At 45.5% G+C, this 71,879-nt stretch overlaps 3 long non-coding RNA genes across 3 annotated transcripts; 1 reads left to right on the top strand and 2 right to left on the bottom strand.

Annotated features, from left to right (window-relative positions):
* Positions 1-26,121: 26,121 nt before the first annotated feature.
* Positions 26,122-38,020, bottom strand: LOC116600167. The gene is made up of 3 exons (XR_004289529.1): positions 37,952-38,020; positions 28,993-29,107; positions 26,122-26,409 (listed from the first exon to the last, which is right to left on the bottom strand). It is a non-coding gene; the product is annotated as an uncharacterized LOC116600167 (long non-coding RNA).
* Positions 35,433-43,050, top strand: LOC116600169. The gene is made up of 3 exons (XR_004289531.1): positions 35,433-35,663; positions 41,843-41,935; positions 42,768-43,050. It is a non-coding gene; the product is annotated as an uncharacterized LOC116600169 (long non-coding RNA).
* Positions 43,051-45,042: 1,992 nt separating this feature from the next.
* LOC116600168 lies at positions 45,043-48,306 on the bottom strand. The gene is made up of 3 exons (XR_004289530.1): positions 47,876-48,306; positions 47,332-47,431; positions 45,043-45,576 (listed from the first exon to the last, which is right to left on the bottom strand). It is a non-coding gene; the product is annotated as an uncharacterized LOC116600168 (long non-coding RNA).
* Positions 48,307-71,879: the final 23,573 nt, after the last annotated feature.

Genomic DNA, 71,879 nt, shown 5'->3' with positions numbered 1-71,879 from the left:
GGGAGCTGGCCTTTGTGATAGCAGACGTTTATTCTTTTCCTAGCACATCATTCTGCCTTCCTTACAGAGTGTCTCAGAAAACAATGCTACTGCAGGCCCTGGGGCTGAAAAGCAGCCCAGAATGGTTTTGCTCTGCCCAGCATATGACTGTTTGAAGGACTGCTTCAGGTTGCTAGATACAGAGGCGCAGACGAGAGGAATCAGTACGCACTCCGCAGGCTGTATGGGAGTCTAGCCGTGATAATCACATGGATACCCAGGCACACGCACGCACGCCACCATGACCAGCACCACATGGGTGCCATTCCCACCTGGGCCAGCTTGAGAAGCCAGTGCGGGCCTGGGCAGCCACTTACAAATCGGCAAGGCCAAGGCAGCAAGCTACATGCAGGTAATCGAGAGGCGATTGTGCAAGGATCATCGCCCCCATTTAGGTGTCAATTGTGTCATTTCCAGCTGTTCCTCAGCTCAACAGCTGGAGTTCAGTATGCTCAGGGCTTATCTGGAGGCCCCCAGCAGGGGAACTTGGTATTAAGCTGGCTTCCAGGATCCAGGAAAAACAGCTACTCTTGCAGCAAACCACAGAGGAAAGGCCCCTTTTATTCCATCCATTTAAGCAAAAGCGGCTCTTTGGGAAGAAGATCAGTGCTGCCTATAAGCGACTGGCCCAAAGCAAACTGAAGCCCGAGAGGGGATGATATCTTCATACAGAAGTACAAAATGGGCTCATCCCTTTACAGGCGTTATTCCATTTCCTCCAGTCCTGTGATGTGGTAGCATCATTAATATTTCTGTTTGACACAGAGATGAACAGTTTGCCCTACATTAAACAAAGCACAGTTTGCAAAACTGATTGCTGAAAACTGATCTCTCTGACCTGAGTATCTCCTACTAAAAGAACCAGTCTCCAGGCTGGGCTCTCTTGCAGTTTGGAAATAGGCTCCCAGGTTGATCCGATTGTACCTCTTAGGAAGTGAGTCTAGGATGGACCTGCACCAGGAGAGGAGGGAGGAGCCTCCCGAAGCAGAGATCATCGGGGAATGAGAGGAGGCCTTAGCTAGGCCTCAGGTGGGAGCCAGGCCTGGATAGGAGGGAAACACTAGTTCGGACAGCAAGAACGCATCTTCTTTTATGGTGTCAGCAACATCAGAGTAATTTGGAATGGAAATAGTGGCTTTATCTTTTTTTATCCCACCTTTGGTTCTGCGTTGCCACCATGTCCCCTTCCACAAAACCAGAATGTACCCTTTCCTTCCTCTCTCTTTCCCCCACCACCTAATTACCTTGTCAGGCCATAGCCAGCACCTGGGCCACACTATACTCCTGAGCCCATGCCAAGCCTCGCTCATGAATTGTAACATTCTCTTCCAAAAAACCCAGGGATTGCCTTCACTTTCTCCTTAAAGCAGAACTTGAGGGATTCACTTGTAATGGTTGTTAGCTCATACGCTGAAACCTCATTGTCTACCTGGTTACTCATCCATTCCCTTGTTCATCCATTAAAGATTTGTGAAGGACCTATGTATCTTCTAGTGATGGACCAATCACCTCAAGTTAAAGATGGTGAAGAAGGCACCCAGAGAGCAAAGGGACTTGACCTTTGATTGCTGATGGGGCAAATGTTGCAGGGCAACATTTTTATGAGTAAGTGGGCAACGTTTTATGAGTGACAGAAGTAATAGGTTTGGCCCTCCAGCATCTCATTCCTGACCAGGAGACTGCCTGGGTTCATGGCTCTGGAAAGGTGACTCTGGAGACCAGAACCAGAGGTGAGGACAGCTGAGCTGGGGAGCATGGGTTCCATGAAGGGCTCTGCCACCATTATGGTGCACCCCAGAAGCTCTCCAGGTCTCACTTCATGTGAGTTCATTGAATGGCCACTGTATTGCCAGCATGGGCTAAGTGCCAGGTAGGGCATTTGGGACACAAAGACAAAAGGACACACACAGCAAAAAAAGTCCAAAACACACGCTTGTCAGTCTCATGTTTCTCTTCTGTAAAAGACCATTTGACCAGCTGGTTCCTAAGGTCACATTCCTCTGATATTTTATAGCACTTGGGGCAGCAAGCTCCTCACTCTGGCCGAGGAAGTCGGGTCATTCTGTATTGTGGCCTCTCATTGATGCTGCTGAGAGAAGGCCTGGGGGGTCAGGGACTGTTCACCTAAGGGTGAGTCCCATCCCCATGTCCCCGTGTTCCATTACAACATGGCTTGGTGTTATAAGCACTGTAACCTGTGCTCAATTTTGGCTCAGGTCTTGAATCACCCAGAAGTCCACGCCTTGCAACTTATTATTAGATGAGAAAAGGCAGAGGCACTCTACCCTCCCTGTCCTTCCCCTGGCTGCTGGTCATCTCTAGGTTAGCTGCAGAGTATACTGTTCTTTCCAAAGTCATTCCAGAAAGAGTGACTTGGGAAGTAGTTTTCGGTGGTGGGCTAGGGTGACAAATATGTATATATAGCCGACTTGATGCAGTCCTTCAATGAAATAGTGAAAAAGCCACTGGCCATACCCATGATCAAGTTAGAAGAGCTCCATGCTCAGGTGAAGAGTCTGCTTGAGATCCTCTCTCTGCCTTTCCCTCTGCCCCTCCCCCTGCTCGCACTTGTGCTCTCTCTCTCTAAAATAAATATATAAATCTTAATAAGGAAAGAGAAAGTGCATTTAAAGTACACTGCCGGAGATAGGTATCATAAATGCATGAGAATATAAATAAGGAGTTTGGAACAGAATAGAGAAGAAGTAAGAACAGAGAATGGAGAGCCTCTATACTGAACTATCCTTAGCTGGTGAAAAAAGAGACGTTGAAGGTCTTCTACTGACCAAATTCAGTAAGCTGGATTTGCAACGTTCTCTTGGAACTAGGTGATACCTCCCAAACAGTATGCCTGCAGCTTGGTGAGCAGGAGATCCCGAAATAAGAAATGCTCTGTCTAGACCCATGGCCTAGTCCATTATTTTGTGTTAAAACATACCTCTATGTTAAAATGATAACTGCCTAAAAATATTTGTGGATGCCGATGTATGTATATGCGTATGTGCGTATAGAGTAAGTCACGTTAACACAGAAGTGTGTCTTTGTCAGTCCTCTCCCACGTCATAGCCCAGCATGGTTTATGGCACTTAGTTGGGGCCACCCCCTCACTAAAAGTTTCTTGTGTAAATGGATCTGAAAGCAATTAAGTTCTCTTTCTCTCGGGCAGTGACTTCTCCTGTCCTCAGGGTACAGCCTACCTGACGGTTGTACACGTGATGCATTTATAACTTTCTGTTCCGGCTCCAAATGTTTTTATTTCATCTCTGATTCCCTCAACCTCTAATGCACACAGAATTCCAGGGTCTGCTGCAGTTTTTGTGTGACCTAATAAAAACAATAGTTGGCCATTGCAAAAATCAGAAATCATTTCCACCTGTGGCTTCAGGGGTACCAAAATTGTTTTCTTTGTTAACAGGATTTATTGCGCAACAATAACAGTGATGTTATTAGTAATAATAGCAGCATCTGCTATATCCTTAGAGGCTACTGTGAGGAGGTAGGAACCACGCGAGGCATTTTTCATATATGGAAAATAGTCCTCTTATTGTTAAAAGTATCGTTCATATTATTGCACAAAGCACAGTGTCCCGTATGTTACGCATATCACCCCATCTAATCTTCGCATCTCTATGAAATAACCGTCATTATTTACCTCATGCAGGTGGTGGGATCGCGGCTCCATGTGGGCCGAGTAGCTCCCCCAGAGTCTCCCCGACAGTGAGCAGCAGAGCCAGAAGGCACACCCAGGAGAAGCGTTCTCCGAGGTCCAAGCACTTTCTGGTGTGGGACATGCAGTCGGGGAAGTGGTAGAAAACATGGAGGGACACCAGTCATAGACTCTGGTGGCGCCAGCGCCAGAGTGGTCACCGCCCAGGGTGGCGACATGGAGAGGAGGAGGTCCGCTGAGCAGGGGTCCAGACCTGTGCAGGCAGACGGTACACACCCGAGCAAGAAGGGCCTCCCTCCCTCTCCTGCGAAGCAGCATCTGTGACTAATGTTAGTGCGAAATGTCTCGATTTTCTTTCTTTTTGAGGGACATGCAGATATTTCTAACCCAGTTTTGATGGGGATTCATTTCTAGTGGCTATAGAATACTCATAGAAACACTCCCATTAGACTTATGCCTCTGTTAATCTCACAAGTTGATCCTCACGGCAGAGGTTACTATGATAGACCCCCGAATAATAAAGCTGATAATAGTCAAGTGGCAAAACCCCCAAACTTTTTAATACTGTAAGCTTTCTGTCTGAAAGATGTCATTTCTTTCAACGGCTTCAAGTTTCTTCAAGGCAGAAAACCATTGAAGCTGCATCGTAGCTGAACATCTGTCTTATCATGTGGGCAGATATTGGGATTAAATTAACTAGAAATGAATAGAATGATGTATGACAGGGTGCAGATGTCCCAGGCACAGTGTGATAATTTCATTGCAAAACTATGTAATGAATTCCATACATTATGGAAGTACAAATGTACCACTTTAGGTAATTGTGATGAAAAGGTATAATGTGCAGTGCATAAACAGAGTGTGAGCCCAGGGGCATTTCTCCTCTGCTATTTCTCTTTAGTCATTTCAGAATGACTTTATTTGGTTTCATACAAGCCTATTATTATTATTAGAGCCTTATTTTTTTGGTCGGCCCTTCAGCATTTCTTGCCCGGTTCGTACAAGAAATTTTGGGAGGAGAAGAATAGAATTTCGGTGGATCATGGCTTTGGCCACCTGGAGAGTGATGGCTGGAGACAGCATGTACAAAAATATTTTCTTATCAGAATTTCAGAGCAGAAGCTAATTCTCATCTCTCTTCTCTGTCTCTGTCTCTCTCTCTTTTCCCCTCTCCCCTTCTTTCTGATGGGTTGGGGAGATGGTTTCAAAATCCCCTGCTCTTCTGCACATGGGGATTCAGAGGGGCATAATGGAAAGAAGTGTAGTTTTAAAGCCAGAAGAGTGAATTTGCACTTCTAACTCTGCTCTTGACTGCTGTGTGACTTCAGGCAAGTCACTCTGCCTCTCTGAGCTACTATCACCTTAGTTGTAAAATGCAGCTAGTAATACTATATCCTCACATTGCAAGGTACAAATGAGGGAAATAGAACATGAGCTCTGAGGAGACAGAGACTGTCTATCTTGCTTATTGCTTCATCCCCAGTGCTTAACAAAGTGATCACACAGTACAGATAACTGATAATATTTTTAAATAAATGTGTCAGTGATTTATGTGAAAGTGCCTAGTACAATGCTTGGCATGTAAAAAGACACTGAATTAATATTTCTTGAATCTCTGCTAGTTTGAAGAAGCTTCTCTGCAGAAACCCTCATGTTGGGTTTTGATAACCCATTCACTGAAGAGCGCATGGTACAACCAAAGTCTCTGGCCAGGCACCTGTTACAGCTGAGGCTCAGAGAAAGGCACCTGTTACAGCTGAGGCTCAGAGAAAGGTTGAGGATTTCCCTTGGCACACAGGGCAATAGAGGCAGGGCCAGAACCCCCTTCCGGACCAGCGGCCTCATGTTTGCAGACGATGCCATGCTCGCTGCCTCCCGGCTGGGACAGTGGGAGCCAGGGTCAGGGTGGCCATGAAGCAGATGTCCCTGTGCTCCTGAGGAGCAGCGGACCTTAGCTAGCAAGATTTTGATCAAGAAACGAGGAAGGTTTCATTCTGCAGCAAATGCCTGGCCATCCCCCTTGGTCACAGCTGGGGCCAGTGCATGCCCTGCTTCTCTCTTCAGCCCATGGCTCTGTTCACACAGCCTCCCCCAGCCCCACCTCCACTGCCCTGCTTCCACTTGAAGTCTCCTCTTTACCAATTATTTGCCTGGGGTGACATCAGTGGAAAGTGTGAGGAGATGGGAGCAGAGCCGAAACCCTAGCCTTCCCTGGGAGGCCAGAAAAGCCTGTTTTTAATGCTTCTTTGGTCCCCAATTTCCCCAGCTTGTTTGTGCCATGTAATGCCTCTGGCACATTAAGGCAGGGTGCCTGGGGTGAATCGAGGCCACCAGGTCTGGGTCTCCTTTCTTTCCTTGCAAAGAGATACTTAGCTGTCTGGCCTATTTACTTAGCTGGGACACCCCAAAACTAGCCCCAAGGAGGGTTCCTCCGGCAGACAATTCACATGATAGGGCTTCCTTCTCCCCTGGAGTGCATGTTGCAGCCTTAAAAACTATGGATTTGGGGCTTGTCACCGCGCCTCTGCCTTCCCCTGCTCCGATCTTCCCACCCCTCTCCTCTCCCCAAGAGCTTCAAGCCTGTCTGCAGGCTCTGGATTTTCTGCCAAATTTGGATGCCTTGAAAGGAACATTGTTCGAAATGGAGACTTGAGGAAGGTGCTAATCTTCCGCTGCTTATCAAATTTGAGCAAAAAATGTCGACATCCCACTTTTCCAAGTGCTAGCTCAGCTCTTCTGTGTTCAACTGCGAGAGAGACCAGCTGTGTGTCTAGCTGGGGATAAAGACCCTCCTGGACTCCCCAGCCCTTCTCGGCGGCCCCGCAGGACCCCCGCAGCAGGGGCCAGGGGTGGGTCGGAGGTCTGTCTGTCCCCCATTGCGCAGCCCTGCTTGACTCCAGGAGAGGCATCCCTTTTTGTCGCTTCTGTCGCTGCTACTGCTGAAACTCTCAAGGGGGAAAAAAAAATTGCCACTGAGAAGTTACTGCTGTAAATGTGGAGAGAGCTCTTCATTTTCTCACGATGAAAGACATATTTGGGATCATCTGGTTTTCCAAGCAGATGCCCAGTTTATCTCACTTTAAATCAACTCTTTCTGACTGGACCCTTTCCTGGATGAATTAATTGAGCGTGGCTAAAACCAAAATGCTCTCGCGATTAAGGAGCTAGGCATAGGGGCGCTGTGTCAAGGATGTCAGCTTGCGAGGACGGTGTCGAGTTGTTTACTTCTATTCTCATAACAGAAGGAACAGGCAGGCTCAGCCCACTGGAAATAATTTTGAATAATCTCACTCTATTACTCGAAGCGAAATTGAGTCTGCTCAAGCTACCCTAGTGATCCGACATTTCAGTGAAACGGGGAAACTCATATCCAATTCATGTGGCATCAAATAAGGGACATAAGGAAAAGCAGGATGAAATCTGGAAGTTTTTAGTTTTCTATTTGTACGGCTTGTCTTCTATTAGTGGATCAGCTCACTAATGCGGCTCACACAGGGGAGGGGGCTTCGTGAAGCGGCTGGTCATTAGTTGTGGTGGGCGTGTGTGCGTGTGTGTGTCTGTGTGTGTGTGTATGTGTGCGTGTGGCCACTGTGGATGCCTGGTGCTGATATCTGCTAGGCATTGCCCTACATAAATCAAATCTAAACAGAGAATTTGTCTAGGAAATGGAAGTGGAGCCCTGACATAACCAACTGGAGCTCTTCTGGCAGTGGGGGCAGATGGCCTGGAATTTAGATTTGACCCTTTAGAAAATGCTCCCAGTGTGAGGGGATCGGCTCATTAGCTAGCTTCACTCACCCACCAGCCCTGACACGGTCTGCACTCCCTCGGGCATACTCTCTGCTGAGGGAACTGTCATCCTCTGAGCCCAGAGGAAAGCCTTAACATCTCTCTTAACTCTCTGCCTCTGGGCCCTCACACCTTCCCAGTAGCTAAGTAATTGGTTCTGGCTTCAGATTATCTATTGCTTCCCCTCTCCCCTCTCCATACCTAGATAAGACTCTGATCCCATTTCTCTAGTCATCCTAATTGCTCTTTACCCTGCCAGTAGCCCCATGCTTTACAACATCCCCCTCCTGGGTTGTGAAGTCATCCTGGGCAGTGTCCTAATATGTCACTCCCTGCTCAAAAGCATTCCATGGCTCCCTATTGTCTAGTAACTCAATCTAAGCCTCTAGGCCTAGCCTTCAGAATTCAGTTTGGATCCAAGCTTCCTTTCTAACTCAATCTCGGGCACTCCTGGTCGCTCATCCTAGCTGAAGCCAAGTGAAAGTCATCCCCATTCTCTTGCACATGCCCAGTTCTCTGCTTTTATTTTTGCTCACAGCTTCTCTGCATGGAATGTCCTGCCCTGCCTGTCTTTCTCTGTGTGTTCAGATCCCACTCATCCCTGAAGATCTAGCTGAGGTGCTGCCTCTTCTAGGAAGACTTCCTAGAAGCTCTAGTTCTAGTTCTAGAAGTTGGAAATCGTACTACCCCCTCCTTACATCACTCAGTTGTCTTTTTTTCTTCCATCATGGCCCAGTCTAGCCCAGATGTACTATATCTGGTCATAATGAAGTGCTAGGGCAATCGAGTCAAACGTCTAAATGAGAATCCTAATTGTGGGACCTTGTGCATGCCTCTTACATTCCCTGTGCCTCAGTTTCTCTTCTGTGAAACCACCCTAATGATAACGTTTACCTCTCAGAGAATTCTAGGGAATGAAGTGGGGGCATAAATGCAACGTGCTTAGCGTGGTGCTGCTTCCATGGCAAAGTTCAAGAATTTTTTTTAGGCACTTTCTCCACTGCAGTAGTTCAAGCTTTATAAGAATTGTTTAGACCCATCATTTAACTCATTTAACTCAGCATTTACTGAACGCCTACTAGAGTCATATTTTGTTGTTAGGATTTGAGAATAGGAAGAGAATACTTAGATATATTATCCGTCCTCAAGGCGCTCATGGTCAAGGGCAGAGGTGAAGAACCTGTAACCAGAGCTTGGCGGCACATTTGGTTAAGGGCTCTGATAGAAGTGGGCATAGGGAAGACAGTAGGGTGAGGAGACTTAGCTCTCAGTACTGGAGCCAGACTTCCTGGTCTCAAATCCCAGCTTGGTCACTTCCCAGCTGGTTGACCTTGGGCTGCATGATCTGGGTCAGGTGTTCTGTGCTTTGGTTTCCTTGCCTGAAAAACAGGGAGAGTAAATGATATCTTCCTCAGAGGGTGTTGTAAGGATTCCATGGCTTGAGAACCAAATCACACCTAGAACAGGGCCTAGCATGTTTTAAGAGCTCTGTAATGGCTAGTTATTATCTTGGAGCTCTTTGTGACCTAACTGATGCTACTATGGCTTTGGGCGATTTCCTTCTGTGCCAGAGTGGTGAGCTTTTATGAGGATAGAGATATCACTGTTTGTAGAAGGCACCATCAGAGGGGGCTGAAGACTTTAGTCTTATACTTTGAAGCAGGTTTGGCATCTCCCTCCCCCTCCCCAAAGATTCCCTCTGTTTTGGAACACACACTGCAGCCAGTGTCTTGGACAGAGACCCCCTTCCCTTTTGCTGGGTGTAGTTAGCACTTGTCTTTGGCCAGAGTCTTTTGCTTAATCTCTTAACGTTTCTGAGTACCAAGGAGTCTGCTTCTGCCCTCCCCGGCTTGTGTCCAGAAAGTTTCCATCCAAGGGACCCTGCCCCCACCCTTCATTATGCATGGACATAGAGATCTTATAAATGGGGAAAGGGGTGGAGCTTTCTCAGGAGGCTTTAACTGGCCTCAGCTCTGGTACCCACTTTTGTGGCTTTGACCGTCAGACCTTGTGAAAAATAGCAAGTCCTCTGGAGCCCACAACTTCATCTGTGAGCCCAAATCCTCATCTCTTCAAGCCTGAGGGACAGTTGTGCTTCGTTAAGGAGGGCTGGGTTCAAGCCCTCGGAGCCCATAATCTGGGGTTGCTTTGGGTCCTTCCTGGTCTGAGATGACAGCTGAGGACTTTCCCAGGTGCCACAGTCCTCAGAGACCTACCATTTGACCAAAGCAGGGCACCTTTGCCTCTGACATGATTCTGTATTCTGCTAGTCACTGAGAGAAGCATCAGAAACAGCAGGAAACCATAAAGGCCAGGAGAGAAGGTACGGTAAGTGTTGGGGGTAAAGTGTAGAACCCAGATGATAAAATGGAGGATTATACAAATAACTCTTTTAAATAGCCACTTCAACAAGTGGAAGGAAGTGAAAGGCTGTTTTTTATTCCTCAAAAGGCAGCCTTTGTAAGAACAAGACTGGGTCCGGGGCCTTGTGACCTGTGGGAGGAGAGAGCAAGGTAACCCTGCAGTCAGTGCATAATTGCACATCCCTCATTCCTCTCGCTCATCTGCACTCAGTAAGGAAGAGCCAAGGACTCACGGGTGTGAGCACAGAAACAACCCTGACTCCCCCACGGGTCCCTTGACAGCTCTGAGCAAAGACCCACAGGACTTGCTGGCTCTCCTTGGTGGGCACTTGGGTTCTACAGCTCCTGTCTTGGATGCCGACTCCCTGTTCGGCTCCCCTTGCTCTCATAAAGTGGGGCCAAGCCATCATCTCAGTTGGAGTTAGACTGTCACTCAGACGCCACCCCAGCTGTGATGGGAAACGATTTCCTTCCTCTGGCATCTCAATGCATTTTGTAGGTTCCCTGAGGGAGGACTCTGCCCTACTCACACATACTTTTTTGACTTGAGGACATTGGGGCTGAATGATTAGAAGCCCCTTGAAGGGTATCAACCTCTATCTCCTTTTAAATCCTGTTGGCCCTTGGATCTCTCTGTATCCCAAAGCAATGCCTGTCTGGGTAACTCTGGAGAGGCCAACATGGATTTGGATGTCTGCTGGCTGCCTGGGATCAATAGGGTGACTGCTGGCAGCCCACAGTCCAGGGCAACCCCCTCCTGCCGCATTACCAGACACATACCTAGGTCATTGAGCCGACCTCCAACCCCCTAGGAGGCAGTGTCAGAGGCTTGGATGGGTCAGGCAACCCCCACCTTTGACCTGTCTTAAGCAAGTGACTTGGGCCAAGGAGTTGAATCTTTACAAGGCCCATTTTTATTAAATACAAAATAAAAATGAGTGGCAAGTAGAGATGACCCACACAGAATGAGTGCTCCTGTGTCTAGCCAATCACAGCAGTGATAATAGTAGCTTTTTTTTGTTTAGTTTCTTACCAAGTGCCAGACACTATAATGTGCTCTTTGCATATTTTAGTAGAGACAGCTTTCATAGGCCACGCACTCTAAGTCAAATAAACATCATTCTCTTTTCAACAACTTTATTTTTATTATTTTTATTTATTAATTACTCATTTATAAAACTTTATGTCGAGCCCCCATTCTACATGATGGCTGACAGCCAATCTTAGTCATTGCTGGGACATCACAGTGGCTTTGGTTTTCTCCAAGTTACATGGAGTTCGAGAAATTCAGCACGTTTCTCATTTGCTCCTTTCCCTTAGTGTGGTATTTACATTCTGGAGTTGAGTAGTATCCCAGCATGAGTGTGCCTGGAGAAGAGGCTGAGTCTTCTTGCCCCAGGTCATTCTTTTCCAAGGATGGTGGTTGCCCAGATGTATTTCCCGGGGTTTGGTCACTGGTATCCTTGCCTCAGGTATGCAGTCACTGCTCTGTCCCAGCTGGTCCCTGGCTGCATGGTCTCTGCCATGCTCTGCTGTGGCCTCTTTCTCTCCTGATTCTGAAACCATTCTCTGGGGTAGAGGAAAACCTGGCTGTTTTCTAGTGCCATGCTGGGGCCTCAGAACATTCATGGAAGCCCAGGGCCTCTGCCTCAGGAAGACTGTTCTGACCACTTTCCTTCTGGCAACTGCCTCCCAGGGCCAGAGAGCCTGGTGCAGAGCAGAAGCTATTGCTTGCTCTCAGATGCTCTCTGCCTCTTCCCATCTTGGAAGGTTTTATGGTGTGGGTGGCAGCGAGACAAGAAAAACCGGGTCCAGTTGATCCCATATTCTCCCAAGTAGTTTCCGTCTTACCTCTGAACAGAGAGCATTGACCTTCATGGCCAAGAATGTGATGTCTCTGTTCTCAGGCTCTATCAAGGCACCTTTCCTAAAAGTGGTAGGAGCTTCAGTCTAACTGACCCAGAAGGTGAGGGTTGGGATGAAAACAAAGAAGGAACGGTGGCTGGGTAAGGGGGCACTCACTCTTTCACAGCACAAACACAATCTTACGATGTGGTTTCTATTAACCCCATTTTACAGACAATGGGGACAATGAGCTAAGGCTTAAAGAAATGACTTGAGTGTTGAACCTAACTCAATTCAGCCATGAGAGATTTATAGGATGTCCACCATGTGCCAAGCAGTCTTCTGGGTTTGGGGGAATATGGGAGTTATCAATGCAAAAAAAACCCCAGCTCTCCTGGAGCTTACATCAAAGTGGGATAGTCGGGGGTAGGGAAAAAGCAGCAAGGAAAAAGATCTATATGGTAAACCAAATAGTTTATCCCACACTGATAAGCATTAGGGAGAGACATAAATCATGGAAGGGGGCTAGGAAATGCCAAGAGGAATCGGGCTTTGAATAGCCTTATTGAGATGATAAGATGGGTGAAGGTGATGGAGTAGGCAGTTAATTTGTCACGAACTCGAGGCAAGGACCATGATAAATAGGTGGCGTATTAGAGCTGGGGAGCACAACATCCTGACTTTGTGGCATCCAAGACCTCTCAACTTCCTGGCCTTATAGCTTCCAAAACCACTGAGGTTAACAGACCAAGAGCCACAGGTGCAAAACATGTGCTCTTCTCATTCACCTCTGCCCCAGGGTAACCCCTAGATTCATTACCATGCCTTTGCATTGTGGTTTTAGCCCCAACCCCATGGGGTAAGACTGCCACGATGGTTACAGTACAAACCCTATAGGATCAAAAACTCTACTTCCCAATCTATGGGAGGAATCCTCCAAATGATTGGGAGCAATCTCCATTAGAAACAACCCTGTCTATGACCCAAGACCCTGCTCACAAAAAGAAAAGACCTCTGGAGCCTCAGAGCAGTTGCCAATTAAATCTCTGGGCCTGCTCACTCTCCTACCTTGATAGTGTACCATCCTTAATAAACTACTTTGTGTTTGCTACTTTCCTTCTGGCTGTGCATTCAAGTGCACATCTCAGATCTTTCATAGGGAATCCAAGAACCAAGACCTCCATTCACACAACACATACTCTCCTCCCAGTAACAAAGAATCCCATGTTGGAAGGAAACGAATCCCAGGGAGAGAGATCAGCAGGCACAAAGGCCTTTAAGTGAGAATCTGCTTGGCTGAATTGCAAAGAAAAGGAAGGGCCAGGGTCTGAATGCAATGTCTATATGCTTCACTACCACCTTATGAGGCTCAAATTATGGTGGTCATTATTGCTATTATAATGTCTTTGCCATTGGCCTGACGTCAAACTCCTCTTCCATGTGAGGCATCTTGTTGGGTAGCTGAAAATTCCAGATACTCCCTCCTAGCTCTCCCTGTAACTTGGGATGGTTCTAAGCTCCACGTGCAGAAACACCACCTGGGTTTCAAATCAGGAGCTAGTGATGCAAGAAGGGGAGACAAAGAGGAAGAGTCTCTCGTGGCCTGGCGGTCAAGGATAGGGAGCATCATTCGTGGCTGAGTGGGAGCAGTGGTGGACCGTCCAGGGCTGGTCATGTCATCAGTGTGAGCTGCAAGGTCAGTACTAGGAGAGGCAGGACTTGTGTCTGCGCTCGACTGGTTCTGTGCCGTGACCTTGGGTGCTGCTCCCGGCTGCATAGCCCTGAGCCAGGTTCCCGAGACTTCATGGCCATTCGTCGAATTAGCTATTATCCATCTGTTTTCTCCTTCAAAAGAGAAACACAGATTTTATATTTAGTTCGATTAAAAAAAAAAAAAAAAGACTGATGGCGGAAACATTTTCATCCTGCCACCTTATTCCCCAAATTTGGGGTTTGCAATTTTTATAAGGTTTGCATGATGATAAATAAGAAATAGAAATGTTATTAAAGTTGAAGTGAAATTCCTTTCGGGATGTGGAAAATAATGAAAAAGCTATTTCATCTGTTTTCTTTCCTATTTCAAAATGTAGAATGGAAGAGGAGGCTGCTTGCTGTTTTGACATTGTCAGGCATGTCTCAGATGCCCTCGGTGTTCTCACGTTACTCCAGCAAGGCCTTGGAGCAACCAAAGGAAACGGCTCTTATTTTCTCTCCTCTGCTTTGTCTTCCCAGAGCAGTAAAAAGAGCGGCATGTTCTTGGAACATTTCACGTCACCTTAAGAACACTCTTTTTCTCCTCCCTAAAATGTATCGACTGAAATAAGAATAATTGAAGTGCGAAAAAAAGTGAACACATCTTGGTACACATTGCCCCCCAAAGATTATGACATGAGGTAAAGTACTAACCCACACTGTGGGCCTTTATCAGTACTATATTTCCCTTTTAAGTTCTTCCCTTTGTTCTTATTTTTGCTTAAAGTTACTTATGGACAACATGTGGAGAATGAACTTTATAAAGTCAATTACACCAAAATGAAGCACTCTGTCCTCGTCTCTCCATTATCTCCTTCTCCAAGGCAACTGCTTTTCCCTAAAAAGCTGACAATTTCGTTAATTATTCCCTTACTCGAATTACTACTTTCTGAGGTTCGTTGTAGGCATTATCTAAGGATTTTCGGTGATGAAGGATAGAATTTATCTGTCTTTGCTCTCCCAAACACTTCACACTCTTCCCATACCCCACATTCTGCTCATTATAATACAGCAATATTATTGAGAGAGAGAATATTGAGAGAGAAAAATCCAGTGTTTATGTTATTGTTCATGTAATGATCTTTACAGGTGATTCATTTAGCAAACTGATTGTTTTTCCTTTCCCTCACAACATTTGGTTTTTCCTAGAATTAATATTTGTCCTATCTTTCATTTGCCTGGGATTGCATGTACAAATCGGTAATTAAATCCCAAATTCTTTGCCAGATGTCAACATGTCCCCTCTCGGGACATCCATTCACATCAGGTGTTTCATCATTTTCTCTTCAGGAGCCTCCTAACCTCTTTCAGTCACCCCTGCCTTGTGCACAGCAACCATCCAGGCATCTGCCTTCCTAGCATCTTAGGAGCTCTGCCTCCACTTCTCTCCTGGAGTGGCCTTCCCATTAACTGTGCTCCGTGGCATTATCTTATTCCTATTTCTCCCTCATTTTGTTGGAGTGCATCCTCTACTGCTTTCCTGAGAGAGTAGAATGGAAGGCAATTATTTTCTTTTTCTTTTTTTTTTTTGGTGAATGTGCTGATCTAAAAATGTTTCTTTTTACCCCCACACTTTATTTATTTATATATGTATAGTTTGTGAATAGAATTCAAGATTGGAAATTACTTTCCTTCAGAGTTTTAAAGGCATGGCTCCATTGTCTCCCATCTTCCAGTCTGATATTGGTCTGTAGCCACTCTGATTTCCGAACACACATGACCTGTTTTTTATCACCCCTCTCTGGAAGCTTACAGAATTTTGTCATGGACCCTATTTGGAAATTTCACGATGATATGCCATGGTGTAGGTCTTCTTGTTTTTATTTTTATTTTTTTTAGTCCATTATTCTGATGAATACTTTTAATCAGAAACTCATGCTTTTTAGTCCTGGGAAATTTTCTTGAAATACATTTTTGATGATTGCATTGATCTTATTTCCTCAGATTTCCTAGAAATTCTATTATTTAATTATGAGATTTCTTGGGCTTATATTTTTACTTTATATCTTACTTTGTGATTTTCCTATTCTTTTTCTATTTATTTTCTTAGCAATCTTCCTTTTGAACTTTCTGTTGTGTTTTTCATTTTTATTACCATATTTTTAACTTTCAAGATCACCTTTTTGTTCCTTGGATATTTTGTCTCCATCTTCCTATGCATGGTCACAATATTGTTTTCATAAGCTATAAATGATAGGTATTCTTAAAAGTTTGCCTTTCCCCAGCCCCTATATCCTCCATGTTGCCCCAGGCTTTTCTTTTATCATCTATGATGTTGGAACATTGCATTAAATGCCTGGATTTCTGATGGTCCTCAGTTGTCTGCTCCTATACCAGGATGAGAGACTTCAGAGCTAACTAGAGGCTCTAAGTCTGTATAGACCTTACCAACTCTGAGACTCAAGGTAGGGGGATGTGGCTGGGCTTTAACTTGTAGAACCCTCCATATCAGCATCAGATGGTCTGTCTCTTTGTGTTTGTTAGATGCCCCAGAGATGACGCTGGTCTCTTTCTTGGCATCTGTGTATATTGTCTGCCAGCATTCTGGAGTCAAGGAGCAAACAGTGCTGAGGGTCAACAATCACTAGGTGAACTTTTACTAACCCCTCTTATTTTTAGCATGCTCATTCATTTCACGTATACTTAATGTCCTGCATTTCAAAAACCCTGTTTTGGAACAGTGGTTCTCACACTTCACCTGTAGGGTTTGTTCAAAACAAAACAAAACAAAACAAACAGATTTAAAGGGGCACCTGCATGGTTCAGTTGGTTACACGACTGACTTTTGGTTTCAGTTCAGGTCATGATCTCAGGGTCCTGGGATCAAGCCCCATGTTTGCCCCATGCTCTGCAGGGAGTCTGCTTGAGGATTCTCACCCTCTTTTCTCTCTGCCTCTCCCCCTGCTCATGTGCACATACTCTCTCTTTCAAATAAATAAATAAATCTTAAAAAAAAAAAAAAGAAGTAAATTTTCTGTTGTAGGAAGTCTGAGGTGGGAATTAATATTTTGCATGTGTAACGAATTCTTAGGCAATGCTGAAGCTGCCGGTCCTGGGATGCTACTGTGAGGACCTCTGCTTTAGAGAATGAAACTCTAATGGTCTGCTGGGTGAGCAGGAGGGGCTGCCTGGCCTGACTGTGAAGATGATTGTTAAATAGACTTTCAACCCAGTCCACCAGTTTTTAGTCTGTCTTCCTCTGGTGTTCGGAAGTTCTTAGTGGCTCTGAGTCTCTTAGCCTTTGGAGAATTCTGGGATATAATTTGGGTTGCCTCTTGGCTTTTGCCACCACTGTTTAGGATTCGGCTTTCTCAAGTTTACTGAGTCAGATTTAGGTTTGGATTTGTAGCTTCCAAAACTGTATTGCTGTTGCCTTCTCTCCTATTGTTTTTTTCTTTGTTAAATGCATAGCTTTTAAAATGCCTTTACTGTCATTTTACTGAGACTCTGGGAAGGATAAAAGCTCAATGAGAGCACCTCGTTCCCTATGGTTAGCCAAAAGTCCTCATATCTTCAACCCTCTTCTATCTAGGGTTATTTTTCTTTCATTTATTCTGTTATCAAAAATTCCAAATCGATGTATGTTAGAGCCTCTCAATCTATCCTCTGGGTCTGTTAATAGTCCTTTCTATTGATTAAAGAAAACACATACACACAATCTTTTTCTCTTCCTGCTGAGGTATGGGTGAATTCTTTGCTATTAACTTCTAATTGGTGAATTTTTTTGTCGTTAACGTCTAATTCTCCTTTCAACTGTGTCTGATTCAGAGTTTATTTTATTTAGTATTTTATTTCAAGGACTACACTGTTCACTTCTAAGGTGGTTCCTTTTCTATATACTTCACAGTCATTTCTTGATTTTTTTTGTTTCACCATTCTTTTGCTCTTATTTAATGGAATTTATTTCTTAGTTGTTCTTTGAGAATTTTAAATACTCATACATTAATATCTTTGGCAGACTGATTTAATAAAATCCATTTTATATGGAAAGAATACATGTTCTGATTTTTCATTTTGTTGGCTTCTTTATTAGCTTTAGTTTTTTTAAATGTATTTTATACTTTTTGGTCAATAGGATCATTTTAGGTGGACGTTTCATTTTAGGTTGTTTTCCCATCTCTTTCTTGGTGCTTCCTTCTCCCACATGCTGGTTCTCATGGTCACTTTCACGGGGCACCAAATCCCCAGTCGAGAATCAGGTCTCCTCTCACATGGCAATACTTATCCCATGAGGATATTGGATTGATTGATGAATGAATCACTAAGCCAGCCACCTCCTTATTTGGGAGGCTATACCTGTCCTCTAATATCTCTGGCTTCAGTGTCAGGTGAGAAACGTTTCAGGTCCTTTTGCTCTGCTGGAACTGAATTGATCACAGCCCTAATTCTGGCCCAGGGCCCAACAGGCTCATGTGGCCTGTCCACTAAAGGTTCACCTTTCTGTTCTATTTCTGGTACACAGCTGTGGTTACTCATTTTATAGCCTGGCTATGCTGTTTCAGAATCTTGATTTTTTAAGACTCTTATTTGAGAATCTAGTGTCTCCAGGTTTCATGCTGCCCTGTGGCTGAAGCCCCGCTGGGGGAGGATGCCTGCTCCTTTGGTACCCGCCTCTGTTCCAAACATTGGTAATTTGGAGCCTGAAGCTGAGCCTGACAAGCTCAGTCCCCTCCTCCCTTTCTCTCTTTTTTGTTTTTTCCCCTTCCTCCCTTTTGTATCTATCTATTGTATCTGTCTCTTGCAGACAATATGGATTCTTCTTCTCTCCTTCCTCATATAGCATGGAGACTCTGTCCCTTAGTGGGGAGGCTTAAGGCTGTCTAATACTTACTATCTGTCACTGGGTGGGCAAGTCAGTCTAACTTCTGGGGTTCCACACAAGCCAGACCGTGTTGTCACACACCTGAGCATAGAGTAGAGCGGTTATCACAGTACAAGTAATGCTTTGATTTCCAAATATCTGGTTGCTATCCTTGTTTCTCAGTTGACACTGAACTTGCATGGGAGAGGGGAGAGAAAATTATGTATTTGCCCTCAAAAAGCCCTAATATTGCCAATATGTTTAGAGAAGAAGGCTCTTATCAAAACCGAAATTGACAGATCCAACTTTATTATACATTTATTTAGGGGGAGTATATATGTATAGATTATAAATATATATTTATATGTATATTTATATATTTGTAGAATATATATATATAAAATTCTATTTCTGTTCTATTTCTATTTTCTCGTTTTGCTCTTTTTATTTCCTCTCATTTTTCTACATTGCTGCTTATTTTTTCAATCCCTGTCTTTTAATGAATTGACTGTTTTCTTTATCCTCTTACTCCATCGCAGGTTTGGACATTTTTCATTTTGGTATCTTTCCTTGGAGTCATTACCCTTAAGTGTTGTAAACATGCTTGCCTGATGCCACCAGAGTATAAATATAACAGCAGCAAACAAAGAGGTATTAGACTGCCTCAGCACCAATCACCCTCCTCCCATTTCACATGCTCTGTGTGTCCTGCATTTTAGTTCCACTTTCTTCTCCTACCTTCAAGTCAGTCGTATTATAATTTGTAATAATTTAATGTTTATTTAGATTTGATTCCTGGTTCCCAAGCTGACTGCTCATCGTTCTTTTTTGCAACATGGTCACCTTGGTCCTTTCATTTCTTCTGAGATCTTTCCTTTGGGCTTCCCAAGTTTCATTGTACTGTATCTCTTTGTGGATATCTATCTATCATCTATGTATTTGTCCACCCACCTACCTAGCATCTGCGCATCTAATCTCTTTCATATGGCTAACTGTGAATCTCAAATCTTATAATTTATGCCTTTTACTAAATATAGAATGTTCTCCATCATTAACTATTCAAATATTGCATCTCTCCCATTCTCTACATTGTCTTTTTTTGGAATTCCAAGTAGACATGTGTTAGATAGTTTCATTCTGATCTTCACTTCTTTCAACTTTCCTTATTTGCTTCCATTTCTTTCTTTCTTCATGCTTAATTCTGGGTAGTTTCCTCAGATGTACCTTTCCAGGTAATGGGGTTCTTTAACCCATGGAGAGGTTTTTGTTGGTTTGTTTCAGTGACTTCATTTTTAAATTTCTATTACTGCTATTGGTTCTTTTTAAAATCTGCCTGTTTTCCTTAACGTCTTATTCCTTTCTCGTATATCCTATTTTTTCTTTTGTGCTTCTAATCACTTAGACCATTAATTTGTAATCATTTTTCAACATTTATATTATCTAATTTTTTTGGCAACAGACCTACTGTTTATATTACCCACTGACTTAACTAATGGTATATTTTCCTTCATTGCATTAGTTAGGATTTGCTTTTACTGTGAGTTACAGAAATAAATAAAACAGAAGTTTCTTTTCTTCTTGTACCAATGTCCTGATGTAATGTAACCAGTGCAGTGTTGATAAGGTGATTCCACAGTGTCTTCATGGTCACAATGGAGCAACAGCCAGCACATCCATGATCTGAAGAGCAGGGTGGGCAAAAAGGAGGAGCAAAGGACATCTGCCAGCTGTCTTTTGGGGACATTTACTGAAAGCCCCCATACAACACTTCTGTTCATAATCTACTATCTAGAACTTAATCATACGGCTACCTCTAGCTGCCAGGGAATTTGGTAACTTTTAAGATCTAAGCAAGGGAATATGGAAATTCTAGAAATAGATAAGGCATCTCTGCTACACTCAAATACTTCATAATATTGAATTAGGTACCCCATCTTTAGTGGGATTGCATCTGTATACTGTATGACTTCTATACCACTTGGGTTGAAGGGTCAGCACCCCCCTCCAAGTTTTCCAGTCTTGTTTCTGCCAAGTTTCCCAAAGTATCCATTATTTGGGTCTAGTTTTTTGGATAATTTCGTGTGTTACATGGGCAGGCTCACCAAACAACATGGATAACATAAATTTGAACTCTAAACCTGTGTGAGCCATGTCCTTATGGTTACATATTCTTTGAGAAGATTTTATTTTTTCTCCCAGAACTCAATCAAGATAGATGAGCAAACTGGTACAAAAAGAATGAATCGAGGGATTTTTAAGTCTATTCTTTTACCCAGAGTGTCCTGGCTTTAGGTCTTTATTCAAGCATCAAATCGTGCAGGCCAAGGCTGGGTCCCTTGTTCCAGTGTAGGCATAAAAATCCAAGCCTTTAGGTGGATGAGACTGATACCCCTGTACCCCTCCCCACCTCCTTACCAGGAAAGTTGCAGGCCCAGCTCACAGAGGTGTAGTTTCCCCTTTATTACAAGACCCTGGGATTCCTCTTACTTTCTTAAAACTTTTCTACACTCATATACATTTTATAATTTCTTTCGAGCATTTCTAGGTATTTTTCAGGAGAAGAATTTCACATCTGAAATCTACCAGTCTACTTTTTCACACTTTTAATCTAATTATAACAGCCAGAATGTATTTCCACTGTTTGCCACCAAATCTACTGACAGATGTCATTTGTGTTTTAGAATCTGCCCCCTTGGGCCTGGGCCTGATTCTTGTTGACCCCTGAGGTTTAATGTTTTGCTGACAGATTCCAGCTAGAGAATGACAGATGGGCACTCCTGGGCTCCTGACATGATTCCCCACTAGAGCGGTTCTTAAGGGGTATCCTATTCCAAGCCAACTTAGGCAGACCCCATGAACTCTCCCATGTACAAGCCTTGTGGCCCTCCAGCTCCCAGAACTCTTCTGTCTGAGACAGCAGCTTGGGGATTCAGAAATCCTGAGCAAGAAGCACATTTGCTCCTTAGGAGGGACTGAAATCGAGCCCATTAATGCCAATTGCACTATGTAACCAGAATTTGGCAGCAAGTCTTTGGAGTATAGGGATGAAAGCATACTCATTCCATCAGGGTGGGACCTGCCCCACCTGCAGCAGGGACAGAACTGGACCGGGGTCCTTCCCTGGCAGGCCCTGAGCAGCCATGGTGTGGCAAGAGACCCTGAGGGTGGGAGGGGTGCCCAGGATGCAGGAACCGAGATGGTAGGCTCATTTGCCACTCACCTGAAAAGTCACTTCTTTCTCACCCTGCCCCCTCTCTTAGCATCAGTTTGCTTTGTTTTTTGTTTTTGTTTTTTGTTGTGGTGTTTTTTAGTTTTTTTAGTTTTTAGTTTTTTGTTTTTGGGGTTTTTTTTGCTAAGGAAATGAAGATCAGCTTGCCAGCCATGCCTACCTTGTCCTGTTGCAAGGACCAGAGCCCTCACAGATGTTACACATGTGTGGGAGAGAGGTCATGTCACCATCGCCACATTACACATTGAAGAAGCTGAGGCCCAGAGACATGAAGTGAGTTCTGAGACATCAGAGAGTCAGCGAGTAGCAGAGCTGGGGCTCAGATCTGAGGCTTCTGACCCCAGAACTCACTTGTTTTCCACAATGCCACTGCTGTATAAATAAATGGAAAAGCGGGGAGAAGGGGGACTCACAGTTGGTGAACACGTCCTCTCTGCCAGCTGCTCTATGTGCGGTGATCATTCACTCTCCATATAACAGTCTACGGTTATAGGTTAGTTTTCTCACGCCTATTTTACAGATGAGAAAACTGGGTATCAGAGACTTCCCATGATTTACCCAAGGTAACAGCAATTTCAAGAGTAAGGTCTGAACCTGACATTGTGTGATCACAAAGCCTGGGCTCTGTGTCACTCTCGGTTTCTTTTTACAATACTCTCCAGATACTGGCATGCTCCCCGAAAATCCATATGCATTTAGACAAGGTTCAAATCAATTAGTTCACACTTTGCTGCTGAGGCTCCTTTGTGCCAAAGGTGATCAAGGTGCTTCCAGTTTTATGCATGCAAACCCAAGGAGGCCTCTTTCCCTACTTCTTGCATGACAGCCCAGAATTGAGAACCACGGTGCATATGGTGTTTGCAAAATGCCAGTTGTGTATGGGTGTTTAAACTTTAGTTTTGCTGCTTTTAATTTATTTATGCAAGCAAGCCGCCTTTCATGAATTTTAATCTGTGCTGCCTTAAAGAAGTGCTTTCCAAATGGGACAGCATTTGTGATCACCACTAAGCCATTCTAACTGCTTGCAGGCCTGGGGAGAGAAGCAGTGGAGAATATTAGCAAGCTCTGAGCCGTCCCTGTGTCGTCCCGGGCATCGTGGCGTAAAATGCGCTTCGTGTCTAGAAGAAAAAAACCCGTGACTCGAGTCTTTGGTTATTTTTAATGCTGAGCGGCAGAACCACGGGGAATATTATGAGTTCCCAGATTTCTGACAGGAGGGACTCGCAGCGAAGTGCTTTCTTCAGGAGAGAGAGAGAGACACTGCTACAAGTCTTTATTCATTTATTTATCATGCTTCAGTTCCCTAAAAAAGAAAACACTTCTCCTGTGCAGGGGAAATTGCTTCAATGGATAGATTGCATTTAAATAATTTAAGTATAAAATTACTCGAACAGGCCGACTGATATTTCGAAAACGAAACAGTCACAATCACTTAAGAGCACTGGCGAAGTTCGTGATTCGGTGTTGAGATGAGGTGGGGACAGGCATCTGCCTGCCTGGGCCGGGGCTCTGTCCTGCCTGTCGGCTGCCCCAGGGGAAGGGGCTTTCTGGTCAGGCCCCGCAAGGAGAGGACCAGAAAGGAAATTTGGGTCTCACGGCTGCCACACATTTGAAAGCTAGGTGAACTGCTGACCACTTTTGCCCCACCTTTTTGGGTTTTCGTTTTGAAGCAGTGAGGAAAAGTAGAGGGGACACTGGATTGGTGTCCAAGGGACTCTTAACCTCGTCCATGTTAGCCCGCTGCCCAACCTCCCTGGTCCCCGATTCCTCTTCTGGGTGAGATAATGCCAAGCTCACAGGGCTGTCCAGAGCAAAATTAGCTTCCAGAGAGGCCCCAGCATGGCACCTGGTCCATCGCCTCATGCCTACAGCACATTCTGGAAGGCCATTCCTGCCGAGATGGCATCTGGGCCTAGAGAGAGCCTTTGCCTTCTCGGGAAGTCTTCATCTCTGCCAGTGGTAGGTTCTGTCTTCTGCTCATCCACACCCCCACAAAATTGTTAGATCAGGGTTCTCCTTGTGCTTCTGCAGGGAACATTTCTTTAGGTGGGGGTCGTGGTCCACTAAGACCCTGAAGAGCCTGGCAGAGAAACAGCTCTGTGGTCAAATGTGTTTGCAAAAATACTATACACCATTGCCCCTTTTGGAGAGTCACTGGGCACTCTGGCTCTGCGAAGTCCTGCTGACAAGAAGTCTTTTTACTTTAAATTTAACCCCACATTTATTAGTCTCATTTGGAAGTGAGAGCCTTCCCACCCCACCATCCATGCCAAATGCCCTATTAGAATACTTTTGGAATAGGATTTCCTGAAATACACTGAGGGAAACTTCCCTAAGGTGGTGGTTCTTCCTCCCATCCAGCTCTATGGCTTTCCATCTAGTTTTTCTTTGGACCAGGTTTTGTCGGGGGTTGGGGGGGGGGAGTTAAAGATCCTCTTCTGTTTACTATTGATGAATTAAGCCAGTGCACTAAGTGCTGGGCTGAAGATCAATAAAGTATCATCAGTATCATATCCTGCAGAATCAGGACTGAAAGGACACATAATTGGGAAGGGTTAGTCCCCGGGCGATCTGTTAGGAGTACGTTTAAAGTAAGTGCTGGGTGAGGGGGATAAAGGTAGGGATGAAGGGAGGCGCGTCGTGCCTGACCTGAGAGCATCAGGTGGGGTGCCCGGAGGATACGTCACGCCGGTTGTCTGCAGTGCGTGGGGGGATTCTGCCTTGGAGGTATTCTAAATTCTAAGAAGCAGCGTGAACGGGTAGGGGTGGCAGCTTCTCAGCGGCACCAATGTTTACTTTGAAGAGAAAATGTCTGCTTTGTAGGCAAATGTTTTCAGCATGGAAATGATCATTGCAATTGCTGTGGTTGTCACAAATGTTTCATCAGAGCCGATAAAGCAGCTGAGTGTTGGCAAAATCGATGAAAACATCTTGAGAAGTGTTCGCTGCCTACTTAGCCGTCTGTGGCTCATCTGGTGCGCGGGAGGAGGGGGGCAGGCGGTGAGCTGAGGCCACACATGAGACAGGAGAGGCAGGGTGGCGCGCTGGATGGGCACGCGGGCTATGCGGTCAGACTGCCTTGTTTGCTCCTGCAAGCTCTGTGACCCTGGCCAGGTGACCTGACTTCTCTGTGCCTTTGTTTCCTCATTTGGGAACTGTGGATAATAATAGTACCGCCTTCATTGCTATTGTGTTGTTCTAAATATTTAAATGAGTCAATGAATGCTGAGCATGTAATAAATATTAGTTCATTCAAGCCTTCTTTGAGGTTCAGAATCCTTACACCCACTGTCTAATCTGATAGAGAGGTGTTATACAACACTATTCAATCAACAGGTATTTCTTGAACATTTCCAATGTGCCTAGGGGCTGGGGACCCAGTGGTGACTGGAACAGACCAGGTTACTCTTTTCTCAGAGCTCTCTCTGTACTAAGGTAGTCAGAAAAATCAAATATATCAATAAGATAACTTCAGAGAACGACAAATATTATAAAGAACATAAATCAAGAGTAATGAACAGGAGATGTATTGGAGTCACAAATTGCCCACTGTACTCATAGATACAGAGAAAATATATTTTATTTAAATTTCTAAACTTCTCTGGCATTTTTCCTGTGTTACCTGATGGTTAGAACGGAAAATAATTGGCTTTCTTCATCCAACCTGTAATTTTGACCTGTTGCAAGCTGAAGAGCCTCTAAGATTTGGCTTCTTCCTTGACTGCACATCAAGAGGACATCTAGGTGTGTGGAGAAGGGAGCGTATTACCTGGCACCCTATGCTATCCTTGGACAGAGGCCTCAGATCTTTGAGGCATTCTTGTGCTGTCTCCTAATCTGTGGAGTAGTGATTTCTTCTGTCTGATGGCATTCATCCCATTTGTGCCTGAATCTGTGGCAAGTGTTTAGCCTTGTTTGCTGTCTCTTGGCTTAATCTGGACCTGGTAGCTTTCCCTGCCAAGTGATCATCTCAGCTCTCCTTGGCACTGGAGACCCATCTGAGGCTGCACTTCTGCCAAAACACAAGCAGCCCTGGCCTCCATTTGGCACCCTTCTGCTGGGACTCAACACTACCATTTTTATAATGGACTCCATGGCAGGTCCATTTGCCACCAGATCAACTGCCTTTTGAGTCCTCTTTGAGAAACTTCTGAGTCTTTTACACACCCCATGGGAACCAAGGGAAGCTTGTAAGAGCTATAAGCCAGTATCTCCTTCTACTAACTTTTCTGCACTGTCAAAATGGTGGGAGTAAAGGGTCAACTGCCAGGATGTGTGCTCCTTCCCTATATCTGAAACAGGACAGAAAACCCCTGTCCATGCTCCTCTTGTGCCATTCTGGATGTTTCTAAGCCACTGCCCTTAAGTTTTAGTTCTGAGGTGAAGGGGAGGAGAAATGAAAGCCTTGGGGTCAGCCCTTCCCTTCCTCCCCCTCTGTCTCTATTCCTTTTTCAAAATCCCTCAGGTAAAAAAGGCTTCCAATTTTCCATTTTCTATGTCATAAACTTTCACTCTAAGGTTAAAAAGGTCATGTAAAGAGCTTACAGATCATTGCTTTCATCTTTACAGCAAAAGAAAAAAAAAGGAAAAAACCTGAGAAAATGACACATGAATGAATTTTCTTAGGCTCATCAGAGAATTGAGGTAACAGAATAAACAAACCTTCCAAGATCTGGCGAGACCAGTGAATGCAGAGAGATTCGGGTGAGATCTGCTTACTCGGAGCTGAAGTTGCTGGAGTCATAAATTCCTGGGAACACCAACATGGTAAACAAGGTCGCCGAGTACTCTGAATCTGAGCATGGGTCAGCGTGAACATGGTACGATCCTGGGCGGCTGCAGTCTTGGGGGAACCACCACACGTTCGTTCATGAGCTTTCCCTCTGGGAAAAGCTAAAGACCTGATAAGAATTCCCCGATGGCTCTGGCGGGGAAAGGGGAAGAATAATCATTGCAAAATATGCCCAGACCGTTCTCTGCAACGAAGGTATACTTTCCAGGAGAGAAAAAATTACCAGAGTCTTATCCTATCTGCGAGAAGGGCAAGTTGCCAATTCCCCCTCCCTCTAGTTTTTTTGTCCCACCTAAAGGTAGGGGGAGCTATGCCAACATAGAAACAGCTGTGAAGACCACAGCTTAGAGTCACAAGCCTAACTAAAAGACTAAGATTTAATCCTAAGATTGTACAGTGCCATCCCTCCCACCCATCTTAGCACCACACCAACAGGCCTCCAGCATATAGTGGATTTTAGCTGAAAGACCTGTTAAACTCTCTTGAAGAAGAATATTTGGGGAAGCCCAAAGATGACAGAAGAGACTATAACAAGGACCTGGGGAAAATTTGAAGCCACTAGCACCTATGGCAAACAATAAACATAGCCTAAATTCTACCCAGATTAACCCAGATCTTCATATTTTCTAATTTTAGTTCCTGCTACTCAATGCAGCATGTCTGACTATCAACAAAAAAAAACTACAAGCCATGCTAAAAGTCAAGGGAAAAGTACTATCCGAAGAGATAAAGTAAGTATGAGAACCAAACTCAGATATGACCCAGCTATTGGAATTACCAGAAAAGGCATGTAAATAACTAAGATTAATATGTTAAAAGCCTAGTGGAAAAAGCAGACACCATGCAAGAATGGATGGTAATACAAACAGAAATATGAAAATGCTAAAAAAGAATTAAAAGGACATACTAGAAATCAAAATGACTGCAACAAAAATAAAGATTGCCCTTGGTGAGTTTGTTAGTAGACTGGACGCACAAACAAAATGACCAGTGAGTGTGCAAATAGATCAGTAGAAACTTCTGAAAAGGAAATACAAAGAGGAAAATGAATGAATGAATAATAATGATAATGAAGAACAAAAGAACATCTGGGAAACTTGGGATAGTTTCAAAGGTATAACATATGTGTGTGGGAATACCAGAAGGAGAAGAAAGAATGGAGCAGAAGAAATACTTCAAGTAATAATGGCTGGGAATTTTCCCAAATCGATGACAGACACTAAATCACATATTCAGAAAGCTCAGAGAATATCAGTAAATATCAAAAATCTACACCCAGACTATAGCCAAGACACACACACACACACAGACACACACTCACAAAACAAACAAAAGAACAAAGACAAATAGAAAACCTTGAATGAAGCCAGAGTAGGGAGTGATCATGGGGAGAACTTTACCTACCAAGGAACAAAATAAGAATACAGGAGACTTATCAGAAATCAGAATGGAGTGAAGTATTTAAATCTTAGAAGAAAAAAAATTTCTACGTCGAAGTCTATATTCAGTATATATCCTTCAAAAATGAAGAAGAAATAAAGACATTTTCTGATAAAAACAGAGAATTCATTACTAACATTTCTTCATCACAAGAAATGTTAAAATAAATTTTTCAGCCAGAAGAAAATTTTTATAAGTGAGAATTTGAATCTATATTACAAAGGGAAAAGTATCAGAGAAGGAATACATAAAGATAAATAAAATTTTTAATTGATAAATTAAATTTTAATTTAATTTAAATAAATTTGCTTTTAATTGATAAATGTTTAAAGTAATAATAGTAGCAATGTATTGGGTGATTATAGCATATGGATAAGTGAGATGAATGATAATTCATAAGGGAAAAGATGGAAGAATTGGGAATATTCTGTTCCTGTATACAAATGAAGTCATATACTGTTATGTGAAGGTACAATTAGGTTAGTTAAAAATATATTGGAAAACCCCAGGGAAACAACTAAAGTTATTTTTTAAAAAAAGTATAATTGATATGCTAAGAGAAGAGACAAAATAAAGCCATGCTCTTCTAATTATATGACATTCTGGAAGAGTTAAAACTACAGGGAAATTTAAAACATCATGGTCTCCAGAGGTTTGTGGGGAGCAAGAGAGAGCTAAACAGATGAAGGACAGAGGATTTTTGGGGGGCAATGAATTGATTCTGTGTGATGCTGTAATGGTGAATTAACATTTGTCAAAACCCATAGACCAAAGAGTAAATTTTCATTGTATAAATTTAAAAAAAAATCATTTATGAGGTCAGGGGATTCCATGATGTAACGTAGAATGTGACAAAACCATCTACTTTTTTAATATATGTATGAAAAAACCTCATTGAAGTGTTCGGGGCAGAAAAGTGTTGATACCTATAACTTCGGAAATGAGTGGAGTCTCTAGAAGACCAAAGTTAAAAGAGAACTAACATAGGCACAGCATTCTTGTTGATAAAGTTTTTTTTCTCATGCTGGTATGTATTAACAGTTTTGATACCACTGTATGTGTATCTGGAATTAAACAACTACCGGAGAGTGGATGGTGAGAACCAGATTTCTCACAGTTGGAGTGGGACGTTAGAGACAAACAAAGGCAAGAGACAAGAATAATCCATGTGGTGATTGATTCAAGTGGGAGACCTCAGTATGAATTCATGTTAAAGGCTCATATGCATATAGATGGTTACCTATGGAAATAGGTTATTATATACACATTCCTCACCATGTCAGCGGAGGGGGTTTAGAAGCAATGACAAATCAGCAGCGATGAGCACTCCTCATATCCAGATCTTGGTTTCTAATAAACTGCTCTCCAATAAGTGGAGAAATGTCTGGTTCTAGAAGTGGGACACAAAATACACAGGATAAGCATGGAACATCTTGTATTGCCAGAAGTTAAGGAGTTGCCCCCCCCCAAAAATAATTAAACCACACATACACACACACACACACACACACACACACACACACACACACACACTGATAGGGATTTTGTCAAAGCGACCCAGGAGCCAGCTGAAAGATCTCCCAGTGGTCAAAACGGAAGTAGCTTGAGCAACAAGTATATAACCCAAAGTATAAAACATGTATTTGTGATTCCATACCAATATGAATACATGATGGAACAAGCCATATGAGCTGAGAGAATGGGGAGCCAAACCTTTAGAGGGGTGAGAGTAAAAATGGGTGTAAGTGGTCCTCAGAAAGAGGGAACATCATGAGAAAAGGTTTAAGAAAATACGGCATATAAGGATGATTTTGGTTAAGTGAAGCTGTATGGACAAGAGATGGCCTTGAATGCTATTTTAGGAAGACTGACACTAAATCCTCTCTGATGATGATGCATTGAAAGTTCCAGAATGGGGAAATCATGTAGCTGGATTTCTTCTTTTCAATCATCATGTTGAGACCCTGAATAAGTAATGGAGGGCAAGGCTGTTGTGGCCAAGGAAGCACATTTCAAGGCCTGCAAATAAAGCCTACCTTGGCCCAGGTTCTTGGTTTTGGTTTTTTTTGTTTTTGTTTTGTTTTGTTTTGTTTTGTTTTGTTTCCTTTCTTTCCCTGATACTTGTTTCCTGGCTAGAATTCCTGGTGTTGTGGAATTCTGGAAAAGTCACCTTGCCTGACAACAATCTACCCATAATACCTGAAATGATGTTTGCTTGGCTTTATTTTCTGTGTCAAAATGTATAAAAGAGAGATTCATATAATCAGTTAAGAGAGAATCATACAGGGGCGCCTGGGTGGCTCAGTGGGTTAAGCCCCTGCCTTCGGCTCAGGTCATGATCTCAGGTCCTGGGATCCAGCTCTGCATGGGGCTCTCTGCTCAGCAGGGAGCCTGCTTCCTCCTCTCTCTCTCTGCCTGCCTCTCTGCCTGCTTGTGATCTCTCTTTCTGTCAAAAAAATAAGTAAAATCTTAAAAAAAAGAGATAATCATACAAGCCATTCAAAATAAGGTAAAAAATAAGAATTTAATAAGACTGTTGTCCTCTCAGCAAGCCCAGATTAGTTCTTCAACTTGGAGGAGAAGAGGGGAAAGGAACTTTCTGTTGTTGTTATGAGAAGGAAGAGTAAAGGGGGAAAAAAGAGGCAACTTTTAAACATTGCAAAATATGAAACTTTTTTTCTGGAAATTTCCTCATTTGAAGAAGTTCCTTCAGCTAAAAACAGTAATACCAACTTCCTGAGGTTTTTGTAAAGATTAAATGAGATAATCAATGTGAAGAGCTTTATTAGTGTCATTGTTATTACTGTGTATTTCTGTGTACCTTAACCCCAACTTCCTATTATAATTGTATCTCTATTTTCCTTCTAGTTCCAAGGTATACATCCTTGTTTCGGTATCTTATAATATTTCTAAAAGTTGTTTAAAATCATAAGTGGAGGAATGTTCTTTATAAGCAAATGTCGTAAATTGTAAATAAAACAAGAAGACAATTTGCCAGCCCTGCGTTAAACCGTGGAATCCTGGACCAGATAAATCTTATATAAGGGACCATCTGAATAAAGTGCAATGGTATTTGTGTTGATGTGGTCAGAGAGACTCTTCTCCTACACTTGGCTGCAGATCATCTCAGGGCAAGAACTCAGCTCAGGCCTGGGAGCAGAAATCCTATCATGAGGTGCAAGGCCCCTGCCTAATACCATCATTCAGGGCAGAGAGGAAAAGAGTATCCAGCCAATGTCCCTGCTTTCAAGCAGTGCTGGGCCAGTGGCTGCTGCTAGAGATAATTTAGGAAGAAACAAAAAAGAAAAGAGAAGTGAAGTTGAAAGAGGGACGTGTGGGAAATTATCATAATAACAATAGGCATAAGAAGTGAACGCCATGTTCATGACTCCCTTGTGTAGGCGAGACGCTCAGCTCTTTGTGCCAGTGTTTCATCTGTGACATGGTGATTGTGGTAAGGGAAGATCTGAATTACATCTTACAGGGCTTTTACACTTTGTTGTTGTTGTTTTGTTGCCACGGACCCTTTTGGTAATCTTTTGACCCGTCTGTGGACTCTGTCTTTGTGTTCTTCGGGAGCTGATCTCGAAAGCAAGTCATTTATTTGGGAGGGGAAGGAAATACCCATCCAGAAGTAGGAAAGGAAAGGCAATCAATTAAGTAGACAACTAGAACTTGGTCCTACAGGCTATTCTGGGACAAAGAATGCAAGACCACTTTTCAGCATTTTCCCACCTGAAGGGGGAGGGAGCTGGGGTAATTATACACCTGCTCCCAGGATGTTAACACCCTGGCATTTCCAACTTGCCAACCGTGGGCACCAGGCAATGCTTCTTTGCAGAATTGGTGGAACGGTGAGATCTCAGGCGCAGAGATGCACATAGCGGCAGCGGGACGGCAGCTCCAGCACACGGAAAGGGCCAGGGGATATCCAGAGGGGCCCTTTCCAACATCTGCTACAGACCCCCTTCTCAGAATAATGTTTTGAAATGCATAAAATAAAATTCATAGGATTACAAAGAAAACCAATTATATTGAAATTCACTTCTATCCACAGACCCCTCAGGGGACCCCAGGTTAAGAAGCCCTGCTAAGGTTTCTTTTCAATGTGAAATTGTATGGTTTTATGACCTAAGAGCAGGGATTGTGTTACTCTGCCAGGAGGTGGTTGGGTAAAGCTCTGCACAGTCTATGTGGAAACCATTTCAGTAGAGAAATGCGCTCACCCAACCTGACAATCCCCCGTAGCTCAGGGACTATGAATGATGCTGCTGGCCTCTCTTACTCCCTTTTTATATTTTACAGTGTTTGTTTTGCATTGTTTATGTTTTTACGTTTTTAACGTGGCCTCCGTTAGCCCTGAAAGCGTTCTGGGGCTGCAATTCACCCACATTGCCCTCCTCAGCTGTCCCCAGGGAGCTCCATCTTTAAAGTCATATGCCTCGGAAGCACGAGGGCCCCAGAGCCCTTCTGCCATATAGCCACGTGGACCAGGGTCTCCTGTGGCAGGATGGTGCCAACAGGTGGCTGCATGCGGGGTCCCCAAGCAGCCGCCCCCCTGGGAGCTGTGCGCCACTGAGACACCCTCCACCTCCCATCGCGCCTCCATGGCTCTGTTACTCACAGCTAAATTACAGTATTATGACTTCATTGTTGAGTCCCAATTCTCCTAATTATAGCCTAGAGATCTATTATTTGATTTGGTAACACCAAGTGCTTCTTTTCTAAATCATGTAATCTCTTGTAGCTTATTAATGTCAGGTTTGCGCACACGCAGGGACTTGGTTGTTTGCCAGGCAGAATCAAATTTTCAAATTTTCGCTGTGTTATGTTACAGGGCTTTGCTTGTTACAATCTAATTATATTGGCACTGAAATACCGAAAACCAATTTATATTAGAAAGCTCTTTAACTCTTTCTTTGGAGTGAATTTACATGCATAAGTGTCTGCCACACCATTGGTCTTTTTGTTTTTCCACTGGGAAATCCCTTCTGGGAAAGAGGTAAAAGTAACAGTCCCTTTCTATTAAAATGTCTGCTGTTCAAGGATGAGAACAATGGATGTGGCTCTTCTCTTGGTTAAAGCCCAGGGAAGGAGGGAAGCATGCCGCTTCCACCTCTTTGTGTGCTCCCCCATCCTCCCTGTGGGGAGCACCCCTTGTCCCAGGCACCGGAAAACCCCTCTGCTGGTGGATGTCCCCTGGTGGCAGAACCATCCCCAGCCTTGGACCATTTCACCTCCTCCATGTCCCCTTCTCTCCTTCAGACATACTTTCCCATGCTCTGTTTGCTACTTGGGGCCCAATGGCTCCTTTGTCCTGAAGACATTGCCTTTTGCAGACCAGGAGGGTCTTGCAGCCTCAGAAAGTTGGTCCAGCAGAGGGCCCTCCCTCATTATCCCACACTGTCCCCTCAAAGGGTTTTGTGGCATCTGGCTATCATATTTGTCTTGTTACTCTGTCCATCCTCCCAGTCATGACCATGGCTTTCTGACCCCCGGATTGTTGTTCCTTGTCAGACTATTATCACCAGAGAATACTACCTATATCCAAACCATAAATCATCCAGTATCCCACCTTTGAAAAGGAACACCAACTTCCTCCTAGCTTTTTTTTTTTATAAGGCCTTATTTTTTTAGAGCAGTTTTAGGTTCATGGAAAAGTGGAGAAGAAGATACAATCCCACCCAACCCATGCACAGCTTCTGCGATCATCGGCATCCCCTCCCCGCGGAGTTGCTACCTAGGTGACCTGGCTCCGACCTCCCTTCCCTCTCATTCAGAGCTATGCTCTTGCTCACTCATGAACTCCAATAACACTGTTTTGTTTTGTTTCTTTCCCAATTTCTCTTTTCCACTCTATGGCATCAGTACACATTCTTTCCTCTGTCGGCAAGTGCTCTTGGCATTTATGGCTTCTACTTATTCTTCACATCTCAGATAAAATGTCACTTCCTTAGAGAGAAGTTTCTTTCCTTCTTTTTAACCAGGTACCCCCCAAAACACCCTATTTCATTTATTCTACCTTGTATTTGTTGGTTTTCTTCCCTGTTACCCTTCCCTGACTCTTGACCAAGAGTGTAAGATCCATGAGTGCAGAGATTTTGTTTTAGTTGCCATTGAACTTTCAGTGCCCAGCCTGATGCCTGGCACATAGGGAAGGATCGATCAGTAGCTACAGAGTAAAGAGGATCCCAGGATATTTATATTATATTATAACAGAGAAGAATCAATACGTTTTGACTCTTTGGACTTGTCGGGCTCTCCTTCTTCCTCCTTGATCCAACCATGTGGATATCCTCCATTTTCCTTGAAGCTACAGGATATGGCCCTGTCCTCTGCTCCTGAGCAGGAAACCAAGGAGCCATCCCAGGTTGGCATAGCTGTGGCTTCCTGTCTCCATCCCTGGTCCAATGACTCAGATCCTGTCTGAACCAAATGCCTTGTCTTCAATGGCACCTTCCCTGGCTTTCCCTGGAGGTAGCTCTCATATAGTGCCCACATGTGCCACCTAACCAGTGACTGGTGGCAGCACAGGGCCGATCAGGGGCCATGTCAAGGGTCACTCTTATTTATCTAAGTGAGGGATGAGGTGGTGCAAGGTCAGAGACCCCTTTCATGGCAGTCACGGAGTCACAGAACGGTTCAGATGGATGGGAAGTCAACAAGACCACTCCCCGAAGCAGGGAGAGAGGTTGGGCAGGCACACACTGCTCCACGAAAAGACGCACAGGAAACAGCGACAGAGTCAGCTATGCACCCACTATGTCCATGAGTAAGACAATCGTGGAGCTGATCTGTGGACTCATGTATCTACTTAATTGCAATTGTAACAAATCATTTGATCAAATTGATGGAATTCGCGGACTCCTTTTTGCTCCTTCTTCTAGTACCTTCTCTGTTAAGAGTGAAAGGTAAAGGGCTCCTGACTCACATAAGAGTACAAGGGAGGCCCCACCCCCTGGAAGGAAGAAAACCGAGGCCCTCTCTCCCCTAATTTGTGGTCTCCTAAAATATCCAAGATACATTTAGGATTGGAAAGGTGCCCTCTATTCAGAAACCCCAGCCAAAGAGCACAGAGCAAGGCAGATGGCTATACCCACTGTCGTGGAAGGAAGGCCTTGAAACACAAGACTCTCCCACCATCTCTCGTTTAAAGAGCCTGTTTTCTTCTCACCGCTATGTCTTTGCCCACTCTGCCTGGAATGCTCTCCTGTTCCTACTCCATTTCTGCTTGTAGAAATTTAGCTCTTCCTTCACAGCCTGAGAGAAAAGGCACCTGCTCGAAGTAGTGCTCTCAGTTTCCATGGTCAGAATCACACTCTGCCCCGCCGTCAGGTGCTTGTGCTGCTCGTGGGCAGGTTGATGGGACCTCCCCATTTGCTCGGGACAGTTCTGGTTTATGCCTGTCATGCAAGCATTTGTTGATATTAATAATTAATAATTCACATTCAAAAATGTCCCAACTGAACAACAGACTGAGTGGCCTGGTAGACACATTCTCTGGTGACCCCCTAGGGGGTCGTACTCTTTCCAGTCCTCTCCCTTGAAGGCAGGTAGAACCAGTGCCTTGCTTCTGGCCAATAGAATCTGGCAAAGGTGACAGGATAGCCACTCCCTCAATTATGTCACTTTTCACCAGGCTCTGTCTTCAGTGACTAAGGAGAGCCACTCCCCCAAGGGCCTTGAAGAAACAAGAGGCTGCAGGGTGCGCTGCCTCCGGGAAGGGCCTGGGGAGCTGCAGGGAGGACCCGTGGGCAGCCTTGCCATGCTGAAAGCCTTGATCTTCTTGATGGAAGCAATTGAATTCTGCCCTCGTCCTGTGGGCCAGAGGAGGACTTTGAGCTCCAGAAAGGAAAGCCGCTGACTCCTCAATTCTGGCCTCTGAGATGCCAAGCAGGGGACCCTGGGGAGCTGTGCCTGGACTCCCGACCCCTGGACCCTGAGAGGTAACAGATGGGGGTTGGCTGAAGCCACTCGGTCTGCGGTCCTGTTTGTGACCGTCACCATTGATCTGTACAGCTGCCCTATGGTATCGCGGACCGAGGGCTCAAACATTCTTTTCTCCTGGACACACTGGTATTTTCTTTAAGTCGGGGTGCACACCATATTCATCTCTCTGCCTTCCTACATGCCGAGCAGGGACTCCCTACCCTGCAACTACCACACCACCCAGTGTCGCAGAGCACTTACGGGAGCACCGTTGCTGGTGTCCCGGCCTGATTTGAATCCCAGGCCCTCCACTCACTAGCTCCGTGACTTTAAACAAGTTATTTTTAACCTCCTGGAGCCTCAGTATCCTCCTCAAAAAATGGGGTTGCAACACAGTGCTTTCCTCTGTAAGGGAAGATTGTAGTGAGGAGAAATCGATTCAGAGTGCAAGCGTTTTACAGCCCAGGAAAAGCATTTTACAGCTGGGGAAATTTACTGTCACTTGCCTTCTTTGCTCTGCTTCACCCTCACGTCACATCAGCTATTGTTACCCCCATTTACAGACGAGGAAACAGACGCCCAGAGACATCAAGTCACTTTCCTGGCCTTACACAGCTCCCAAGTGGCAGACAGACCCAAACCAAATCCACATATGCTTTTCCCCCACACTCTCCACGCCTGCATCTTTCTCGTGGACATATATTTTTGAACAAAAAACAAAAACAAACAAACAAAAAACAAAGGTAACTTTGCCAAATTTCACAGTGGATTTCCCAAGAAGCAGGCCACAGACACACAGATGTCAAGGCTGGCTAAGTCCCACGTTCTGGAGTCGCTTCTTCAGGCCTGGGTGGGTTTCTGGGAGCACAGGCAGACAATTCAGGCAGCTTTAGCAGAAGATGGTGAACCATAAATGAGCTCCGGGCCCATGAAGCCGACACACTCCCTGACAAATGACAGGGGCTTTTAGACCACTCCAGTCTCCTAAAACCTGGATATTTACATAAGTGCAGATTATCGGGATCCATAGATAATTTGCTACCTGCTCATTTTTAATGTGTTTGTGAACACTCGTGAGAAGCTCATTAATTGTAAGTGTCTGTAAGCTTATTGGGTTGTAAACCAAGGTTGACAGCACAATAGGCCCGATAAAAGGAAGGGACCCCTTTGCCAGCCAGAAAGAGCAGGCACACAAATCAGCCCCGGGGAAAATTGACAAGATTGCCAGGATGCGCACAGGCCCCTTCTCGGAGCGGGTTTTATGTCCCTGTCCTGAGCTATCCAGCAGAGACACGAGCTGGTGTCGTGAGAGTAACTCTCTCCGCATTCACCATGCTAGGGTGACAGGGTCGGGCACCCAGGCCCAGTAATCAGGGAAATCTGTGAAGGCCGTGGCCTGACAAGGCTGAAATCCATTTGTAATTCTCCGCTTGGAACACCCCCCCTTTTTCCCTAGCCTGGCGGGTTCCCACTCGTCTTTCAAGATAGCTCCTCCTCTAAGCTTTCTAGGACTTCACCAGGGAAAGCATCTCTGCTCTGGAGCTTTGAGAGCCCCTGGCACGTATTCTGGAATAGCTCTAACGATACGGGTATCTGGAGTGCCTGCCTTTTTCTCCAGGCCCCAAAGAACAGAACTAAGAACTGTGTATGGACACCCTCCAGATACGCTCCTTGGTGAGCAAAGCAGGCTTGGAGAATACTGCGAGGGCCAGGGCCGGGGGGGTGGGTGGGCAGGGGGCTCTGGGACAGGAACCACATCAGCCAGGACCTGGCTTTCACCAGTTAGCCTGCTTCTTTCCCCCTTCTGGGCCCGAGGGAGGGAACGTCCTCCTCTTCCTGTCTCACAGGGATGAGCTACAGAACGGAAAAACCCAGGAGGCCACCTTATCCTACCAGGCTTCTCAAACTTTTTTTTTTTTTAAGGATGACTTTCTCTAATATTACCTTACTAGAGACTAAAGTAATATGCATGTATTGATCTTGTTGTATATATTCTTATGTGCCTTGTAGCAGACCTGGGATTCTAGAGAGGCAAAACAGTCATTGCAGTGAATAGATATATGATTAAAGGGCTTCTGGATGGTTAAGCATCCGACTCAATCTCAACTCAGATCTTGATCTCAGGGTTGTGAGTTCAAGCCCCGCATTGGACTGCATGCTGGGTATGGAATCTACTTCACATAAATAAATAAATAAATAAATAAATAAATAAATAAATAAATAAGAAAGATGCGATTGAATCCCTTCACAGGCTAAACTGCTACAACAGATACAACCAGACAATGTTATGTCACTTCTCACTCACATGGTAATCCCCTGTGGGTGTCTGGGGGGCAGTCAGCTGTCTTCCATGCAGCGATTCAGGGATCCAGCCTTCTTTCATATTGAGACTCCATTATCTTATAGGGTACCACCTCCGTCTGCACCAGAATGGTGGAAATGGAAAGAATGGAGAGAGCCATGTAGGAGGTTCGATTTCTCAAACCTCAAAATGGCCTCCATATTACTTCTGCTTATATTCCACTGGCTAGAACTCTATAGCCATGCCCAACCACAAGTGCTGCTGGGAATGGCCATTTACCATGTGCCCAGGAAGGGTAGGAAAGGGACTTTAGTGAAGAACAAGCAGTCTGCCTCACATCCATCTCAGTGAGTTCCCTCCCGTTTCTCCCTCTTCATAGTCTGCATGGAGAATGCAGATCATAACTACACTTGGTTGCACACAGACCCTCCCATGGGTATCCCTCATATCTGAAGCATTCCTGAAGAGCTCCACATTTCCAAGTCTTATTTACATTCAACTAGGTATTTCCCACTTATTTTTATAATAATTTTGGAGCTAGTTCACCAAACACAGAATACAAGTCCCATTTATGAATTCTTATATTTACACCCATCAGATATCCATCAGATACCCCAATTTTGCCACTAGTTGATTCCTTTCACCTAAACCCTACCAAATGGTAGCCAAAATTACAATTGGTTTTCTCTGGTCTTGCAAAAAGATTGCAACAAAATAATGTGTTGAAACATAGTACACAGCAAATGGCCATTTTGCTGACTTGATGAGGCATGACTTACCTATCTGCCCCTACTGCTTGGCCTCTGTTGTAGGGGCAAGAACCTCTTAAAGGTGTTATTTCAGATGCTTCCAGGTGATGCTTTTGACAAGTGACAAGCTTACTCTCTTTAAATGTGAGTTTCTGGGCAGTAGACCATTTGATGGCATGACCGCTTGGCCAAACATTTGCCAATCTCAATGAGCAGGGGTTCTTTAATGGCTGCAGGAAAAGACTCATACAATCTACTCAAACTTGGTGCTACTGGAACATGCAAGTTGCTGTTCTTAGTACACACAGTTACACACAATGTAAGACTAACCCATTTTAAGGCCCATTGTATGCCTCTCAATTATTGTCAAACCTGCTGGAGAAGGTTAATAACAGGGATGAGCTGAAGGGAAATATTAGTTCTTTGCTTTATGTTTACTCAGGAATACTTTCAACTGAATATTATAGACCACTCCCCATCTAAAATGTGACCTTCAAATATTCATTCAGTTCACATAACAAGAAGTTATGACACAGGCTTTGGGTCAGCTTCTCTGCAATTTCTTTATTTTCTCCTCACATTCACAAAGTGGCTGCTGCAGTGCAGTGCATCACATATTCACACAATAACTGAAACTGGAAGTAAAGAATAAGTCTTTCCCTTAGAGTATTCTATTTCTTTTTATCAGAAAGGTTCTCTGCACACTCCAGCACACTGTTCCTTAAGTCTTATTATTTGTAGGCCAATTATTTCTTTATCAGTCACTACCTTATGAGAATGCAAGTAGCATGATTGATTCAGAATTAGAATGACTCATGTTCTGGAAATGAATATATATACCCAAATTTTGTCTGTTACCTGGAAAAAAATTGTGGATGCTGCAAGAAAGAAGCAGGGATCATTAATAGGTAAGCAATCAATGGTATCTTCCACATTCCTCAAGGAGTTTCCAGCATTTTTATTGTACTAACCCAGCTAAAAAGAAAACAGCATGCCTTTATCACTGTGTCCACACACTAAAAAGTTTTCATGAAACCATGCTTTAAAGTCAAAATCTCACCTTCCACAGAAAATTTCTTTTTATTTGCTAAAATAACAACTACAATTATTGAGTGCTTATTATGTGCTAAGTGCTATAGTAAGGGATTTATGTGCATAATCTGCTTATAGTTACCAGATAAGCAAGTTGAGGTTGATACTGTGAAATCTTGATTTTGCAGATAAGGAACCTGAATCTTAACAGGGTTAAATGCTTTTCCCTAAGTTCACACAAAAGAAGTTGAAGCTAAATTTGAACTTCGGGCTTCAGAGTCTGATATTCTAACCATTATACTCCACTGACTTGGTTTCTTTTTCTTTTTTTTTTTTTTTTTAAGATTTTATTTATTTATTTGAGAGAGAGTGCACACACAAGCAGGGGGAGTGGCAGAGGGAAAGAGAGAAGCAGGCTTCTTGCTGGCCCATTTCGGGGCTCAATCCCAGGACCCTGGGATCATGACCCAAGCCTAAGGAGATGCTCAGCCAGCTAAGCCACCCAGGGGCCCCTATTGATGCATGGAGGGAGAGACAGATAAGTGAATAGTAAAGTATGTGATGAAGAAAAGGTAAGATGTTAACTGCAGAGTCTAAGTTATAGACATAAAGATTTCACTGTATAATTCTTTCAACCCTTCCGTGTTGAAAATTTTCATTGTAAAATGTTGGGAAATGTGTCCATAAGATTTTAGATCCATTTTTATAAAAGAATGATAAGGATAATTCTTTCTAAGTCACAACAGCTAAGCAAAGGTCAAATAATGGAGAGTCTTAGATACCAGGCTGAGAAACTGGGACTTAATCCTCAAGGTAGTCTAGAGACGCTGGGGGTTTGAAGCAGAAGGCTAAAATGTAAGACAGACCTGGGGGCATGCAGATGGGTCGGGGGTGTGCAGGGAGCAGGGTAGAGACAGGCCAGTCAGGGGATGCTATCATAGTACAGATGGGAGTGAATGACGGTATCTGAGCAAAGGTGGCCATAGGGATAGACGTGAATTCATGGAAAAAACTCAAGAGAAAAATAAGGAAGACTTGACACCTGAAGACATTCATGGAAAAAACTCAAGAGAAAAATAAGGAAGACTTGACACCTGAAGACATTGTGAAGACACAGATAGCCCATGGGGCTATCTGGCATGCCTCAGGTTTTGCTTGGGGCAGGGGGAGTCGGCGGGGTCGGGGAGTCTACTCTTCACTTGCCGCTGAGCCACTGGCACAGGAAAGCCCCCATACCCTTGACACAGCTCCCTTTCTGTCTCTGGGAAGCTCACCAGCCCTGTTCTGGCCAGAGATGGGCTGAAGCTCTGGATTTCAATCCACGCCCCACCGCCCGAGATATTTTTCCTTTTCCTACTTCCAAGTGAAATGAATCCACACTCTGATTTCCTCCACAGTCAGAGCCTGCTGAGAAAGAACTCAACAAATGGCTTTTGCCATGCTTTCCAAGCCATCTGGAACACAGGGTGTAGAGAAACTCCCCATCACGTGCCCAGCTCGGACTTCTGGGTCTCGGGCTTCACACCCCTGCCTGCTGTCTCTCAGAAGCAAACCCACATTTTATGATGAAATTAAAATTGTTTCTAAGGACCTCAAAGAGGAAAAATGAAATTGTTTTCAGCTTTGAGTATAGTCATAATAAAATAGCTAGTTAAGGGGGGGGGTTGTGTTATTCTTGGATAAATGAGGAGCAAAAATACTCTTTTACAGTTTGCCATAAAAACAGCAATAGAATTTTTCACAAGACAAACACAATCAATGATTAAGGGGAGATGAGGGCATCTATATTTGTTCTTCTTGGACATCACGCACAGTGGCACATTTGGTCTCTACTGAGCTGGGAAAGTCAAAGACAGGCTTCTAGTCTGTTTTCTCAGTGACACCAGTTCCCTCCAGAGCACGGTAGCCTGGCAGCTGGCCTCTGAGGGCTCTGCAGGCTGCAGGCTCTCCTTCCCTGGGCCCGGCGCCTCCTTTGTGCACCTCTCCACCAGCTTCCTCCTTGAAACTAGTGTCCGAGCCCCAGCCAGATTCAGCTCATGTATATGGGGAAGGGACCACATACGTTAAGCATGCACAGAACATTTTTATGAGTCACCCTCTCTGATCATCACAGCAACTCTGTACGGTAGGGAATGGAATTCCTGTTTTCCAAACGAGAAGATGGACTCAAGAGAGCCAAAAGTACTTGCTCCAGGCCTCCCAGCTGGTAAGTACAGATTCCCAAAGTTCTTTTCCCTGTTCCAACCTCCCTCTTCCCCCTTGGGATCCAGCCCCTTGTAGGACCCCAGTGACTGGCAATGTCTAGTGGAAATCATGCGGCATTTAGTGCCTGAGCCCTGTGACCTTGGGAAAGTCACTCTGAGATTTTTGCATCTTGGTATTCAAAGTGGTAATAAGGAAAGAAATCACTTTGACCTTAGCGGGTTGGGTTTTTGTAAGGAGTAATTGTGAGAGCATATTTTGAGAAGTAAGACCTCAAAACAAATTCATTCCTTAATGAGGCATTTGTTAACTTATTCTAAGGTGACATAATCCTTTGAAGATTGGTGGGGGCGGAACAAGACTTTTAAAATAGTACTTAAGGAAGGCAAGTCCCAGATGATATCTTGGCACAGGAAGTGGGGGTTACTTTGGGCCAATGTCCTCAAGTCACCTAATAAATCCCACCAGGTTGTCACCTGATGCAGCCAGTTTCTTACTCGATGTTAGACCTTTCACTCTATGTGACCTATCAGCACACTCCCTCCCTCTGAGTTCCGAGCTTTGGCCCTGGCCCAAAGGCAGAAATCCGTGGAGGCACTTCCTTCTGTCCCCTCCTGAAAACAGGACAGCTTATTCTGTTTTGAAGGGCACCATGTGCTGTGACAGCACATCGGAAAGTCAGTCTGAAATGGAGAGCAGAGTTTGCCCCCAAGTGATCCAAGTGAGGAAGGCTTTTGGATGCTGACTAGCGGTTTGGGAGAAAGGTTGAAGTTTTGTCACCTTGAGTCTGCAAGACATCATTTGTGACCAGGAATCTCCCATCCACTCCCTTCTAGGAGCCATGTGAAGACCCACCCCAGCATCCCAAGCCTGCTGCCAGGACGAAATGAGGTCCCTGTAACAGTGGCCATTGGACACAGCTTGGCATTTTCCCTCTGACCCCACTCAGGCAGGCTTCCGATGTCGACAGACGGCCCTCATTGTCCCTCTGCCACCCTCTCTCTGCTCACCCTACTCTGCTGAATGACTCAGCTCTGAACTGAGTGGGGGACTGCGGCAAACTCTCTGCCCTCCTCATGCCCGACGCTGCCCTTCCCAGGCCAGACTCTGAACCTCGGAGCCTGAGTTAATGCCAAATTACGTGCCTTTTCCTCTAACTCTCTTTTAAGCCTACACATTGAAAGGCCTAGCTTGGACCCTTCCTTGGCATAAAGAGTTTGGGCTCTTTGACTTTCCAATAATAAATAAGCCAGAGATTAGGGTAAGAACAGCTACATCTCAGAAATCGGCCCAGTTTATCGCAAATCTCCTTATGTATTCAGATGCTTGCGATATATATCAAAGTCTTTGGCCTGCATTTATGATTTCGAACATTGCATTAACATTTTACGAATACATCAATACTTGGCATAGAAATAGGGAGGGACCCACTTTAACAGATGCCCCAACCACTGGCCTCTCTTGGCAAGAGCTGCTGATGCTTTTGAGGAATGAAAAGCATTGTGGAAAAATCCAGATTTTCCTCACGTCTCCTGGGAACTCAGACACCTCTGGAGAAGCAAAATGATCCATAGCATCATCCTCAGAAGAGAAGGGAGATAATAAGGTTCTCCCTTATGAAACAGTGTGAGGAGTATTGGAGCTATGAGGATGAAGGACAAGTTGCACACCTGGGGTCTTACCAGGGACATCTGGAGGCCCACCCCCCACTCCATATCTTCTCTTGCATTTTGATTGACTTCAACAGTGTGGCCTTTCCTACTTGGAGCCATCAGTGTGGAGGGGAATCATGTGCCTATAATTTGAGAACTGAAAGTCAAAGACATCACAGACCATGCCTGAGACCCTAAAGCTAGTGAAGAGCTTGGATTTGAACTTCCACTTCACTCTGACCCTAATACAGTAAGCGATCCAGCAGAGGCTGTGTGACCTCGCGGTCAGGGCTCAAAGAGGGACTCTCACAGGAGCCAAGGCCCATACTAGCTGCTCTCCAAGTTCCCTTCCAGCTCTGAGGTTCTGTGCATAGTCCTGGTGGCCCAAGGCAGAGTGGCTGGAGCGCTGAGGGCTCAGGAGAAGGTGGCAGGGGATTGCTTTGTGGGCAAGTCATCTGTTCAGCAGAATGAAGTGAATGACAAATGGGCCTCCGCCAGGAGGGGACGGATTCCCTCTAACTGTGCCCGACAATAAAATGCTTCACGAAGAAACCTGACAATTCAGTTGTTAATTCAAAACATCCTTCTCCAAGCTGCCTCAAACTATAATCTAATTGTTGCAAGATGGTGGTTTATAAGAAAAGAAAGTAAAATCCCATTAAATACAAATGTGCCTTTCTTCTGTAATAACTCACTCTGTCCTTGTGTTCATTTTACCGCCATGCTTCTTCATGTTACCAACCAATTCTTAATCTGCACATTAAACATTTATTTCTATAAAAAGTCTAAAGTAATATCAAGATTTCAGAGATTTCCCACTCTCTCTTCTGAGAGGCAACTCAGTGATAGATACAGCCTGGACCCTGGAGCGCAGGACCTGATTTTGGCCTGGCTGTTGAACTTCTCTGGATGTTGGCTTCCTCCTCTATAAAACCCAGTTATAAAATCCACATTGTAATTGTGTTGGGAGGGTCAATAGACGAAGTTTATGAGAAAGTCTCTTAAGCTCTAATAAATAATACTAACGTTTGTTCCTCTCTTCTAGTCAAAGAGCTTGGCCCATGACGCGTTGGTATGTTCTTGGGTTGGTTACAGATTTATTGATTTATTCATCTGTCACCCATCCAAGCATCCAGCCAGCCAGCCAGCCAGCCACCTACCCACCCATCTGTCCATCCACCTATCTAGTGTTCTGTCTATTTAATAAATGTTGACCAAGTTTCTGCTGTATACCAAGTGCACAATCAGGAGCTAGGAATTTAGGCATGAATGAGATACGGTATGGCTCCTGCCTCCAAAGTCTTTCTTTCCAGAGAGAGGGGCAGACACATTTATGTATAATTATGTAATAAAGTGGCCATGGTATAAGATTGTACCTCTTGGACGATGGGGAAGATAATCTCAGATTATTTTGTTTTTCTAATTGTTTATTAGAAGCAATGGAGACTATGGTGAGAATTTTAATTGTCAGTTGATCCTGGTGTGGGAAATAGAATAGGCCTTAGATATCAAAGAGGGAGAGGCTTTTTCTGGACCTGGGGGCTGAGTGAGGAACCATTCTGGTGGTGAGTGCTTTTGACTCACGGAGCAAGGCATGTGAGCAGAGCCCCCCACTTCCAGTTGGTTTCCCCTTCTTGGGCCATCCACAGGAGTGTCAGAGACAGTAACTGTGGTGGGTGCTTTGTTTCCAAATCGTTTGTCTTGACAAGCAACACTTCAGAAGATGGAGAATTATCTGAGGACTCATGGAGAGCAAGTACCACCCCACAATCATGGGAGAGAACTAGTTCTCAGCCCTCAGTCCTCGCCACCCTTCTACAGTCGATGTGCCCTGTGAAAATGCCTACATTGAGAAAGATGAGCCTAGCTGGTTGCATGGATAAAAACACTGGAATGGGATGATCTTGCTTCTTTGGTGGGATGAGTTCCTCCGCTGCACCTGGCTGAAAATTTGGGCTATTCATTGAATTTCCTGGACACTCTTCAGTAATAACTAACTAACTAACTAAAGAATAAACAAAAAAACCTTACCAGTCACTTAAAGTCTCACAGAACATTCTCAATTTATAAATTAAACAGCCCGATCTCATGTAATAGTGGAATTTTCTCCCTAGATTTACAGTCATGACTTCTCTCCCCACCTTGGTCTGCCACAGAGCAGAAGGCTGCAGGAGAGAATCCGCTCTGCGGGGCCACCCTTCCCTTGCCCACTCATGGCTTTTACTCTTCTCTCCCCCTCCTGCTTTGTTAACCTCCAGGGCTGGAGCACGACGATCCAAAAGGATCGATGATCTGAAGAAGGAAAAGGAACAGGAGAGTTCTTCCATAAGTGGTCTTGTTGAGTGAGGGTGCACAGTTGGGCTTTCCAGAATCCCCACTGCTGTGGGTCTTCATCTTCAGTGCTGGTGATAGGGATGCCTCCTTCCATCTGGTTGTTCACTCCTTTAGCCACTTCCTGACACTTGGCGCTGCCCCTACTTTGTTTCTGGTAAGTGCTCTTCATCTATTCACGTTCTCTTGGATAAAACCTCAGATGACCCCATGCAGGCACTCACTCACATGAGCCCAAGTGTGGACCAGCTTGCCTTGCCTCTTCAAATCTGAAGAGATTATCTCAAATGTAGCTCTCGCTCTCTCTCATTTGTTCCTCCATGCGAGCAGCTGCCTGGCCATAATATCTGTCCCCATAGATTCATTAGACATGGCCACACCACTAAAGTCCCCCACCCTCTGCTCAGAGGACACATATTAAGGTCTGTTAGTCAGGTCTTTGATGTTCTTCTCCTTTGACTTGAGGTAAAGGTAGAAGTACCTTCCAGTTCTCTCCCTTAGGGAGCTCAAGCTCAAAGACAGCCTCTTCTACAAAATCCACTTCTAAACTCCAACTCAACTCATTTTCGTTTGCGGTGGGTAAGAGTTAAGAGTGAGAGAGCTTGGCTTTTGCATACTTTTTGCAAATCCTGCTGCGTGGCTTCTCACCTCACTTGAGAATGTTGCATATATTGGCTTCAGCTGAATTCAGAAAGAAGAACCTGGGATGCCTGACTGACTCAGTCAGTAGACCATGGGACTCTTGATCTTGGGATCGTGAGTTCGAGCCCCAACTTAGGGGAAGAGTTTACTTAAGAAAGAAAGAAAGGAAGAAAGAACTCATTTTAACATTATACAAATTGCACATCCTAGAGGCTAGATGACTCGGATGGAACATACAAAATTCTGTTCTCTCGAAGGCTTGGGTTCCTGACTTTTTGTTATCCCTCTACAAGACAGCAAGGAAGTATGACATGCCAGCCTCTCTCTGCTACAAATCTCAGACTGAAGAATCACAGGATAGCATTCCCTCCCTCTCCTCCTGCCAAAGTTATGCTTCAAGATAGAACGAGTAAACAGATGAGGCCTTGTGGCAAAACTGCAGGATATGAATGAGTAAAGTAAGTGTTAAACAGCACAGGAAGGGTCATGAAAGAAAATATGTTTCAAGAATATAGGATGTTCTTTACTCATGACTGATTCATTCATCTTTACACCTTTCTAACCCTCCAGCACAGGGCTTGGCACATAACAAGGGTTTATAGATGGAGCTGATTTTGTACCAAATACAATCTCAGGCATTGGCTTCTGAGTTACGGACAAGGTCAGTTAGCTCCACGGTTGGCTCATGCCCCTGGTGGCTATTTGTTGAATGAGGCCAAATAATCTCAAAGCATCACTCTGAGTCTCATGTCCCCCCCTTATAATTGTCATCTACCATCTTTCAGGCCCTTCTATTCTGTAACTGAGGATGGGGAGAGTTGATCACAATCTTTCCATTCCACAATCTCAGAAAATTTTCTGTCTGCATCGGTCACCTATCAAACAGAGAAGCTTTATCATTCCTGGGCCCCCCAATTCCTTTTACCATCCTCTCTACAACACTGCAGCCACATCTTTACACATGGACTCTTCCCTCACAGAAGTCCCTCTCCTGCTTCTTCCTTTGACCATAACTCCCGATTCCCTCCATCAGTCTCATCTCCCGCTTCTCACTACACCTGCACAGACTGGCCTTTGGTCCTGCTATTCTCTCCTCCACTTCCCCATCCATCAGAAATCCCATGACTCATCATTGCAATTATTTTCTCAAAGGCATCCTCAGTTTCCTTGCCTTTCCAGTTTTCTTCCATATCTGCATTGACTCTAGATTTCCTTCACATTCTTGTTCATCTTTTACATCTGTACAGCTGAGTGATGTGGGAGAAGAAGCAAATAACCGTAAGTTTTGGGACTTTACAGATTCATGATCTTAACCTTACCTTTGGTTGATTTCATCTAGCATCTTCTTTAAAAGTATCCCAGCTTCCTCACTCCACAAGCCTCCAAGCCAGCCTTTACCTGTCCCAGCTCCATCTCTACTCTCAACCAATACCATTTTCTTGGACTTTTTCAGGATTCACCACATGCTTGGGGTCTGGACATGGGTGTCCTGCCAGAGCTCCCCGGGTGACTCTGTTGTGCAGCCACTGTTGAGGACCAACGATCTATAGAAGCCTGGCCAACCTGAAATCCTGCTTAGGGAATCTGTTTTGGGGGTCTGGCTCCGCACCACCTCCACTTCTTAAAATCACCACACACTCAGTATCCCCTGGTCCCGGCAGCTGAGTTCATTTTATCTCATTTTGTTCTATTAGTATACTGTGACCTAACTTGTGACTGTTGGCCTATGCACTGCAATGATGACATCATAAGACATTTGTGATCGTCTCTGCTATGCACACACAATGGCTGGCCTGGGACCCCATGCTGCTGTGTCCCTGTCTGTTGAGGAAGGGGTATCAGGCTGGGCGGAATGAACTGCAAATGCTTTTTAAAATCAGGCTGCAGAGTGAGACCGTGTCAGACTGGTGACTGTGTTCTTTGCCGTATCGCCCCTGTGTTCTTCTGAGGATGAATCTCCTTCCCTGTGGAGTTTTGGGTTAGTTTGCTGGGGAGAAGATGCGTGGGATTTTCAAGGTGAAAAAGCAGCAGTTTTTCTTGTCAGGGGATGGTGGCTGTCCCACAGAGCAGGCCTCTAGACTGCTTCTCAACCCCTGCATGGTGGCAATGGATGGAGATCGCCCCCGCCTTCATCCGCCAGGCTTCATCCCAGTGAGCGTATCTCTGATCCTCGGATGGTAGCCTTCTAGATCTTCATTCCTCCAGCTCCTCCCCCACTGGCATGGATCCTATATTCATCCTTTTATTCTCATAATGACATAGAAGCTCAAAAATTTTTTGACTGAACCTAAGATGATACAGGGGCTTAATATCCTGGACCACAGAGAACACCCAACCGTTCTAGGGAAGAAAAACCACAGCATGAAAGGAATACTTAAGGCAAATTGCATATTGGGAAGCCAGAAACCAATCCAACAGTGATGTTGATAAGTACCTCATTTTTTATGTGATCCTGCTTTAAAGATGCCAGTTGGGGAAGATCTGACTACCTAGAGCAGAGGCCAACTCTGTCGTCATACCATTCTCCCCTTGATCTGATCGAGGACATGTCAGCACACACATTTGTGTGGTATGGGGGTGGGATGCGTGAGGAGAACACAGTCCAGTTCTCTGTGTTCTTTGTCAGCCATGCACACTCGAGCCTATCACCGCTTCTGCCTGAGCTTGTTTCCAGCTTCCTCATCTGTTCATTGGTCAAACAAATCAGTGACCCAGAGGTCCCTTTCAGCCCCACCATTCTCCAGGCCCACAAGTCCATTAGACAGCAGTTTGGCTTCCTTGGCTCAGAATGTCTCACGAAGCTGGGCCTGCGGCAAGACAAGACCAGCCAGGGCAAGGCCAGGCCTCGAGGCTGAAAGCTTTCTCTTGGGCCTGAGGGGGCTAATTTATGGATATGACCTTGTTCTGGGACGGGGTCTGAGGACAGCCAGCGAGGTGACAACCCACAGGCACTAGACAAGCAAACAATTGTGCCTGCACAGTCAAGGCCCAGGGCGGGCTTGGCCACACCAGCTGCTGACAGACAGACAAATGGATGGACACGCCTCATTGCGCCTCCTGCTCCTTCCTTGGCCAGGGCTACTGCCGCCTGTCACAGAGTGATGAGTAGGTTGAGGATAAGGCTCGGCATGCATTTACGGGGTCTCGAGGCCTCCTGTGTCTTCCCAGGGAAGATTCTTTCCCCAAGCCTCGCTTTCCTTCGTCCCGAGGCCCTGGGCCTCAGTCACGTGCGAATCTTGTTTGCATCCGCTGACTACTCCTTCAGGTGTTCTCGTGTTCCCTCTGAAGACACATGCCCTTGTCTACATGTTTTATGGTCCTCCGCTGCCTCATTTTCTCACAGGTTCCTTTCTGGGGAGCTGGGACTCAGCCAGGCTCTTCTTGTGGCAAAGCACCCACAAGAAAGCCCCCTGTCCTCTATAATGCATCTCTTCTTGTCATTAAAAAAAAAAAGAAGACAATAAAAATCTTTCTTCCTCCTACTTCTCTTTATAGATTTTCTCATTAAGAGAATTAAGAGCCATCAAAGCCAAATCCATAGCTGCTTCTCTTTACACAAATCATCTTGAAACTCTTTGCTACTCAAGTCAAAAATGATGATTGTTGGCTCCCCAATACGGAGCTCCCAGGGTCAGCCTCTCACCCCCTTTCAACAGAGCAGCTGGGTGAGAAGGAAGTTCGTGGCCTTTGAAGCTGCACGTTTCTACGCAGCTACTTTCTTCTAGGGTGGAGGGAAGCTCCGTGCTTGGTTTCCGACTAGGCTTCTGTATTGGTCCCTTATATTGCCCTTTCTGGAGGCCATCCAGACCCAAAATAGGTTGAGGTAGGGAGCTCCCCATTCCTGGGAAGGAATGAGAACAAACGATCCTCTGTTGGCTGAGGAATGGCACGGAATGGCTGCTGAAGTCCCCTTTTACTTGGAAGTCTCCTGAATCCAGGGCCCACGGGCCAGTAGTGTTACAATGGCATCACAAAAGCAGGTCCAACAAGGAAGGATCTGCTGGAGTGTAGGGCCTAGCAGGAGCCATCAGGAATGGATCCCCCGGAAGAGGCTCCCACGGCAGACAAAGGAAACTCCAGGTCTGAATATCTGTACAGGGCTCCGCAGCCAGACCGGACCGTCTCAGGGCGTGGTGGACATTCCATCGTATGACATGCACAATGCAATGGGTACATTGTAGGGTCCAGCACAGGAAGAAAAGTCGCTTATGGGGACATTAGCTTAGTGGCTGTGAGACACGAAATTACATTGGAGCATTACAACAATCCGAGAGTCAGGAGAGCTTGCTTCCTGTTCTCTTTCTCTGTGTGCTTTTGGGGAAATTATTGTCCCTTTCAAGGTCTTCATTTCTTCATTTGTAAAAATCTGGGATTGCTGTCTATCTCTTTTTCCCAAAGAAGGCTCCAGGGGAACTTAGTCCCACTGACTAATTCACATAAAATGATTTCATGGTAAAATACGCTTGGAAATCCCATGTGTAACCCCGCTTTGGGGATGACAATGCTGGCGTGTCCCTGAGTGGCTCCAATCATCCTGCAACAAACACACCTGTTCCTCTCTGTTTAACCTGCATTTCCAGAAGGCCTGTGAACATAAAAGGCTGTTTTCCCAGTACATGCCTTTATTGCCCAAAGAGCGAGTACCACTCAGCACAGACTCAGAGAAATAGTGACCTAGATCATCTCTACCATTCCTTAGTCCTAAGGTGGTCTCTGCTTCTCTAATCAGCAGGAAGCTCATCGATGAAAAACTAGTTCGTGATGCGCATGAGCAAGACGCATGCCTCCTGCCTCTCTGGGTTAACATCTCTGATTAGTGTCTGTTACAGCTTCTGCTGGCCTCTCTCTTCTGCCTGCAACACTGTCCATACTGAGCCTTCTCATCTCAGCTTTACTGTACTTCCGCTGGGCTGCCTTCCCTGTGCCTCCACTTGGGCTTAGCTACCCAATGTATACGCCTTTTACTCTCCAGATCATATCTACATGGGAATAAAAGTTCCACGAAGGCCAGAGCCTTGCACGTTGTGTTCTCTGTCCCATCCCCAGTGCCTGTTAACAGGGCTTGACATAGTGGAGACCCTGATAAATATTTATGGAGCAATTAAATACCAATTAATTGATTTCTGGGATTGCTCTTTTAATTGGGATAAGGCAACAGTGATTATAACCTATGGAAGGAGGAAGAGTCTTACTTTCTTGATACACCAGGGAAGTTACAGTTAGAAAGACACCAGAGTTATTCTAAATGGAACTGACTCTCTCTCTCTTAAGAGAGAGCTTCCTAGGACTGAACATGTACACGTGAGCATAAAGGAGACCATCGCCAGTTGGAATTTTGAATGCAATGACTCTGACATTCCCTTCAAATGCCTAGAATCTAGGACTGAATTCTTCTTTAATCAGTCTTCTGTGTAATTTACATATCCCTCCAAATTGAGGTCTTTTTTTGTCATATATCTTTGGTTTTTGAGAACTATGTCTAAATTTAAACAATAATTAGTTTACCAGCAATCTATTATATTAATAATAGCAGTCTAATGCATTAATAAAAATGCAATTTAAATGCTGGAGTCAGGGATCAATTAAGCTATATTCTGCAACTCTCAGTGATAATAGAGACTAATTTTTTTAAGTTTATGATATAACGTTAATTGAAAATATGTAGACCGAAACAAGCATTATATGAACACTGTGATTACAACCTGGTTGCCTGCAGAAGAGGAAAAAAAAAAAAAAAGAAAACAGAAAAGAATCATAGAAATATGAAGAAAGAGGGGGCTAGATGTGAAGTTTATGTGTTTTATAATTTGCTCTGCAAAATTGTTCTTCAACTCTGGTTAATGTGCTTGTCTTCTTTGTTAGTTTTTTTTTTTTAAGATAAAAGCAAGACTGGAAACAACAGAAAATATGTTTGTTGGCTCTACAAACCTGATTCTGATTTTTTTTTTTTTTTTTCCAGCTGAAGTTTTGGGCCCTTGTTCAAAGATGACTGGACCGTAAGGGTCAGTCTGGCCTCACTCTCTTTTCCCAGCTGTCTTGAAATGCCCTCCAGAACAAGACAGAATGACAGTCATCACCCCCGACCCAATACTCCCCCGAGTCATTGACAATCGCCAAAGACATGTGGCTGGAAACTAGGCTGGACGTAAAGCGGAGAGGTTTGGACTCACCTCCCCTCACTGCCATTTGTGACTTGTGAGTTATGTTGTTTTTTTTGGAAGAGGAGTGGGCAGTTGTCCCAGGTCAGTAACCTTTTTTCTTTGTCCCAAGATAAATCCCCAAAGCAATTACCAGAAAAAAGAAAAAACAAAGTTTCTGTTTGGCTTTTTGCTGCTCTGGCCATAAACAGCAGTCTGGGATCAAGGGCGTTGTGGGTGCGCAGGATTTAATCTCCGCCAGGTTTTCATCCCATAAACATCCTTTCAGCTGTCCTGGCCCCAGACATCTTCTCCTTTGTGAGGCTGATGCATGGCTTTCGACGGAGCGGCCTGCTGTATCGCTCTCTATGGACCCAGCTACCGCCGAATCTGACCCTTCAAGCCCAGAAAATCTCAGCTCATTCATGCTTGAGATATTTGGACCCAAGACAATCCCTGACTTGGCAGTTAAATATAATTCAATGGAACAGGGAGGCCTGGCATAGTAGAAAGAGCACGGCTTTGGGGAGTCAGGACAATTTAAGTTTGAATCCCAGTGTCTCTGCCTACAAACAATGTGACTTTGGTTAGACCAGTTACTTAACTTCCAGAAGCCCTCATTTCTCCTCTGATTCCTACTATGATGGCTGTTTTGTGGCCTGAATAAAGTATCTGATGCAAAGTGACTAGTGGAGTAAAACTGAGTTCTTACCCACTTTGGTTGCTAGTGTCTCAGACTGTAGTCTTGAAACCACATTTTTGAAAGGTTTCTGAAGAACGGAACTGAGTCCTGAAGGAACTAACTAAGACAAGGAGGGGTCTGAAGGCAAGGCCCTGAATTGAGTGTTCAGTGTGGAGAAGACAAGGGAGTTGTACTAACCACCTTCACATCCATGATTCACTCAAATCTAAAAGCCAGAATTCCCTTGGTCTATCCTTTTCTCTTCTGTTACCAAAGAAATATTTATTGGATGTCTTCCCTGTGCCAGGCTCCATGCTGACCACTGAGGGTAGACTGGAGAACAAGAGATCTCCTGACCTCCTGGAGCTGGTTACCTCCTTGGAAGGACAAACATCAAATGAGTAATTTTAGGTATGACTGGCAATCAAAAGGGAGAGACAGTGGCATGGTGGGGTTTTATGACCAGTCAGAAAATTAAGACCAATGCATGTGAACTCTAGCGTGATGAGGTTCAACACAGCAGTCAAAAGAGACGCATGTAACTGCAACAGTGGGCCAGCTTGTCTACTGCACAAGAGTCTTACTGAGGTGATAAGGTGATGAGGAGGACTGACACCTGTGCCTTCGTTGACTTTGTTCCTCAGGCTGCACCTACTGGGCTGCCTCTGCCTCAGGATAGTGCTTTTTCTGATTTGCACAGAGCCATCATGAAGTCTGGAAGTGGCCCCAGATCGAGTTCACGAGAAGGTGGACCGTGGTGCTATATGGGCTACAGATATTCTTCATTGACCTGCAAATTATTTTTATTTTTTGTTTTTGTGTCTAGTTGAGTTAGATTTTAAAGTTTGGGAGATTTCACACTAGCTTCTAGATTCCTGGGACCTGTGGCAAAATGGGGAAATCTGGTAATAGTGCCCCCCACATTCCAACAAGGAGGAAATTGCCTAGTGGTGGTGGTGAGTGATGACTGTTCCCCATCCCAATCCTCTCACCCAAGTACTTTCCCACCCAGGATCCTGGGTACTTGAGTTTCCTACCCCGGCTCTTTACATGTCCAGAACTGCATGGAATGGGCTGCCCACTGAGGTGATGGACTGCATTCTTGCTGCTGTTCAAGCTACCACTGCAGGCTCTGGGTCAGAGATGCCATGCGGGAGCCTTGCATTATGTGTAAGCTAGGACCAAGCTTTATGTTTCTTAGGTGCCTGAACTCCTCTGAATGAAAGTCTGTCCTTGGTTTCATGATATTATCTGCGTGGCACCAGAGTGATGGACCAAACTAAGAGCTTTCCTTTCTGTGTTTTTTACATGACCAAGCCAAACATATAAATGTATTCAACACACCTATAGTGAATTCCCAGCTTGGGCCCAATGCAACACTGTGTGATATGGAGGAATTACAAACTCAGTTTATTTTAGCTTTTTTAGTCAGTCTACTAAATGACAGAAGGACCAACTAAAGAACTTAGCAAACTAACTAAATTAACTAACTGATATAGGTTGAATTAGTGTCCTCTTCCACCCTGAAAAAAATTGAGGTGTGACGGATTCCATCCCTGGCACTAAACATAAAATATGGACTATTACATCTCTACCTGCACCTTAGAATGTGGTTGTATTGGAAGATAAGGCCTATAAAGTGGCAATTAAATTAAAAAGAGGTTGTTAGGGTAGGCCCTAATCCAGAATGACTGGTGTCCTTATAAAAAGGAGAGATGAGGCCACAGTGAAAAGGTGACCATCTGCAAGACAAAAAGAGAGAAACCTGAGAAGAAACCAAGCCACCTTGATCTTGGGCTTCTAGCCTCCAGAATTGTGAGGGAATAAATTTCTATTGTTTAAACCACCCTGACTGTGGCATTTTGTTACAGCAGCTGCTGTAAACTGAATGTTTATGGTTCACCCAAGTTCATATGTTGAAGCCTATGAGGGTATTAGGAATAGGGGTCTTGGGAGATGGGGAGGTCATGAGGATGGAGCCATCATGAGTGCAGTCAGTGCCCTTATGAAAGAGGCCCCAGAGAGTTCTCTCACCTCTTCCACCATGCGAGAGCACAGCGAGAAGACAGCCTGATCTAAGAACCAGAAAATAGCCTCTCACTAGACAGTGAATCTGCTGGACCCTTAATCTTGGCCTTCTGACCCACAGAACTATAAGAAATAAATTTCCATTGTTTATGAACCACCCAGTCTATGGTATTTTGGTACAGGAGTCCAAATGGAGTAAGACAGCAACCTTAGCAAACTAACTCACCAGCTAACTAGCTAAATAACACAAACTCAATCTCCTTCACTCAGCGAGCTGATACTACAGGGAGAAATGTTTATTTGTAAATTACCACTAATAGCCAAGAGTGATCCTATATATAGTGAGAACAGGTTCACATCATTCCTCTGTTCTCAACCATCTGATGGCTTCTCCTTGTACTTGGAGCAAAACCAAGCACTGACCTGAAAAGGTCTTAGTGAGGTCTAGCACCTGCCCAATAGCTCCCTTCAGTTTGTTGTTGCCACCTCCTTCCTACTCACAACACACACGCTGACTTCCCACATGCTAACGCCACGCTCTTTCCCCCGGAGGTGCTAGCATGCTTTGCTCTTCCACCTTTCCCATTTGAGCTCACTCCCATCGCTTCTCGAGCCAGGGCCAGAAGAGGGGAATTCTAGAAAGAAAAAGGGAGACTTTCCTGAGCAACCACAGCAGCCAGGCACTGGGCTCAGTGCTCTGTATTCATTATCTGAGTATACACAAAACATTCTGATGTCAGTAAGATTAACCTCATTGAACAAATGAAGGAACTGAGCAGCAGAGAGTCACAAAGCCTAAGTCAGAAGAGGCAGTGGCTGTGAAGGGCTTGGGGACCTAAATGTGATCCAGTGAATAGTCCTCAGACATACAGAAATTAAGCTTTATGCTAGCTGGGGTCAGTGTCCAAGGAGATTCCAGCTGGTGAACAGAGCTGTACTTTCTAAACAGTGAGTGATGGCTGAAGACCAACAGGCATGAGCATTCAGGTTGGCAGTGATCATCCCATCGAGAGCATGACACCAGCCAAGGAGCTGGGACACATTGATTCTGCCCTGTTTCCCAAGAAGAGGGGTCAAGAAGCACTGGACGGTTGTTGCGCCATAGTCAAGTAGGCTAGGGTTGAAGGTGCGCTTGGGTAACAAGTACCTTGAGTGGGAAACTGAGGCCAAAGGCCAGTTGGGTGGAGAGTATACTGTGTAGACGCTGTGACATGTGTCCCCTTCCCTCTTCAGAGAAGAACTTGTTGCCTCAGCTCAGAAGCCCTCCTGCTCAAAGTAACGCTCTTCACCAATGACACATTCAGTGAATGATCAGTGCAAGATGGAAAAGGCCTGGTCATCTTGGCCCACCCAGGACTCCAGAAGGCCATTCTCTATCCACAGCTCCCAAGGGGTTGGCCAAGTTTGTGGTTGGACCTGCATGGCAACCAGACTTCTCCCTCTGTCCTCTGCTCCTTGCTCCTCCTTTCTTCCCCAAGTGTTGAACCCAAGGGCACCCCTTAATAAACAATCCATGGGCTAGAGTCGGTCTCAGAGTTGACTTCCTTAAGAACTCAACACGACATATGCCCTTCAAGGTTTAAATTAATGTATAGTGTGGTGAGAAAGTAGATCTCAGGGTTCCTCTCAGGTAGATAGGATGCCAGGTCTCTGATGGCATGACTCATTCCAAGTACGATAGGCTGGTCCCTTCTGTCATTCTTAGGGTTAACACAGGGATTGGACAACACACAAGGAGGCCAGATAGAACTCAGTAAGTACGTATGAGCAGAGAGCGGAAAACAGGCAGAAGGGGCAAGTGTGCATGGGTTCAGCATCTCACATTGCTCAGAGTCTCGTGCATGGAAGCCCCATACTCAGGCCCAGAGACGCAATACTGCTGGTTATCAAAAGCCATGTCTTCCAGGCCCAGGCCATGTGTTACAAATGTTCCTCCAGGACTGCCAGGATCCAGGTGGACAAAGCCCTCAGTTGGTAGAACCCAGATACCTGCAGAAGCCATTCTGGCTCCTTCTGATCAAAACAAACAACAACAGATCGTATAACGAACTGGATGCTGGGCTGAGTGCAAACCACAGATGATCTTTAATACTCATAACAAATATCTGGGGTAGATGCTTCTCATCTCCCCTGCACAGATGGAACACCTGAAGGTCGGGGAAGGGAAGGAACAGATCTATGCTCCAAGAATTCTTTGGTTTGTGCGGGATTTGTCCCGTGAGACCCTCCAACTTCAACTTCGCAAGCTGGTATCTTCGTGAGAGATTTTGCCCCCCTCCGGGGCCGTGGAAGGGGCTAATGGAGTTAGTGATCTGCAGGCAGTGGCCTGGGCTTCCTTGGCTCTTGAGCACAAAAGCTGTCATCCTGCTTGTCTGCAAAGAAGCTGCATTTGTTCCTTCCAAGTCACAGCCGCAGAAGTCAGAGCTCTGATCAAAAGCAGTGGTGGAACAAAAAGAAACCAAGGCAGGATAAGATCAGTCATCAGAGTAGAGGGCTTGTCTATGATGGGAAGGAAGTAAACCTTGTTAAATAAACAAAAGTATTGAATGAATAGAAAGATTTACTCAAGCTTATAGGAGTCAGGGGGGTTTAGGATGTATGTGTATGAATGTGAATTGTTGGTCAAACCCTGGTTTTTGACAAGCTGCAAGAGAAATCAAGAGAAAAGGCTGACATCAAAGCAGCATTTGGTTTGAGCTGTACCTTTGATTGCATTTATTCATTTGTTTATCCATTTGATAGGTTTTTAAGTACTATCTTAGTCTGCACAGGCTGCTGTAGCAAAGCAAGATTTCTCCCAGTTCTAGAGACAGAACGTTCAAGATCAAGGTGCTGGCTAATTAAGCTTACGGTCAGGACTGTCTTTTTGGCTCTCAGGTGGCCACTTTCTGCTGTGCCCACACATGGGGGAGAGAGAAAGAAAGCACACGAGGCTTCTCTGGTCTTTTCTTATAAGGGCACTAATTCGGTCATAGGGCCGCCACTGCCAGGACTTCATGTCCACGTAATCACCTCTCAAAACCCCCATCTCCACATACCATCTCATTGGGAATTAAAGCTCAACAAGAACTTGGGAGGAACACAATTCTGTCCATCACAAGTATCCATTTTGTGCCCAACACAGTTCTAGGTCATTGAAATTTATCGGTGAATAAAACAGATTGAAATCTCTGCACTCAGGAGCTCTGTGTGTGTGTGTGTGTGTGTGTGTGTGTGTGTGTGTGTGTGTAATGGGGGCGAGGGCAACAACACAACAGACATAGTAAATAAGGTGTCTTAGAAAATGAAAACTGCCAAGGGAAAATCGAAACAGAGCCATGAGTAAGAGAGATGGGGCGGGCTGTTCTGTATGCATCGTCAGGGAGGGCTCATTAAGAAGGTGAGCTGATAGAGCTGATACTTGTGCACACCACACAGATCTCTGGGGGGAAAGTGCCCCCGTCATGATAAGGTACTTCATATGGTGGGGGTACACCTCGTGTGTTTTGGTAAGGATGCCAGCCTGGCTGGGGCGGGGGTGGTGGTGGGGGAGGCGGCCAGGATTACCAGAACAATCAGAAAGGTAAGACGAATGAGGATCTCACAGTCTTCATTGGTGTTTCCATGGAGTGAACTGGAGCCCATGAAGGGTTTTGTAGAAGAAGTGACGTGATCTAATGTTTTCGAAGGATCCCTCTGGCTGCTGCACAGACACAGATGGTGGGGAGTGTACGAGACGTGGGCACCACTGTTCATCTTACAGCTGCTCCCCAGTCGGAGAGGAAGGCCCCACTCGGTGACGCTGCAAATGTTTGGGCTCTCATGGGATTCTGGGCTCTCCTCCAGGCTTGGGGGCTCCAGGTCCATGCTGCATCTGTGGGGACGGTCTGTCCTGCTCCCCTCCTTCTGGAGGCAACCAGATCACACCCTATGGAGGCGAGATTGCATGGTTTGCTCTCATTCTTTTTGGACCCAGATGCTGGCCTTGCCTCAGAAGCCAACAGATCCTTCTGCTGGGTCCTCTCTGCCTTTCTCAGAGTTGTCTTTACACAGAAGTATACTTTGTGCCGAAATTACTGGCTTTTTTGTCTGCTTTTCAAACTGACTCTGCAGAAATAGAAACTCCTCATTTTTATTTTAATCTCAAGCACTAGCAGAATGTCTAATACAATTAGAGTTTCGCTGTGTGTTTGATAAGTAAAAGAGTGAACAGGATCTATCTTTGACTGCTCAAGTTGCTCCAGGAAAATACCAGAGACCTTGTGGCTTAACCCACAGAAATTTATGTCTCAAAGTTCTGGAGCCTGAGAAGTCCAAGATCAAGACACCAGGAAGGTAAGTTGCATTCTGATGCTTCCGCTCTTGCCTTGTAGGTGACACCATCTGGCTGTGTGCTCACAGAGCCTCCCCGCCGTGCTTGGAGGAAAGAACAAGCACTCTGGTGTCTCTTCTTAGAAGGACCCTAATCCCAGCATGAAGTCCTCATCCCCATGACTTCACTGAACCTGTATTAGCTCCCTAAAGTCCCATCTCAAATATCATCACATTGGGGGTTAAGGCTTCAACGTATGAATTTTGGGAAGACACAATTCAGTCCATAGCAAAGCCGATGGGTAGGCATTATAGGAAATTTCAGCCAATTAAAAAAAAAAAAAAAAAAAGACTGAACATTCAGAACGTACAACAACCTCCCATCACTGGAAGGTCAAGCAAGTCTAGATTAACAACATGGCGGGGCTTTTGAAGACAATCGAGGAAGGGCTGAATTAGATCTGGAGCGCCATCCATTAATGATGATCATGTATGCAAGCTCCATTTTAAGGATACAGTAAAAATATAACATTTCATCTGTGTCTTCAAAGGGGAGCATGAGGGATTTAGAATAGCCTATTTGGTAGTAAGAATTTGGGGGGTAATACTAATCCCACCTCTCTTCATACTGTAGGTCGGACCATTTAAGAAAGCAGCTAGAGTCCAAGAGATGGAGATACAAAAATTAGAATAAAGCTAATTGGAGAAAAATTGCTTAGATCTTTATCAAAACTGACTCCTTTAAGTCCTCCCGCTCTGAACTGAACCTCCCTGCACCCCCCAGTTCTGGGTAGAGGTAGGAGAAGAATCACAGTCCCTCCAGGTCGATGCCCAAGGCGGACCTCAGAGAGGGAGAGCTACGGAGGCTAGTATCCTTCTTCCTCATTTCATCTGCTCCTTGGGAAGCAACTAGGGCTGGAGAAGGGCTTGTCTTTTCCCTCCTTGGAGTAAAATGGGAATTTGTTCCACTTAACGAAATGCTGAGGATGAGGAATGAGAAATCAGTGTAACACCCCCCACCCGGCCCAACCCCAGCCCAGCTCTGTGAATGCAACTAGATAGCAAATCGGGCCCTACCAAGGGGCTTTGCTGCTGGCCCTTGCCCTGAGGTGACTGGATCCTGCAAAGGGTTAAAAGCAGGAGTTGTGGTTCTCCTTGATGGGGAGGAAAGACCCTCCTCCAATGGAAGCTTTTACTTGAAGACACAATAAAAGACAGTGGCGTACTGTGTAAGCATTGTTCCTGGCTGTAGTTATTCCAATTATTTTTTATGTTTTCTCCATAAATGAGGAACATACCAGACACTAACTCAAACACTGAGATACCTATTTATGCTTCAGAACAAACAGTTTAAGGGCATTATATACAGATGTCTAAATATTTAGAAAGTGTCTGTTTATAGGAGCAAAATGAAAAGTACCTGTTTTCATTTGAAGGATTTTATGTGACATTTGCATGTAAAAAAAAAAAAATCCAAAAAACAAAAAACCATGCAGCTCTAGTGGCAAAGGGGTGTTAGAAGTGTGTGCACAGGCTGGGACGAGGGGCCGAGGGAGATGAGGAGGGGATGTGGGGCAAGGATTGCCCTCGGCTGCCTCAGGCCCTGCACTGACCCAGAGTCAGAGGGGTCCAGCACCAATGTTGGGGTGATGCTTCTCTTTGGGGGGCTGGGAGGGTGTAAACAAATGCCTTGAAGACATCAGGGTGTTTCAGTGACCTAACCCACAACAATATCTTCTTATTAGACACTCCTTTTAACCCCAAAGGAACATTTAAAGAAAAATAGGATTCTGATTGCTTTGAAAGAATGCAGCAAACTGGGGGAGGGGGGCTGGGGGGGGTTAGATTACTTGAGTGCAATCTGGGTATTCCCAAACCTGAGGCATCAGGAGAATGTTCAGATGCAAAAACAGAGAGAGAGTTTGACACTTTGTTTCATGAAGGCAGCTTTCAGCCTAATTTAAGGGAAAATGTAACATGTGAAGATGACTGTACCTCTTTGTTACGCAGTGAGGTTGCGGTTTGCTGAGGTAGTCTAAAATATGATGAGCTCTTAACTAAGGTATTTTAAGGGAATTGCAGGATGGTGACCTATCTCTGATGCTAGAGAAGGTCAGGAGGCACTGGCTTCCTCCAGGATTCTGTCTCTTGCCGGGAGCCCACCTGTTCTGGGAACCCCCTGGGCACCTGCTTGGATCTGGGCGTGGCTGATAGGGCCAGAGCTGTCCCTGAGTCAATGAGAAGCCTGTGCCTTAGCTCCCCTCAGAGGCCCTCAATGGTGCCAAGTGTAAAGGACTATACTCCCTGTGTTGGTGTCTTTGTCTTGCTTGACTAAGGAGGTGGTCTCTGACTTCTCTTCCCTTCTCCAGACAGGGTGGGATCTTGGGTCTAGTGTGCTTACCAGAACCAGGATCTGCTCAGGATCCTGGGAGGACAGAGACCAGCAGCCCAAGGGCAGGGGGGATTTCTGGGCCCTCTCCATTTGTCTCATCCTTCAGCGAGGCAGAGCTGCTCACCAGGGCCTCAGAGAGCAAAGGGGAAGTGTTGACTTCCACAAAAGCCTCACTCAGTCCTGTCGCCTCAAACAACACAGCCCAGAGATTAAGGGATGGCAAAGGGCTCTGTTGAATGGGACGTGGGGCTAAAGACAGAGGTAAAATGCCCAGGACTACAAGACCCCTTTGCAGTCATGGTTGAGAGTGCACCCTGGAGACACAAAATGAGTGACTGGAATAATTTCCCAGGGACCCTGCCAGTGAGGGCAGGACCTGAGGACGAGGGTCCCAGCCCCCACCAGGCGGGGACGTGCCTCCCCATCGGCAGACCCATCTACAGAAGCCTTGTGCGGGAAGGGACTAACTGGCCAAAACAGGGGAGACAGGAAGAGAGCTGGAGATTGAGCATCAGGGATGGTGTGGGGGGAAAGGAGCACTTAGGCCAGGATGGAAATTATTAGGAACAGCAAAGGGAACTAATAGAGAGAGTGAAAAGTAAGAAAGAGACGAAAATGAGATTTCAGTCTCCAATCTCAAAGGCTGTGCTCCCTCTGGTTCCCCGAGCCTCTGGAAGGTGAACTCTGATGCTGGGCGTTCATGCTTCCATTTCTGTATTCGACATTTTTTCAGTGACATATACAAGACCAGCCCTATCTGTATTCTGGAATCAAGCCTCTGTCCTCAAAGGGCCAAGTGTCCAGGGGTGCCTGGACTTGCCAAACCCCAGTGCGGATTTTATACTCAATTTGTCAGAGCCGGAGGTAGCTAGCATCTGGAGCAGACCCCAGAGACCAGCTGGGGATTAGGAGCAGAGATGAGTAACTAGGGAGGACGCTGGTCAAAACAAAGCTGCTCCCCTCCTTAGAGGAAACAAGTGGAGAAGCCACCAGAACCTGGGACCAAACAGGCCAGTTCTGGTACAAACAACACCTCGCAAAAAGGTGAAGCTCAAAACCTGAGTTTCGTGGAGGTCCCTTAGTGGGTGGGAGGTGGGAGGGGGTAGCCGAGAACCCAGGTGGTAACACAGACCACTTCCCAGGTCAGCCCGTGCAGAGGCAAACAAGCAAGGGGGCACGGGGACAGTGGAATCCCGAACTCAGTGCCGGCGAAATGACTCACAGACAAGGTCAATAAACAGGGTGAATCCACACTAAGTCTCATTGGTCAGGTTCTGGAGATGCTTAAGGACTTCCTGCCTTCCTGATTTGGAGCTGGGGCAAGGCCAGGCCAGCAGGTGGGAGCAGCATGAGTCCCAGCTGTGAGCCCCTTTGGCCTTTCGCTCTCTCAGCCAGGGAACGGGACACCTATGTTGTCAACTGCTGTTCGTAGGGAGACTGACAATTCCTTGTGCTTGTCCTCACACCTCACACATAGGGAAAAAAGAGAGAGCCTCTGCCCCAGGAACGGACCCCGGCTCCCGGGGGGTGCGGGACTCCTAAGCAGCTAATTGCCATCCAATGGGACAAAGACCCTAGAGGGATTTGGATGGATTTGCTCATACAGAGGGAGGAGAACATAAATCTGTGAAGGGGTAGGGACCCAACCAATGCTCAGGGAATAAATTAACCATTTATGATCCATGTCATCATTGTCACCCTTATGTAGTTATTTGTAGTTGGAGTTTTTGGTAGAGGGAAGAATGGATGAAGGAAGGGGTCCTAAAAAAGGTGAAATCTGATCCTGGCCTTGAATGATGTGTAGGTGAAACAGACTCGTCCAGGCAGAGGGAACTTCTCACCCCACATGGGGGGCTTAGAAAAGGGGAGTCGGTCAGTGTGGTTAGAGGGAGATCAGGCTAAAGAGCGAGGATGAGGACAGATGGAGCAAAATCTTGAAGACAGTGTTAGTCAGTGCTGGCCGCATAACAAACAAGCACGGAAAACAATGAGCTCTGATTTCTTGCACTTCCCTCTTCAATTCGCTGCCATGGCCCTGCTTCAGACTCCGGCTCAAGTTCACATCTGCTCCACATATCTCCTGGTGGGTCCAAGCCAGAGGGTAGCAGCTCCTGAGAACGTGTTCACGGGAGAAGTCAGAAGCTCTCAGAGGAGCAGGTAGAAACATGCGATGCTTCTCAACACTAGGCTTGGGATTAAAAGCAGTCACTTTCACCAAAGCAGGTCATCAGGCCATGCCCAAAGGGAATGGGGACAACAGGTGGTGGTCAGGAGACAGAGTCAGCGATTGTTCAACAATCCTCTAGCCTGCATGATACCATGCAACTTTGTTTTGATTTGGGAGAAAAAAATGGGCTGTTGTGAGTTCCTCTTTTTGGGTGGGATCATTTTAATAGTGTCCAGGAACACTCGTCATAATGCACGAAGACAATTTGTTCATGGGTGGATGTAATTAACACACTCTGCTTTGTTTCCAGAGCGGAGTTTCTGAAGGGCAGGGGCTGTGATTCATTTATCTCTGTAATCTCAGCACCCAGTGCTGCACTGGCACTAAGAAAGTGCTCATATTTGCTGAATAGACAAATGGCCTCACACTGCCTTCAGGGTGTGGTTGAAATTTAATAGGAAATGCACATTTCCCTCCCCCCATGGGCAGCTCCAGGTAAGGGTGGGGTGGCTAGTAAAGAGTAGGTCTGACCCCCTTGGAGGTGGGAATAAAATCACTAAGCCGGGAAACCCACAGGGGCAGGAGGTAGGTGGCCCAAACCCAGCTGTCGCAGTCAAAGGGCCATTCGACAATGACAGCCAAAAGGACTTCTAAATAATGGAGTTCTTCCAGTAACTGTCAACTTGAAAGATGTAGATTTCTAATGAGAATGGCTAACATATATGGAATGCCTCCTACATGCCGGTGTCTGACACAATCTTAATACATTTTATACATTGTTTCATTGGACTGAATCCTCCAGACCACAGTTATTAATAGGGAGTATCACTGAAGGTAACGATAGCTTGTTCCTATGATGCTTGAGATGCCTTTTTTGCACATTGGTTCCACAGCAAACAAGGACAAAAGTGCCACGCAAATACACCTGAGTGCTGTTAAGTGCCGCTGATAGAGTCAGCAAATGATGAAACAAGCTTGGGCAACTGCAGATGAAAAACAGAGAATGCACTGCAAATAGCTTCAGCCCTCAGATAAAAATATGGCCAGGTCGGTGGACAGGAGATGACGAAGACAAAAGAATAAAGGGATGGGAAGAGTCTCTCTGTCACTTTTGGTTCACAGTTCCATCTGTGTTCTGGCAAGGAGAGACGGGGTTCCCACGCCCTTGGCTGCACTGTATCTGATCTTCAGACCCTTGAGGGCAGTGATGTGGTGGTCCACTTCTGAAGCCCCAGAGTGTGGTACTGGGATGGGGTACACAGTGCCCTCAGTGCTCATGCAGGATCTAACCCCGGCCTATCCCAGGACAGAGGCTGTAGAAAATCTGCAAACCTCTGAACTAAGTTTCTGTAGACAATGTCTATTCCAGTGCCTTCTGGCTGACTTCTCAGTGACAGGAGCACTTATCTAAGCCCCAAGGAGGCTTAGGGTAACCACTCTTCTGTTCTCTCTTTTGACATTGGAATATAACTGTTCCTCCAGCTCCATCCCTGCCCCTCACTCCTGGTCCCAGGAAACAGGCAGGTGGCAAGAAGCCACTGGGGAAAGACCTCTTGTGCTCTGAATAGCTTTAGACTGTGAGGATGTCCTCAGAGGTGTTGCAAGAATGATATGAGGAAATAAATACAAAGCCAGTTCTTTGCGCTTCAATGGCTAAATGGCCTGAGCCCCTCAGTACATTGCCAGAAAGGGTGTGTATTTCTCCTAAGCCATTGGGAATACAAACGATGGTACTAAATAAATAAATAAATAAATAAACCATTCTTTGTTTTTTTTTTTTTTTCTCTCGTTCTTCTACCAAGTTCACCGTGAATGGAGTCCCCATTTCTTCCCCCACCACCTTTGTCTCTCTCCTTCTTTCCCATCCTGCCTCGGAAGGATCTGGACTTTATCTACTGTGCTCCAATATCCAAGTTCTGTTCCAAGTTGTTGCCTCTTCAGTCTAAATTGTCAAGTCCTCCTTGTTTTTAAATGAAAACACAGGAGGGATATGTTAGCAGGTAGCTCACATTTTGATTGAGGAGGATGGAGAGCAAACAGGCTCGAGCAGCAAGAAAGAGAGGGCTGGTACAGCTGAGCCCCTGCCCAAACATGCTTGGCTTAGCACCATGCTGGGGTCACTGTCTCAGGACACTTGGGTACTTTCCAACACTTCGGCCATGTTGCAGCTCTGGGACTCTTGGTGAGGCCACTGGAAAGGATCTCTGAAGACAAGACCCTTCTCCTTTTTCATTTCATAATTTTCAGAGAAGTTTATAGGAGGCTGACAAACTTTTAGAATAGGATCATCCGGTTAAAAATACCTCGATGTATCAAAACAAACAAACAAACAAAAACACCACACACACACACAATCCAGCTCTCTCCTAGATGGAAATGTGGAAGGTCATAGAGAGCAAGACTAAAGAGAAGAGGGTCGAGTACCTGGGCCCCTCCCTGTGTAAAGCAACGGTCACATAGCAGGGGACCAATAGATAAATCTTGCTTTCTTTGTCCTGAATGATTTCTCTGGGGCAGAAGTCTGTAAGTTTTAAGTTTTAATTTTTGACCACACTGATCCATGCCTGGCAGGTGGGCCTGGCCTTATTTAGCAAGCTGAGGACAGCCCTGCGTTTCAAATTGATCGTTAAGAAATACCGTCAGGGAGCAAATCAGGCCACACCAAAGAGAGAAAGATGGAAATTGCTCCACAACTGTTGTGATGTTGAAGTTGTAGGTGCGAGAGCCCAGTACCCCAGTCCCAGCAGGTTCATTCGTTCACTACACGGTTTTTATCTCTGCTGTGTTCAAGATACCCTGAACCATCCAGGAAAGATAAATAAAATGCGCGACCCTCTAGTGGAAGAGTCAGGGGGACAGCTCATCCATGACTGCGCGACGTGTCACGGCAGAGGCAGCCCCAGCGCACCACGCATGCGCGAAGGAAAGGGTGCGGAATCCGGGACAGTCTTCAAGGAAGAGGTGCCATTGAGCCCAGCTGAAAAACGAATATGCACATTCAATAGTCTGTTGGGAGAATGAACTGTTTTCTGGGTAGAAGGAAGGGCATTCGCAGGGCCCCGAGGCATGAAAATGTTAAATTTGGGGAACTCCCAAGTATTTCTATTTGGCTAGAGTGCATGGTCTCTACATGGGGGCATGACAGAGCACGAGACTTGAAAGACAAATAGGCAGAGTTGTGGGTACATCATGTGCTCCCCCAGGACGTTAGGTAAATTCACTGATCTAATTGGTCCAGAGGCCCTGCCCTCCCTAATTCATAGGGCGGAGCTTTAGAATTGTGAAGGAGAACAGGAGGGGTATTTCAGGGTCAAGGGGCACAGAGGTTTTGGAGCTGACTTGGGCTCACTTCCACTGGGATGGGGGGCAGCCACCGCAGGAAGGGGACCTCAAGGCTGGCCGAATAGGGAGAGCATAGGCCAGAGCAGCTGACTGCTGCTCTTCTGGACTTCTGGCTATGAATGTAGGGGGAAAAGGTGAGATTCTGTGGCTAACAGGGGAAGTTTGAAAAATCCATGGGCTAGTCCAAGCCACCGACCTCTTGGAGGAGGAAAATCGAGTGGCAGGAAGTAGAAGAAAATGACTTCGGGGATCCAGTGAGACAATCAGTGGACCTGGGCAACAGGTCAGGTTTCACAGGATCCACATTCTCACACAGGATTTTCTCCAGATCTTCCACAACACTTAAAAGACAAAAGATCAAAGTGGAAAAACAAATGCTAATGGCTCAAACCTGCTGCCCACCTGCTGGGCCCAAGAGGTTCAAAGCCTGCAGACCTGAGGAGGGAAAGCCCCGCCCCTCCTATCACTTGCTTCCTGCTGCTTTGGTGACCACCACCCCAACCCCTCCTTCAACGTGGCTTTCCCAGAGCCACTCAGATCTCCTGACACCCCCTCCCAGGACTAGAGGGACTCTACTGCCCTACCCCCTGAATGTCCCCTTACCCCTCTCCCCCACAACGCCCAACCCCCGCCCCCAGACTAAGTGTGTGCTGGGGTTAACAGCGGCAGACAGATCAGGCTTCCATCTGTTCTAAACATGTTTACAAAGTATAGGCTGAGGAAGGGACTGAAAGTACCCACGTTTCCAACTGCTGCAGAATTGTGTTAAAGTGCTCTGTGTGTTTTTAGGCAACCCACTCCAGTTTTCTGGGTCTCGGCTTTCCACTTTTGGAAACGAGCAGCTGGCGGAGTTATTTCCAAGGTCCTTATCGGCTGACGAAGGCTGCTCAGCCTTGTTCTTTTCTCTTCTCTTCGGGCACTCTTTGCAGAGAGTGTTCCCACAAGGAAAACTGCTTCAGAGGGGAAAATATGTCAGGTATGTGTTCCCTGTGGGTTATTTTAGGACAGTTTGGAGGACAGGAATTGTCAAAGACGGGAAAGGCACAGAGGAAGGAAGAGTCGTGCCAAATCGGTAGCGGGAATCCCCTGCTCGCTCCATCTGAAGCGTGAAAAGGACCCCTGTGTAGGGAGTCGGGATCTGAGCCCCTTACAGAAGCCAGCGGAAGCCCAGGGAGGGCTCTCTCTGCTGATCTGCTGCGGGATCTTCAATTACCCGGCCCAGCCCCGGCGACTGACTGGGCTGGATCACAGTGGAATTAGAGCCCGGATACAACCCAAGATTAAGTGGCAATGAGTGCAGCGTGAAAATTAGTGAGAGGCCGTCATCTACGTGCCTTGTGCTTTTGTAATTCCTGCCTCGAACGTTCTTTTAATGCTCGTAAAAAATTCAGGTCACTTTTACGCCGTTATTTTAAAAAGCCTCCCCCAGGCAGGGCTGATGCACAGCGGTCCACACAGATAACGCAGAATGGGCAGTTCACACCCAATTTCTAATCTGATTATTGGTGCAATTCTGTGCAGTCCTTTTTAATATCCCCCAAACCTGCAGAGCTTCTTAGCAGAGACACAAAAACCCTCAGGAAGCCTTCTCTAACTACCCTCAAATTTACTAAGTACCTACTAGGAGTCACATCTCCCCACGGGACTGCAGTTCCTGAACATCAAGTCTTCTACAGCTCAGGCTGTCAGGAAGGAACTAGGATTCCTTGCATGGTCAAATCCTTTAAAGGGCTCAATACGGGGGGGGGGGGGGGGGGGGGGAGAAGCTGTAGGAAGAACCCGGACCAAATCTTAGAGTTCCTTCTGCTGTACCCATGCCCTCTCCCTGCTGCCTTCTGGGTGGAGCCCATGTGAGCTCCATTCCACCCAAACTGTTTGCATTTCCAGAGGGGGGAGGCAAGGGAATCAAACCCTCCTAACCTCTGGTTATCCCTTCTTTACTCATCTTTTAGGAAGGAGGTTATCTTCCCTTTGAAGTTTTGTTTTCCGATCTTTTTTTAGAATTGACTCCAATCTCTTCTGTGCTTCTACTACTAGCTGTACATCAGCCCTCACAGTGCCCAGAACACTTTCCCAAATTACTCTGTTCAAAATGTCCCCAACCAGACTGTGTCTGCTCTAAGAAGGGACCGAATCTGATTTAGTCTCTGCCTTCCCAGTGCCTGAGAGTGTCTGCCACATAATGAGCTTTACAAATACTTGTTAAATGAAAAACAGAATGACTAAACACAATGTTTTAAACAAACAAATCCACCCTTAGTCTCCCGCTCTATGAAGGCGTTACCAAGTGATGTTGCCTCCCTGGCTCCTGGTGGCATTTGTCTTCGAGACCCCCCGTGGTAGGTGATAATTCATTAGAATTGGGGTTAGCTGGAGTGTCAGAAAACCCTGAAATATTGAGGGCTTAATCAGAACAGAAGTTTATTTCTTTCTCATGTGACTGTTTGGAAGAGAGAGGTAGGGTTTGCAGAGTGACACATGGTGTGTTTCTATCTTACCCTGCAAGACAACTTATGACCTAGGATGGTTACTCCAGCTCTAGCCATCACATCTGCATTCCATCCTGCAGGTAGGAAGTGTAATAAAAAGCACACTACTTCCCTAATTTAAGGATACTGCTAAAAATCAGGCACTCCATTTCTAGGTTAATCTCATGGTCAGACCCAAGTCATGGGGCCATGCCCTACTGCAAAGAAGGTTGGGAAATGTGGTCTTCGTTTGAGTAGCCTCCTAAAACACGGGGTTTGTATTAGTAGAGAAGATCGGAGATTGGGCGCCTGGGTGGCTCAGGGGGTTAAAGTCTCTGCCTTCGGCTCAGGTCATGATCCCAGGGTCCTGGGATCGAGCCCCGCATTGGGCTCTCTGCTTAGCGGGGAGCCTGCTTCCTCCTCTCTCTCTCTCTGCCTGCCTCTCTGCCTACTTGTCATCTCTGTCTGTCAAATAGATAAATAAATAAATAAAAAGAAGATCGGAGATTGAAGAACACCATACTATTTCTGCCATGTAAGGTTTTCTATTTGGTTTTGGTTTTTGTTTTTTGGTAAAGGAGAGACTGGGTCCAGTCAATATGATTAAAGTGTTGCCTGGAAAGGAGAAGAGATTCGAGAAAGGAGACTGGAGGCAAGGAGACCAGTAGGAGGTGGTCATACAAGTCCAAGCAGAGATGAGGAGGGACATGAACTTGTACAAAGAGCAAGGAGGTGGAGAGACCGAGATGGACTTGTGAAGCCATGTGGTGTTAGAGTAGGAGATGTCTGCTGATGACAGTTGTGAAGTAAGGGGTAACAGAGTCCAGAACCAGCCCTGGCTTCCAACCAGGGCCCCCAGAAATTAGGCTGTCATGTCCTGATTTGGAGAAATGCAGGAAACCCTCCGGTGAGCCCTGTTCCTAGTAAGGATTTTGACCTGAGATACTTGAAGAGCTGTGTACCTCCCCAGAAGGAAACTCTAGGGGTCCCCAGAGCAGCCTTTAGGGGAGGGGCAGTAAAGCGAGGTGGAATGAGTATGAGGGAGCAGGAAGCCCCGCAGGGGTTGGGCGGTCACACCCCCTCTCCCTTCCCCGGTACTGTGGCTGCCGCTGGCCCCCAAGAGCTCTAAGACAGAAGTAATTTTAAATTCCTTCTAATTAAAAGGAGCATATCGGTGTGTGCCTGGAGTCCCGCTGGAAAGGGGAAGGGGCTTCCCAAATCCACAGCCAAGTCTGGAGGCAGACTCCAGAGGGAGGAGCTGGGGTGGCTGGGGAAGGGCAGTCACGTGCCAGCTGGCTGTGCCAAGTGTGGGAGCAGCACGCCTGGGGTTCTGCCATGTGTTTGTTTATTTGGTTTGGCTGATGTAAAACATACACACACAGACTCACAGCCCCAGGGCCTGTGTACTGAGCCCACGTTCAGTTCTTAACTAAAATCAGGAACAGTACGGGAGAAAAGGAAGCTAAAATAGGAGAACACACACGGGTAGCAGAGTTCTTTTATTCATTCATTCATGAAACAAATGAATGCCAGGCACTATGCAAGGCGCTGGGGCTATTATAAACTCAGTTCCTGAGAAACTCCAAGACAGGGAAAGGGAACAGAGACAAGGAAAGAGACCCTTTCAGACAAAAGTAACAGGCACTGGCTATAGATCGAGCCTGTCTGATCTGGTCATTTCCTGGGTTAAAACCTGACCAGGGCTTCCTTGTATCTAATCCAACATTTTTTCGGTCTGGCAATTCCATCCCACACCTCCACCCCTGGTCCAGGCTCAGGGAATTCCAAGCAGCCCCGGGTTCCCCTCTCTCTTCGGT

Source organism: Mustela erminea, chromosome 9 (genome assembly GCF_009829155.1).
Source record: "Mustela erminea isolate mMusErm1 chromosome 9, mMusErm1.Pri, whole genome shotgun sequence".
Lineage (NCBI taxonomy): Eukaryota > Metazoa > Chordata > Mammalia > Carnivora > Mustelidae > Mustela > Mustela erminea.
Note: the sequence above shows the minus strand (reverse complement) of the source record. Positions and strands in the feature narration are given on the sequence as shown.